The sequence below is a fragment of the Periplaneta americana genome, chromosome 2, assembly GCF_040183065.1.
Source record: "Periplaneta americana isolate PAMFEO1 chromosome 2, P.americana_PAMFEO1_priV1, whole genome shotgun sequence".
Lineage (NCBI taxonomy): Eukaryota > Metazoa > Arthropoda > Insecta > Blattodea > Blattidae > Periplaneta > Periplaneta americana.
In genome coordinates, this window is record NC_091118.1 from 18,457,262 (window position 1) to 18,529,350 (window position 72,089).

Consider the following 72,089-nt stretch of genomic DNA (forward strand, 5'->3'; position numbering starts at 1 on the left):
GAATCGCATGGATCATATCGGGTGAGTACGGTGGGTGTTCCAGTAGTCCGTGTTTTCCGTCTGCCTTGGAGGTACAGCGTGGTACAGTATTACCCCATCAATGTCATACGCCACAATGAACATCTCCTTCACAGCACTTTGTGCAGGGCGCACTTTCTTTGGACGAGGAGAACCTGGATGCTTCCATTCATTTGATTGGCGTTTCAAGTTTGGTTCATACGAGCGAGTCCAGGTTTCGTCCATAGCGACGATTCGTCCAAGAAAGTCGTCACTTCCCTTTGGTACCGGTGCAACAAGGCCTTCCCGGAACGCTTTAACCCATCATGCAACTGTGCGATATGGCAACGCTGCATCGCCACATGCTTCACGCAGTCCCTGAAAACATTCTTGTGCACTATGACCTCGTGCCATTTCAATTTTGATCCAGGAACGTTGCTCTAATTTTGTAAGGATGGTCTTAGGGCGCTCGCACTATCCCTATGAAAGTGAACATTCTACACACTGCAGTAGATTGATGGAGTACTGTCGCAGCTGGCTGCACTAACTCATCTAACAGTCCTTGTTCATGTCCACACAGCTGGCAGCTCTCGAACGCACCATCGTCACGTGACAGCAGTGTTGCCAACTTTTTATCCAACCTATGTACATTGACAATTATATTGTAACATTAATTTACATTGCAAATCGGCATTAGCACAAAGACATGTTCTGTATCGTAGGCCTCCGCTTGACAGTTAATTACAGTGTTGCCGCCGTATGGCTCCGGCTTGTAACTGAAGAAGGCTCTGGCGATACACATGTCGCAACTTCATACTACAATATTCGACTGGTTATCAAATTCGCATTGTTAAATTAAACGTTACGCCATTAGAATCGTAAATAAATATTACTTTACAGAAATGTTCCTGTTCCTCCTTCATCCAGTGGGGCTTCTTTGCTGCTTTGTCTACATTTCTTCAGCTGTGTTATCGGATGACTGTGAAGCAAATCGAAAAGGATTTAATGACTCCATTCGTGCTGTCGGTCGTTACTGGATTTCAAACGATACGAACCAGGATGAGCGAGACATAAAGGCATTTTTGCACGACATTTCAGAAGTCATAACCTTGCAGGAAGATACTCTAAACGCTCTGGAATCAAACTGGAATCAAAGTGAAGGGCAAGTGGCGACGAATCAGAAAGAAGGCCTTTTTCTAGAACTTGTTCTAGATTTAGTTAATTTGTTTCGTGAAGAAGAAAATGTTCTCACTCATCGAAATTACAGCTATTGTGATGAAGTTGAAAATAATACTATTGAAGAGTGCGAGAAATTCTTCCAGATAATGTGGAATGCAACACAACTTGTGGATCGTGTGATGAGTGTAATTCAGAGTGAAGTGTTGTTCATGAAACTAGACGGTGGCTTCACTGAAGAAAGAAAGAAAAGTAACACGTTTACATCCACTTCACTGCAGTGCATTATCAATGAATATGAAGCATTTATTAAGCTATCAAACTCTATTAATAAGAATATGTGTGGTGCATTGAACTTAACAACTCTTGTGGAATTACGAACGAAATTTCATGTTTACTGTAACAAATCATACGATGTTGAATCTTTCAATTCGCATAGTAACACAGAGTACAATGAAGAGAAGAAACAGAGACTAATACTGTTCTCAACATTAGGAATTATCTTCCTCATTGTAGGTCTTATAGGTAATTCTGTGTTATTTCTTACTTTCTTAAAACACGAGGAAATGCGCACAGCTCCCAACTTAATGATAATGAGCTTGACTGTAACAGATTTTTTGAATCTATTTTTCAGTGTTTTCATTTACTATTTGGTTGAAGTTTGCTGGAATTGGGGCTTTAGTGAGACAATATGCAAATTGCATCTTCTTGTGTGTTTCACGCTTATGTATGTTGGAGTTTATTCAGTTGTAGCTATCCACATTCAAAGATGTGTTGCCCTGAAGTCCATTTCGAACCCCCATGCTCCCCAACGCTCAGCACGTAGGAGACGTCTTCGTTTTGCACTGATGATAATTGCAGTCTGGGCAATTTCAATTCTTCTAGCCGCTTACCCAGCATCAAGGACCGTTATCTATAACAAAGAATGTTTTTTCATGAAAGAAGGCGAATCATTTAAAAATATCTTCACGAAAGTACAATTTACTATTTTCTTCGTAGTTCCTTTCATTATAATGGTCATTACATCGCTTGTAACTGTGCGATTGCTGAACAGAAGTATTCCCGGTGAAAGGATTGGACTGGAAGGACTAATGAGAGAAAGAATGCTTAGTTCTGGAGCAGTCATCGCTCTCACACTTGTTTACGCATTTACCTATGGTACGCATAATATTATATTATTCGCTAAGCATTTCTCTCCTGAGATCCCCAGAGCAGTTTTAAAAGTAACTTACATTCTAACCTTTGCTAATCCATGTCTTAACCCCATAGCTCTGTTCGTGGCAAGCAGAAAATTCAGGGGATACATGAAGAAGTATCTATTATTTTGGAAATCCTCAAGTGATGATAATGCAAATGCGGCCACAATTGCAGCTAACGGAAAATCTAGAAACGCCAGAGTGTGAGATTTGTGAGACTGCCCAGAACAACTCTGACCTATTTCAATTATTCTATAAGTATTTCCAACATCAAGTGATGTTGTCGCATATCACGGCTGTTCCAATGACTAATTGAACAATAAATTAAGATATTTTAGCCACCGGTGTAGCTCAGTCGGCAGAGGTGCTTGTCTTCTGATCTTTAGTTGCGCTCGGTCGTGGGTTTGATTCCGGCTTGAGCTGCTTATCTGCTTGGGTTTTTTCCGAGGTTTTCTCCAACTGAAAGTCGAATTTCAGGTAATCTATGGCGAATCCTCGGCCTCATCTCGCCAAATACCATCTCGCTATCACCAATTCTAACTAAAGTATAAAAAATATGATGTTTACAACAACCATAATGCTAATAAAAATCATTCTTGTTTTCATGATTTCTTTCAATGTAGAATCCATTGTTTATTCTGTCATCTGATAGAAGAGGGAATTCGAAGTGAAGAAAGACTGAATTTCTGGTCAGAGCCGTATTTAGGGGCGGCAAACTGGGCAGGTTTTAGAAGGCGGCAAATTTCTAGAAACTCGTATAAAAACTTGGGTAAAATGAAATGCATCTCTGGTAGAGAATATAAATAAATAATTGTCGTTTGCCAATGACAGAACAAAGAGGAAGCCTTTTGTGATCCTAGTTATTATTCTGGGTCCTGACGAATTCAATTTATAGGTTGATGTACGCCTAGATTTAGGTAGAAGGGGTTTGAATGACAGTGTATTAAGTAATGTTCCAAAATAAATTTTGTTTCAACAGAGGAAAACTACATCGTAAAAGACCCAGGATTGTAATTGGTGCAGAAACCAGAAGAATTAAGTGGCAATAAAGTATATCTTACAAAAGTAAACAATCTGTTCATGGCAGTAGCTACATTCAACTCAATTTTGCGAAAAGTGACTTACTCCACTACCATTCTGATCTTCATGTAATATTTACGTTTATAATTCAAATTATGAAAAAAAAAAAATATATATATTTTTAGGCAAGTGCAAGAAGTCAAAATTTAAATAAATTCTATGTATATTTTATATTTGGAGGGCAGCGTCAATTCTTCTTGCTCAGGGGAAAAACGATCACTAAATAGTTGCTGTTTTACATGTTTATTTTCGCATTTTACATTGGTACATGTAATATTCTTTTGTGCAGTGGTGAATGGCTTACTATTAAAATTATTATAAACAAGTTAATAATTTTCAAGCATCTTCCTTTGTCCAGCCTTCTTTTTTTTTACATTCTTTTGTATTTTCCCAGTCTCCTTCCTCTAATTCTTCCTGTTGCATTTCCTTACTGATATCCTCTATCCATGTAAACCATGGTCTTCCCCTCTCTCCCCTCCTGCTCTTCTTGCAGGTATCCATTTCAATAAACTGTCTCGGTAATATGTCGTTTTCTATACTCGGAACACGGTCATACCAGTTTCATTGTTACTAAGAATTATAAACAGAACCTTCTTCAGTTACAAGCCGCAGCATGGATAGGTTTGGCAACGCTCAGTGGAGGTGGGAAATTCTAAAGTGATATTGATGTAATTGTGCTTGCTCATAGCTTTCGTTGTACGGAACTTGTGTTTTTTCAATATCACTTTATGCACAAAGGTAAGATCAAGATTCAGAGTAGTGATGTAAATTATTACGGATTCTAAAATAGTGTCTTATTGCAATCAATTAGCTATAGTTCAGAATACGGTGTAAGTAAGCTACTTACATACAAAGACTGCCACTTAAAATAATTACGAAAAACGTGTTTTTATTGATAGTACAGAGGTAAATAAATAAATAAATAAATAAATAAATAAATAAATAAATAAATAAATAAATAAATAAACATATTCCTTGCACCGAACATAATAAAATCAATAATGCAATAAATATATAAGTTCCTACGCAATATTCTTAAGTTCCATTCGATTAACAAATTTGTGGCTAGCAAATTGACAATGTTTTGCGACTTTATGGTGTTTCGCCTTTGACGTGAAAGGTCTAGGATACATTTTAATATTATCTTATGCGATTATCTATCATGTTTTTCTATAAATATTTCAGATGCCCAGGAAGCCAGTTTTAGTTTGAACCTGGCCAGTCACCATAACAATACTGTTCGACCCTCCCAAATACTAACATTGTAACTCAATTTTTTTATGGTTTTTAGTTGTGTTAGTTAATATGGTAAATTGTTTCTTTTTCTTCCAGTACTATCATTGTAGCTCTAAACCTTCCAAATCGTATGTAAAATCTTATTGTTACTATCTGTATACACTGATTTACACGGTCATTTTAAAACTTCATTTGGTTCTCCTGAAAAATGGAAGAAAGTGAGTTACAAGGTTAGTACTTGTGCGGGTCGTGTTATCCTGAATTATTTGTTATACACTTTTTAAAATATAATTTTAAATAAATAATTTTAAATAAATATAACTACAGAAAACAAGCTAAGAATGTACATTGCGCAAATAAAATAAAAATGTAAACAGAGGAAACTACTGACACATTATAATAAAGTATGAGGATGTAAATACAGTTAGGACAAGTACAAAGATCTATGACAAAATGCAGAAACATACCTTCAACATAATACGTAACAAAATACATCATTATCTGTTATGCATGTGTCAATTAGCGTAAACTCAGTGGATTTTAAAATCCTGTAAATACGAACTGAAAGGAAATATGTTTATAAATAATTTATTACAAAAGGAATAATATTAATAAACAAACCTTGAAACTAACAACGTAAGTATATGTCTCTACAAACAATATGTAGTTCTGACTCGCTCTAATTTCCGGCATCCAATCGCGTTGCAGGTCGGCTACATTTAAATGTGTGCGTCTTGTGATTCGCTGATTCATTTCTTAAGGCTCGATAAATACTTAATATAATCGCCCGCCATTTTAGCTCTTTCGTTGGCGTTCGCAGCAAGCACACGAAGACGTTATTTGCCGCTCAATTATTTGCTGAATTACATTGCGTTTGATTTATTATCATAGGAGCTACGACATGACAATGTTTAACGGTGTGGCAAATAGATTCCTCCTATGGTAGCTCGCCAACGTAAGAACAAAAATGGCGAACGACACTACCTACCTAGACTTCATAGAGCCTTCACTTTCTAAGACGTAAGCAAAGAGGCGGAGTCACGCCGGAAATAACAGCGTCGGGACTAGCAGGCATTCCGGATCTTCAACAAAACTGCAACATTTATGGGATCACAAAACAGCTGTTTACAATGAACTTGAAAACCAACGGCGTAACTTTATTGATATAGCAGGCGAGACCCAACAATTTCGCTAGAATTCTGATACACCACAAATCACAATAAGACTATAAAAATGTAGTTTATAGAATATTTACTATTTAGAAGAATTGTCAATCACTTTGTCATTATTAATAACCGTAAAAATTATTTTCATTTATTATCTTGTTTTTATCACCAACGCGCACTTAATTTATAATAAGTACATCAACAATGAACGTTTGGTACGACCGCGAACATAATTCCCTCGACACACACTTATATTGCAACATTAATTTACATTGAAAATCGGCATTGGCACAAAGACATGTTCTGTATCGTAGGCCTCCGGTTGACAGTTAATTACAGTGTTGCCGACGTATGGCTCCGGCTTGTAACTGAAGAAGGCTCTGGGTCACAGCTTCAGAACGAGTGTTGAAAAGATTTGCAAATAGAGATAAATAATTTTCCCTTTGTTTAAAATCACAAAATCTTCTACCTCTAAATTCTGAAAAGTAATGTTCCCAGGATGTCGCAGTATTTATCTATTCTTGAATCAGAAACGTTTAAAAGTGACTTAGTTCAAGAGTTTCGTATAATTTTATCTGCTTTGATAACGTAAAGTGTAATATAACAACACTGAAACGAGTATTCTAATGACCAACTTTACCGCACTGAGTGTCTTAAAATGAAAAATTATCACCTTTATACCGCACAGAGTGTCGTAAAGTAAACATTTTATTTGATGTACACATTAATGGTAACATTTTCACAATTCGTCGGAGTAATTCCTCCCTAAGTTGAGGCTACACAATTAATACTCTCTTTCACATTACAATTAATTGAATTATTTCCCATCATTTAATAAATGTATAGCACCATTTGCTGCTAAATCAGTATCATTAACACTCATACTATTTGTAACATTTATATCGACTAGTCACGGTAACAATACCGACAATAATAACATTCTTCAAATGTTTCTCGTACAAGGCCCTCTACATGAATCGATCAGCTATAAAAGCAAATGCATAAAAATTTTACATTTACACAATGCTAAATTTTACATACTTTTTTTTTAAAGCGGATAAAACTTTGTACGATACACATGTATCGATCTCGTTTGACAAATTTCTAATCTCGCATTGTAAAATGAAATGTTACAACATTAGTATCGTAAATAAAAATTACTTTACAGAAATGTTCCTGTTCCTCCTTCAACAACTGGGGCTTCTTTGCTGCTTTGTCTACATTTCTTCAGCTGTGTTATCGGATGACTGTGAAGCAAATCGAAAAGGATTCAATGACTCCATTCGTGCTGTCGGTCGTTACTGGATTTCAAACGATAAGAACCAGGATGAGCGAGACATAAAGGCATTGTTGCACGACATTTCAGAAGTCATAGCCTTGCAGGAAGATACTCTAAACGCTCTGGAATCAAACTGGAATCAAAGTGAAGGGCAAGTGGCGACGAATCAGAAAGAAGGCCTTTTTCTAGAACTTGTTCTAGATTTAGTGAATTTGTTTCGTGAAGAAGAAAATGTTCTCACTCATCGAAATTACAGCTATTGTGATAAAGTTGAAAATAATACTATTGAAGAGTGCGAGAAATTCTTCCAGATAATGTGGAATGCAACACAACTTGTGGATCGTGTGATGAGTGTAATTCAGAGTAAAGTGTTGTTCATGAAACTAGACGATGGCTTCACTGAAGAAAGGAAGAAAAGTAACACGTTTACATCCACTTCACTGCAGTGCATTATCAATGAATATGAAGCATTTATTAAGTTATCAAACTCTATTAATAAGAATATGTGTGGTGCATTGAACTTAACAACTTTTGTGGAATTACGAACGAAATTTCATGTTTACTGCAACAAATCATACGATGTTGAATCTTTCAATTTGCATACTAACACAAAGCACTATGAAGAGAAGAAAGTGAAACTAATACTTTTCTCAAGCTTCGGAGTTTTCTTCCTCATTGTAGGACTTCCAGCTAATTTTGTGTTATTCCTTACTTTCTTAAAACACGAGGAAATGCGCACGGCCCCCAACCTAATGATAATGAGCTTGACTGTAACAGACTTTTTGAATCTCTTTTTCAGTGTTTTCATTTACTATTTGGTTGAAGTTTGCTGGATTTGGGGCTTTAGTGAGATAGTGTGCAAACTGTATTTTCTTTTGTTATTCACGCTTATGTATGTTGGTGTTTATTCAGTTGTAGCTATCCATATTCAAAGATGTGTTGCCCTGAAGTCCATTTCGAACCCCCAAGCTCCTCAACGCTCAGCACGCAGGAGGCGTCTTCGTTTTGCACTGATGATAATTGCAGTCTGGGCAATTTCAATTCTTCTAGCCGCTTACCCTGCATTAAGGACCACTATCCGTAACAAACAATGTTCCTTCATGAAAGAAGGTGAACAATTTAAAATTATCTTCAAGAAAGTACAATTTAATATCTTCTTCGTAATTCCTTTCATTATAATAGTCATTACATCGCTTGTAACTGTGCGATTGCTGAACAAGAGTATTCCCGGTGAAAGGATTGGACTGGAAAGACTAATGAGAGAAAGAATGCTTAGTTCTGGAGTAGTCATCGCTCTCACACTTGTTTACGCATTTACCTATGGTACGCATAATATTATACTGTTCGCTAAGCTCTTTTATCCTGAGATACTCAACCCTGTTACAAAAGTAACTTACATTATAACCTTTGCTAATCCATGTCTTAACCCCATAGCTCTGTTCGTGGCAAGCAGAAAATTCAGGGGATACATGAAGAAGTATCTATTATTTTGGAAATCCTCAAGTGATGATAATGTAAACCCGGCCACAATTGCAACTAATGCAAAAATTAGGAACACCAGAGTGTGAGATTTGAGACACTGCCCAGAACAACTCTGACCAATCTGAATTATTCTACCCATCTTTCCAACATCAAGTGATGTTGACCCATACATGGCTGTTCCACTGACTAATTGAACAATAGATTAAGATATTTTAGCCACCGGTATAGCTCAGTCGGCAAAGGTGCTTGTCTTCTGATACTGAGTTGCGCTCGGTCGTGGGTTTGAATCCCGCTTGGGCTGCTTACCTGCTTGGGTTTTTTCCGAGGTTTTCTCCAATAAGGCGAATTTCAGGTAATCTATGGCGAATCCTCGGCCTCATGTCGCCAAATACCATCTCGCTGTCATCAATTCTAACTAAAGTATAAAAAATATGATGTTTACAACAACCATAATGCTAATAAAAATCATTCTTGTTTTCATGATTTCTTTTAATGTAGAATCCATTGTTTATTCTGTCGCCGGATAGAAGAGAGAATTCGAAGTGGAGAAAGACTGAATTTTTGGTTAGAGCCGTATTTAGGGGCGACAAATTTCTAGAAACTCGTATAAAAACTAGGGTAAAATGAAACGTATCTCTGATAGAGAGTATAAATAAATAATTGTCGTTTGCCAATGACAGAACAAGGAGGAAGCCTTTTGTGATCGTAGTTATTATCCTGGGTCTTGTAGGTTGATGTACATTTAGGCATAAGGGAGTTTGAATGACAATGTAGTAAGTAATGTTTTCAAAGAAATTGTGTTTCAACAGAGAGAAACTATATTGTAAAAAAACAGGACTGTAATCGGTACAGAAACCAGAAGAATTAAGTGGCAACAATAAAGTGTAGCTTAAAAATAAACAATCCATACATGGAAGTAGCTACATTCAACTCAATTTTGCGAAAAGTGACTTACTCCACTGCCATTCTGGCTTCAGGTAATATGTATGTTTATAATTACAATTATAAAAAAATAAATAATTATTTTTAGTCAAATGCAAGGAGTCAAAATTTAATGGGTTAGGTACAGCTTAGAGCAGTAAAATTTTGGAAGTATTCAACATTGTTTCCCTCCATTGCTGTATCTTGTACAATAATGAAAATTAGTATGTCTGAAACAGTGTCCTTCTGCTATAAGAAAAAAAATTAGATTAAAAAATATTTAGATTTTTTTCAAACCTCTGTTCACTGTGCAGTGATGAAGCGTTTCCCACATAACTAAAAAACTAACCAACATTCTGTGATGAAATTTTTTGTGTATATTTATGCATGTCATATCTACAAGATGATGCAAGATCACTTCTCTACCTTTGATAGATTGATAAAAAATAAATTCATTTAAAAAATGGTCAAATATCAGTGTTTTATTTTAATACAAAATAAAAATATATATTATTTATTAAGGAATGTAGTTGAAAGAGCATGATATTGTAAACATGAATTTTACCAATAAAATACAAACCTCAACACCAAATTACCTTTCGTCTCAATTCTCTTATCTATACTCTAACCACGACGTAAATACAAGATCACTTATCTGTGGCACGCTAAATATACCTCTTCATAGAACATCTTGTTATTCATAATCTTTTACAGTATCCACCTCGCGTCAATGGAATTCCTTGTCACAAAGTATTAGGGGCTGCAAGACAATAAACATCTTTAAAAACAACTTAAAAGATAATCTTATTAGCATTTCACTCCAGTCATACTGATTACACTGTTACTTTTTTTCTTTAGACATCATCCTGATAGAGTTGTATTTTCGAAATTGTCTCATAATAATCTCTTTCTATTATCTAATATTATCTGAAATATATTAACATTCTATGTATTTTAGCTTAATTCTGCTACACAGTTTATTTCAGTGTTTAATTAATAGTTCATAGTATTTTGTTGTTTAATTCGTAAATAACCCTTGTATACATTTAACTCTCATCTAAATCAAATTGTTGAATTCTTTGTAAGTTCATGCATATGTATATATACTTTTTGCTGGTTGAGTGGAAGAGAAGGTCTTACGGCCTTAACTCTGCCAGCTAAAATAAATTATTATTATTATTATTATTATTATTATTATTATTATTATTATTAAAAGAGAGAGATCATGAAGAAGTTAAGTTTATGAGTTATGAGGGAAACGCTTCATCATTGCACAGCGAACTGCCATCATTTTGAATTTTGAAAAAAAAAAAATATATATTTTTTTTTTAAATCGTAAAAGTATTTTTTCCATATAGTAGAAGGACATTATTTTACACATACCAATTTTCATTATTGTACAAGATACAGTAATGGAGGAAAAAAATGTTGAACATTTCCAAAAATTTTACTGCTGGAAGCTGTACCTAACGCCTTAAATAAATTCTGTATATATTTTATATTTGGAGGGCAGCGACAATTCTTCTTGCTCAGGGGCGTAATGATCAGTAAATAGTTGCTGTTTTACATGTTTATTTTCGCATTTTACTTTGGTACATGTAATATTCTTTTGTGCAGTGATTAATGGCTTACTATTAAAGTTAATATAAACAAGTTTATAAAAATGATCATGCATCTTCATGTGCCCAGATTTTTTTCATTCTTTTCTCTTTTCCCAGTCTCGTTATTCTAATTCTTCCTGTTGTATTTCCTTGCTGATCTCCTCTATCCATGTAACCCGTGGTCTTCCCCTCTTCCTCCTTCTTCTAAGTATCCATTCCAATAAACTGTCTCGATAGTATGTAGTTTTCCATACTCGGAACACGGCCATACCAGTTTCATTGTTACTAAGAACAGCCTATAGTTCATTATAGGTAACATATTATATAGAGTATGACAAGGCATATATGTTTAATTACACATTACATTAATATTTAGACTCTGCATTAGATTATTGTATGTGTGAAAATATAAACATTTCGTTATTCGCATCACGGAATATTCTTTCAAATATTAATTCCTTTTCAACAGTCTTAAAAACTTAAATAAATAGGTGTGTTGAGTGGGTCATGAAACTAAACAAAACACTAATGACATAACCAATTGGAATTAAAACAATTGAAACGTTTTCATTTCCAATTTTTTTTTTTCGTTGTTGGTAACTCTATAGCATCTATTAGATGCTTTATGGTTGTGCTAACAGATGGAGTTACTTGTCAACAATGTGACACTGAAACGTGTGTTCAGGTTACTGCCCAGCGAAAGTCGTGACGTATTTTTATATTGTGATGATTGGTTAATTAATATTAACCCGGCACACTCACAATCACATTCATACAAATTTCCAGACTCTAGAATTCCTCTTCTTCAAGAAAAATTCACCGAAAGCCTAGCCCGGGAATCGAACCCAGGACCTCCTGATCTGGGAGCCAGCATGCTGACCAACAAACCACGGAGGCAGTCAATTTCCGATTTGAAAATCGTTCATCAGCATATTCTTCAAAGACAAAGGACAGAATCAGAATGTTTGGTTGATATAGGAGCAGAATAGGAAATCGACTAAAATATGTGATTCCATGTAGTGAAGTACGCAAGGATGGAAACAACGCAACAGTTTCGAAAATATAAAGTAACGATGAAATTTAATTTAAATTACGTAGTATTAAAAACAATTATTCACTTATTTTATGTTGTTTTTGCTTTGTTTCTTGCATGCTAATTTCGTTACATAACGTTTATAGATACATACATAGTCTCTATGTTCTCACATTTTTATTCATTTAATTAGGAAGAACAGTCTAACTTGTATAACCGGATGCATTTTTTTGTATCTGGTTCTGCTAACTGGCTTCACGAAATACAAATTACAAATGTACAAATTTAAAGAAAGCAGATCCTGTAGCTACAAATTACAATAAAATATGTTTCACAAAACCTTCGAAAATATTCCTTAATTGCAACAGTGAGTTATAAAGTGCAGGTTATGAGTGATTTTTATAATGCGTTTTGGTTACATAATGTAGGTAATGCATTTTCTAAAAGTCATTGTTGAAGTTAATATCAATAACACAATCAATAACCATATGCGAAACAGAATAAAATGTAAACTAGAACACTATAACTAGATTTTTGTCACTTAGATATACATCTCTTATTGTCTTCAAATCTACCAATGTATTAATATGTATTATAAACTGACCTTTTCTATATGCCTGTATACGTATTTTTATACTTCGAAATATCCTTCATCAATATAATAACTGAGACAGAGGATGAATAACAAATGCAATTTAGTAGCAGTTGAAAATTCTCCTGAATCTCTGATTAAACTCTACTGAACATTATTTCTCGGAATGTTCTTCTACAACTACGTAAACGTCAATTTCTTCATTACTAGAAGAAAAATATATTATGTATTTTTTACAAAACATGCCACAATCAATTTTAGAATCTAAAATAATATAACCCCCAATTCAGTTGTTTATCCACATCAAGAGTAGGGTAAGAATTTGTTACAAAATGTGTAAATTTGTAACATACAATTTGTAAAATTGTAAACAAATGACAATTGAATTTGTAGCATCATGGACTGGAACCTGTTATTTTCTACTTCACTTACAAATTTACAAGAATATCTTCTTGAAACACAAAAGTTTGTAAATATGTAGATTTGTAACTTTTTTCTCCTGTAATTTGTAATTTGTACTTTCGTGAAATAGGACCCCGGTGTCACAACAAGAGTACAGTCAGGTTCTGAGTCCTCTGTCTTTGCTTCAACTGTGACGTCACTTGCTAGCGAGCGCTAGCTTAGCTAACATGTCGGTCTAGTCATGGCATGTATTCGTCTATGGTCATGGCCATCGTAACAATCATCTATAGGAATATCCTGAACTAGCACCAACAGATAGCGCGCGTGTACCTTGAGGGATGCGCTTTGCATGTGCATTTGTTTTCCGGTATATAAACATTGAGGATTTGCGTAGTGTATTACTACATTAAATACTCTTAAAAACAACTCAAAATGCCAAATTTTTGTTGTGTTCCTATATGTAAAAACCAGGGAAAGACTTTTGTTTTCATTAAGGTCCCGAAATACTCTGAATATATGCTTTAAACCTTAAAAAAATTTAACTAATTAAATTGCGTCTAAAGATGCTAGCTAATAAACAAAAATAACTACTTCAAGTAAGAAATTGCTGGCTATAGTTTCATTTTGGAAGTGGGAAAAGAAAAATTAATAAAAACATATGGAACCTCGACAGCAAGCTATGTTAGCTTAGATTATATTTAGTACTTCTAGGAGTCTCCGAAGTTTACGCCTGCAGTAAACTCTCGATTAATTGGGATGTTTATTATCCAGGACGATTCATAGTTGAAATCCATTTCGTAGATAATGTTTTTAATGTGCTGTAGACTAATTATTAAAACCATATTTTTACTTAAAATTTTCAAAATCATCCTACATAGTATTCAAAACTGCTTGTCCTTAACCTACAAAACACAGGAATAATCTGCGATTATATATCATCTTATCAAACATTGCATTAAAAACACACTGGTGGCTGCATATCCTGTTTTTACCGTACGGTACTTACAATAATAATTATCACCTTCGACAAAATTCCTATTTTATTTATTTATTTTACCTGTGTACTTCGTTCTCAAAGTTCTCGTTTAGGTTCATGAGGTCTTCAATTACTGCTCTTAATATAGACCCATACTCTATTTTTAAACCGATAAAAAAAAACAATCAAACCAACACAACTGTAGTTTCATTCTCAAAGCTGGATGACGTATTCTAAGTGCCTGTGTATCACAATACAGCGGAGAATTTTTTTTATTGCAGGGTGCAAGGCAGTGGTATGTTTCTAAACAAAAAATTGCCCTGGGTCTGTGATTTCCGTAGCAGAAGTAGTAGTCTTCGTCGTCGTCGTCGTCGTCGTCGTCATCATCATCATCATCATCATCATCATCATCATCATCATCATCATCATCATCATCACCATGTAATCCGTTATGTAATGTAATTGCTTGTGGCAAGGAGATGATAACATCAGGGCATGTCACAGTCTAGTATATACAGTCACGAAGCTCAATACGTAGGGAATATGCATCCATAGATAGTTGCTGACCACTGGGTTCGCTACTATCGCCTCATTACAGGCAATGCGAAATAGTACCGGCACAGTCTATTGTTCCTAGTACCCTCACAACTCAAGCTTCGTGATTGTATATACTAGACTGTGATATTACCACACGGTTTTGTGGAGCAGGCATTAATATCTCGTTACAAAGTAATCTGAAATCTTCTTCATCTATAATGTCCACTTAAGTATGCGCAATTTCCTCCTGGGCTCCTATTCGGAAATGGAAGTAAGTTCCATCACGATATTGACACAGATATTGATGTCGCACTCGCTGTGGTAATGGCAACTGATTTGCAGTAGCTGAGTTGAGAAGACAGAAGTGACCCAAAGGGAAGACTAGGTGCTGGAAATAACGCAGGTAGGTACGGCTTTCGTAGTAAGTTACATAGCAAAATCATAATAATTTTGCTTAAGAATGTGACTTCTGCAACCTTCAATGCGTATATAGTTAATTAATTAACTTAAAACTCGTAACTCTCAGGATCACAATGTCGACATCCACCTCTTTTCTTCTGCGATTGTGTAAATGTAACATACCCATCAATATTTTAAATTACTTTACTTTACTTACAATCAAACCATAATATCGGTACTTAAAGCAATAGGCCTACATTTAATAGAATAGGGACCAATCTCCTTATTGGTTGAATGGTATGAATGTTACTATCGATATGTATTGTTGTTATAATCGATATAAATATGTTGCCAACTTCTAAATTAACTGTCAGTTTTATATTGTTGACTCTTAGCCTACTTCAAAATGGAAATAACGTCAGTAACAGTAAAATGTATTGTCCCTGGACCAAAAATACAAACTGACTAAAATCACATCTATAGTCCCGTCGCTCTTATTTCTGGCAGCCAATCACGTTGCAAGTCGGCTACATTTAAACATGTGCGTCTTGTCATTCGCTGTTGATTTCATTATGGACTTCCTAAGGCTCTATAGATACTGGCTTTAATTGTCCGCCATTTTCGTTCTTTCCTTGCCGTTTGCAGCAAGCAGACGAGAATTTACAACAGTACAAATTTTAATTCCGCGCTCTTTTAGGTATATTTGTTTAAAATAATAATAATAATAATAATAATAATAATAATAATAATAATAATAATAATAATAATAATAATAATAGAATCAAGGGTAACAATCGACTTAGAGCCATGCAGCTGGATACTCCGGTAATTAAACCTTCAACAAACAGTGCAACATTTGATCCACATACATTAACGTTATAGTCAACAACGTTAGGTATACAAAAGCTATCTCAACATTCACTTAGCTATTTATTTTTAAGTTTCTCACATTAAATATTATAACAAGAACGTAATCGACAGATTGAATTTTTTTCCGGCAGCGAGTCCCACAAAGCGCCGGGCCTGGGGTGACCGCCGAAGGGCCGGCCGGCCTTTCTATGAGAATCCACAGTTCTAACAGACCTAAGTTGTTACTCTACGCATATGTTATTCCCAGTAACTGGGAAACTAGTACGGTACAGATTTCGAATAGGAATCACTTTTAAAAGTAATTCTTTCTAAGCATTTTTCTCGCTTTCACTCCCACCTAAAGTTAAAAATAGAAAAACTTTTGAAGGTGGCAATGTCTATTTTGAACATGACACTTCGAAGTTAGTAATTTTTTCTCCCTTCCCAAAAAACATTTTGATTTCGAATTTTTTCTATGCTTTCCTTAGATATTTATCCATGAAACCTAAAATTTACAATGCGATTATCATAGGTGCTACGATGTGATAATGTTTAACGGTGCGGAAAATAGCGTCGTCTGCTAACCGCAACTGGCAATGAAAGAACTAAAATGGCGAACGATTATATGTATCTACCCTTTATAGAACCTACTCTTACTAGGACGTAAGCAAAGAGGCGGAGCCACGTCGGAAATAACAGCGACGTGACTATAGTAACAAACTATTAAAATTATTTTTATTCATTTTTTTTAATTTGATAGCATTTAGTGCTTATCGAATATCGAATACTAAAAACGGTAATCGAACCATTACTTCCGCTGACCTTTTTTTAAATAATAATTCAATTTAACATTTTATTTTCAGCAACGCAAACATGATGGTGACGGTTCAAACCTTCATCATTTGTGCTCTTCTGGGCTCGATCTATTCAGTCACGCAAAGCCATCTACTAACAAGGAAACAGCAGCATTCGGTGAACTGCGTGAACGAAATCATGCAAAAATATTTCACAACAACGAGACCTCTACTGGTCTATATTCCAAACAGAGAAAGTAATAGCAATACGTGCAAACTCGAACCTCCATTTCCATACAATGACGATTACAAAATGGTCGACGTTATGCTGGAAAATATGAATGAATTATCAAAATGGCCGATGCTCACATTCATGGGAGGTGATTTAATCCATGACAGTATTGTTATAGAAAAACACGGAGGCTATATCATTTTCTTGTGGTCAGAAATGGATGAGACTGACATCTTCACTGAGATTGAACAACAATTAGAAAGTCTGAACGTATATTTGCACTCCTTTAATCGTCGAGGAAGGTTTCTTGTAATCCTAACTGTAAACTATACACAAATGCAGCAAGAAATTGCGATGAAGATCCAGCGGATTATGTGGGAAACCAATAAAATAGTAAATGCCTTAATTCTTATTCATATCAACAAAATATCTGGATCAACGAGTGAATTCTCAGCTCAAGTCCTTTATTTGTACACTTGGCTACCTTATCACTCTGGTCAATGTGGGGAAGTGAAGGAAATAGTTTTGATTGATGAATGTCTGGAATATGGTGAAGACATACATCTTAATACTGTGTCTTCGTATCCTTCTAAGATTCCTAAAAATCTTCTTGGTTGCCACTTGAGAATTTCCACATCAGAATTTGATCCACTCGTGGTTCTGACACATAATTACACAGATGATAATGGGAAAACAGTGTTTAAATTCGGCGGCATCGAAATAGATTGTGTACTCTTTGTAGCTGCAGGTCTAAATATGACACCAATTTTCATAGCGCCTCCAGTTTCCGAAGACTTTACTGATGTATTATTTACTAAGTTTGCTGTTACAACTACAGAAAACCTGGCAGACGTTACGATAGGATCTATCTTGATGCATCCCATCAATGTAGATTATGCAGACATGGCCAAGCCACATTACTTCACGAGTATAAAATGGTTTGTACCTTGTGCAATTCCAGTTCCCACGATGGAAAAGGTCATGCACGTCTTTTCTTTCCCCGTCTGGTGTGCTACGGTCGGATCCATAGTTTTGACACCGGTTATCACCTGCCTGTTCGCTCAGAGTAATTTCCAACTCAAGCAGACAGAATCAAATTATTACAAACACATTTCTCTCGCGTATTGGATTATTTGGGCAATATTTCTGGGAACCTCAGTACCAGAACAGCCGAAAACTACAAGAATCAGGATTATTTTACTCTTTTTTATTTGGTATTGCTTTGCTCTGAGCGTGGTATTTCAAGCCCACTTCACTTCTTTCATCGTGCAGCCAGGATATGGCAAACAGATTCAGAGCTTTGAAGATCTGGTAGAATCTGAAGTGCCATTTTGCACGTATACTCTTTTGGACTTCGTGCTTGTCGGAGCGGAATACAACGATCAGTTTGAGTTGAAAGCTCCATCTGTTTTCTACCGTGAAATGGACGATTGTTACGTCCGCCTTCTTCAAGACAATGACGTTGCAACAATGGGTTTCCAAATTCATATGGATCGTGCACTCCTCAGAGTCAGACACATCGAAAAAAGGGAAAAGCTCTTCTGCCCAATCGAACAAAGGAACATCGGCTTGGTAGGACTGGCGATGTATTTTGCAAAGGGAAACCCACTTGTTGAACACTTTGATGTCTGGATTCAGAGATATTTGGAAAGTGGACTTGGTGAAAAAGTACAAAATGAAGTGTCGTGGAAAAGTTGCCTGAAGAATTTCAAGAGCTTAACTGGCTACAACAATAAAGGAAATGCAATGTCAGACGACGGCTACATCGTGTTCACGCTACATCACTTCAGAGTTTACTTCTTCATACTGGGAGTGGGATACTTGCTTGGTTTCATAGCATTCCTTCTCGAACTCATTTTGTCACTAATATCACGTAACAACCAATCTCAATTTATTTGAAAGCAAGGACGCTTTACTTTTACTTACTCGTTGTATTATGTTTATATTATAATATTTTCTTTCGGTTTAACAATGTATGATATCACGGTCTTGAAGTAGGGATGTAATAGTCAGTTCAAATTTTTTGAAAAAACCATAACATTGCGAAGTGACCCACATAAATTTTACACATATCAATATTTCTGAGTTAAGGCTCATTCACAATGAAAATTAAACATAACGTAAGCGTTAACTTAAGAATATAAACGTTACGGTAAAATCAAGAAGTCATACCATCATTCACGATGGGAACATAAACATAACCGCAAACATATTTGGTAACCATGGAAACATAACAACGACGCCATTTCCTCATATTCTGTCGTATACATCAGCGCTCCACGATTGTGTTCTGTTTGCAAATCACGTAAGCATAAGCATGAAAGTTTGGAGTTTGCAAACTTTCATGTTAACTTCTTACGGTAATGTTTATGTCAATGCTTACGTGAATCATTGTGAATGATCCCATTTGGTAGCCTGGGCGCAAACTTCTGTGTTTATGTTACGGTTATGTTTAATTTTCATTGTGAATGGGCCTTTAGTCTTTTTTCTCTTTATTCCTGAATGTAATATTAACAACAACATCACATACAGTGTTTCAAATATCTCCAGTAGAAATAGTTTTTTTAACTTCTATTTTGAAGTATATTTCATTTTATTAGGTTGTCTTTGTTCTATAGACCGGGACCTCTTACTTAATACCCTAAGGGTGGAACCTAACTACTTTCCTCCTATTACTACACATGCTAGTGGGTTATAGTGATTTTCTAGTTGTTAGGTTTAATTTTCTTTTGCCGTGTTTCTTAGTTTATGTTAAATAATAATACAACACTAGTGGTATGTTGTTAGTAAAATGTTGTGTCATTTGAACATTAGCAAAAATGCAAAATATAATCTAGTATTCAAGGTTATTTACAACCAACAGAAATATTACATCACAATTGGTGACAGTTTTCCGGTAATTTAATGTGGCTTAACGAACATTCTTGTCATAATAATTATTTAGAAACCGAGAATCAATAAATAATAATTATCTCATGAAAAGAGACATGAGTTTAAAAGCGAAGCTAAATTACCGAATACAATATATTATTGACACGAGTGAAATACAGCTAGATAATTTCATCGCCAATAACAGGATCCATTCTATAATGTATATTTTCTTAACGCACTCTATTGTTTTCTTCGAAAGCAGAGGTTATAAAGATCTTGGCCCCCTGAAATATGGCGTTTATAGATAAAGATTTGACAAGAGTTGTAAAAAAATATGACTGGTGAAACAGACCCAAATAGACAAATATTTAAGGTAAATCACATTTTATTCTGTAATAGTGGCAGTTAATAGTATGTTGTAGCCTATTTATTACTGTCCTGAATGCTCACAGTTTGAATAGGTCTATGTACGAAAAGAAATAGGACATGCATTTCGAATAAATAATCCTCAAAATAATATACAGGTAGGCTTATGGGTACCGAAATTTTTACAGATGGTAGATATCGTAATTCCAAATAAAAAAGTATGAATTAATCCCCGCAATTGGCGATAATTTCCGAGTCCAATATTTTCAGAAAAAAAAAAGTGATTTAAATTCCATGATGCTTGGGTAAAGGGAGATAAATCATAAAAATGAGTTTTGAGATAAATGAAAATTAAACTTCGCACCCTTATTGCAAATAATTTTCTACATAAATAAAACACATCAAATAATGCTAGTATTAGTTTGTAGTTTCACACCCATATGTAGAATTTAAGTTGTGTGTTCATTTGAGAAACAAAACTCCATTTGCAGAAAAAATGATACTCAAACACCATCGAATTACAATATAACAAAAGACAATTGAATCCACATTTAGAAAACAAACGAAAAATTTGATGTTACTGTTGGCTGATAGCGTCATATAGCGTCGTGTAGCTGTGGTGGGAATGTAGAATAATAATCTTAGCGTTCCTGAGCTATGTGATTTCCACCTCATTTACAGATAGGCTTGTGTACATGTGCATGGTGGTCATTTTCAGCACTTCTTTTAACACTTGTATTATCGCCGCGCTCTCATGGTTAACATTCGGCAGGTCTTTGAGCGGCCTCGTGCATAACATTCGGCAGGTCTTTGAAATTTAATTGCATTACTGTTTTCAATTTCTTATGTCGCCACTCCAATCACTGGCCTCAATTTCAATATTGCAATCAATAAGCTGCTTCCATTATTAAATGACACCTACTTGTCTAATCCACGTGGACTAAAACCGAGGTTGCAATGTCTTGTGCTGAGGACGAACATTAAGGTATGTGATTAAAATTATTATTATTAAAGAGTTATTATTAAGAGTTAAGAATGTCAACGTACTCGTATATGAAATAATAATAATAATAATAATAATAATAATAATAATAATAATAATAATAGCCATTTAACAATATAACAAACTAGTGCTTATTCTTATCGAGGAAGTAGACGTGACAACGTGACTCTTAGAGTGAAACCTACAGAGCAACAATCGGTAGGCAAAATTATGTTTTAAAAGCACACCGCACGTTATTATATGATGCCGACATGTTAAGCATGAGGCCGCGGCGATAATAAGTCCTTGGAACTCACTTCAATTAATTAATAGCCTGATAATTACAACTTCGGCGCCCTCATGCCCGTAGCGAGGGGAGGTAACGTCCTTGGACTTGGTCACATACGTTACAGGGATTCGTGGCCTAACTACTAACAACATTAGCATTCGGCTGTGTTCATAGCGTTGTTACAGTACAGTAAGCATTTGATATTCTGACTTTTTTTGTTTCACCACGGATCCCGGAACGGGCGCCTTTACTGGGTGCGGAGGAAGACTTTTGTACGTAAAAACATGTAGGATGCAAGATGAACAGGTGACTATAGTAATATGCGTTACAAGAGCGGTATGTTGAAGTTTTCATGTTCGAGGAAAAGTTTGAAAAAGCGAAACGTAGTTGAGCTTTTTTAATTTCCGAGAATTGAAAGAAAACATACCGCTCGTGTATCATACATTATTTTGTGAGAAGATGGTTTATTACATACCTGAAAGAGGAATTTCTAATTATTTGCAATGAAATCTCCATCTTGGTTTCTGTTCAATGATGGCAAATTAGTAAAACCAAAATATATTTCTTCAACATTGTTGCTATAAAATGTTTTCTGTGTTTACTATACTCCAGCAGGCCGTGATATACGTCTGTCTTTTTTTTTCCCCCGTCTATAATTGTGAATTTAAAACAAACGGTAAGGTTACGTAATGATTTATTTTTCATTTTAATATTTTAACAATATTATTTATATAACATATTGCAGTAATAACATCGGCAAGTTTAATTTTGCCGGTCAAGGAGATGTTTAGAAATGGAAAATATCTTTGACATCTAATTCCGCACATTGAAATTAATTGTTACATTTGTGCAGTTATTCCTTAATATTGCTTGCATCACGAATGCAGTAACTTTAGTGGAGTTGTAGAGTTTACTTAATTTTTGCAAATATTTAAAAACAATAATTAACAGTGCAATTTAGGTGAAATTGCAGTGATAAGTTTCCAATTTATAATTATTACTATATTGAACGTCTCTAAAAATAATATGTTAAAAGCCTAAAGCAGTAAAATCAATATGTCACTTAAGCGGTAAGAAGAGGGAAACTGTTAGTCTATGTGTGTTAAGTTGGGAATACTGAATGTGGAATTTTAGACTTTCCGCGGATTGGTTTTGTGCGGAAACCAAGCAAATGCGCACGATCTCGCACAATAGTAATATGCGTTACAAGAGCGGTATGTTGACGTTTTCATGTTCGAGGAAAAGATTGAAAAAACGAAACGTAGTTGAGCTTGTTTAATTTCCGAGAACATGAAAACAAACATACCGCTCGTGTATCGTACATTATTTTGTGCGAAGATCGTTTATTACATACCTGAAAGACGAATTTCTAATTAGTTGCAATGAAATCTCCATCTTGGTTTCTGTTTAATGACGGCAACTTCGGAAAACCAAAATATCTTTCTTCGACATTGTTGCTATAAAATGTTTTCTGTGTTTACTATACTCCAGCAGGCCGTGATATACGTCTGTCTTTTTTTTTCCCCAGTCTATAAATGCGAACTTAAAACAAACGGTAAGGTTATGTAATGATTTATTTTTCATTTTAATATTTTAACAATATTATTTATATAACATATTGCAATAATAACATCGGCATCTGGAATCTTGTTGATTTTTTCACGGCTTCCTTAATGTTACTTGTATCAGGAATGCAATAAGTTTCGTGGAGTAGTAGACTTTACTTAATTTTTGCAAATATTTAAAAACAATAATTAACATTGCAATTTAGGTGAAATTGCAGAGGTATGCTTCCAATTTATAATTATTACTATGTTAAACGTGTCTAAAATAATATGTTAAAAGCCTAAAGCAGTAAAATGAATGTCGCGCTTAAGCGGTAAGAAGAGGGAAATTGTTATGTGTGTTACGTTGGGAATACTGAATGTGGTATTTCACACTTACCGCGTATTGGTTCTGTGCGGAAAACAAGCAAATACGCACGATCTCGCACAAAAGCGATTTTCCTTCACTTACTAGTTCCAAAAAATAAAAAATGTTCACAAAAAATGTTTGATTATATAGGTCTGGCCTGTGAAGTTTAAGGAACATAACAAAGAAATGTAATAAATGTTTATTTACAGTATTTGAGTGTTACATGATGGATATGTTGTCTATTTTAATGATATCTGAATGAAGTCAGACGGTAAAATATAGTGCCTATACATAAACGTGTGTTATCACTTCTGGTTTGCTGCTACCGCTGCAACAAGCGCCGCTCCTCGACCGCTTCCGTCTTCGGAGAGCATCAAGTCGAACTGTTCAACAAGAAGTAGATTTCGTTAATGGAAATATATAAAGTCACTATCATTATGTTGAGTACAGGTGTGTTAAACCATTCACAATCACATTGTTAAAGATCCATTTTCCTTCCGAAGTCACAAAATCCCACTGCTCTAAAGAGAGAGAGAAAATGCCGCCTCTCTGGAAATTGCCGCCCTAGGCAACTGCCTAGGTTGAGTAATTTAATATTTACGTATATCATATATGAACGGAGTTATGCAATAAGAGACTAACCGCCAAAAATCTGTTTTCGAGATAATGACCATTGAAATAAATCTGACTTTTATTAAACATTTTATTCAAGAAGTATTTTGGAAGATTCATGAGGAAGTACATTGTGTGTCATCAGATGGTTCTTTCAGACGGGCAGACATTATTGCTATTAACGGACGCTTAAAACGGGCTCTTGCTCTTGACCCTACTATTCGTTTCGAAAGAAACCTAAATCAAGCCACCGAAGTTGATATTGAGAAGAAGTCCATATATGAACCTTGTCTGCCATATCTTTCTCAAAGTACAACGTCCCTCTTAAACAATGGTCCGTCATTGGTTCGCTGTTTGGCAGTAGAGGTTCAATCACAAAATTCACATGGAATTATCTTAAGGAACTTCACATTCCTTTTTATTGTGTAATATCTATTCTTATAAATATTATCAAGGATTCTCTTCAAATATTACGTCATCATCTCTATTTCAATTACTCCACTTATATTATTTGCCTTCAACAATTAACTTTTATTTCAAATAACATTATACTGTAAATGTTTATTATATTCAGGACCCTTGTGGTCACTCAAATTCTTTGAGCTGATGTCTTAAAAAAAATAAAAAAAATAGTCATACTATTTTACAAAAAAAAAATAGCACAAATAATACTAAAAAAGGGCTAACCGATTTTCAATAACAGACCAGCACTTGATCTAATATTGCAAAGCAAAATAAATGTTATGGAATAAACGAATTTTGCTTATAAATAGCAGAAGAATGCAGATATCATTTTTTAAAACAATCCAGCCAACAACAGATTTGTGCAAATATCTCAATTTTTTTTCAAATTGACGGTTGATCTATTGTTGCGTAACTCCATCCAATTCTTCTTTATGATAGCCCTAAATGACAATTTATGTAAACACATAGAATAACCTATAAAAATCAGCTAACACAAATCAATTCCATCTAAAAAGTATAAAAATAATTAACAAAAACGTTATGACCAAAACCCTAGATCATATATACCAAGATTGCTCGGCCTTCTAGGCTTTGACGGTAACAACTTTTGTCAGGTTTACTATGCTGCTATAAGGAGTCACGTCATAGCAACTGTACTGCCATCTCGTGTTCGTTTACTGCGGACGGGTGGCGATCCTGGCGGTTGTTCTCTTCAAAATGCTGCCGACTTTAACATAGGGATGGGTAATCTGTTACATATTGCAGTGCTTGGGAAAAGTGGCATACGTCAGTTTCCACAAGCATTTTTTATTAATTTATTGACAACTTTCCGAACATCTGCTCGCTTGGGAAAATACATATAAGTATTTCTCCCATTACAATAATTCATACAGAATAAAATCAAATCGATATAAACCAGTGTGAAGACAGTTTTTTCCTTTTCCTGTAAAATTAACATTTTTGACTTGTGCTAGGCTAAACCTATCCAGTGGCGTAGCATGAAATTTTGAGCAGAGGAAGCTAACTCAATTTGTCTTTCATGCAATATGAGAAAACGTATTACAAAAATACAGTCTTAAAATAAATAGTAGTCAATTTCAAGTCAGCAGTCGAAGATTGGTTGGAACCTCGTAAGTAACACCAATAAGGCATGACCTCAAATGATACGTAGTAAAATATGATTTCACGGTTTACACATATCTCTTAACAAATAGACACGTATACGTATAACATTAGCTCACTCCCTGTCATACTTAGAGGAATCACAATATTAGTATCATTAAGTAAGTATGCGTCTGTCTTTTGGTTGTGTCCTTCATTGACAGCAAGGGAGTCGGTCATTTCTTTTTTAAATCACACTTTTGTTCGTAAGTAGTCTTGATAATACAATTGTCCTAAAAAAAATTCAAGTAAATTAGTGTCAGGAACTGTTATTTCGCTCATTATTTATTATATCAGCCACAATGCACACTAACACTTCAACTGAACACAACTGACGAAAAGTGATAACTCGGAAACTACTTATTTTCAATGCTAAAGCTAGCTTCTTGCGAGCCTTGCGACTAGGGTAGTTTAGTTAGAAAGGGATGGAAAATCTGCGGGGTGGATTACACAGAAGAAACCAGTCTGCTTGGAAGCTGGTGTGTGCAGGCTTCTTGTTTACTGCTGCATCACAAATCATCCTGAGCTGCCGCATCACAATATTTAACGCGTAAATATAAACTCTACTAAAATTAATAAATAATTTTCTCCATAAACTGCAGGTTTATTATGAAATTATTATTAACTGGAGAAGCTAAGCTTTTTAGTTTACATTGACGCTACGCCACTGAAACTATCAGATGAGTGATTACAGATCTATAGGTCGATGGGGCTGGAACAGTTATTCCAAAGCCTGCTTCGTAACTTACAAACGCTTTCTGAACGTACCTTAATGCCGGGGTTCACGAGGGGAGTCATGTACTCCATCATCCAGTCGTGGAAGTGCGGGTGGAAGCGGTACAAGGAGCCGTCGATGGCGATGGTGATGGTCTTCTCGTTGATCTTGTTGACCAGCGTGGCCATGCTGGCGGACACCATGTGGGCGGCCCGCCTCACCCAGTGCTCGTTCACGTAGCGCACCGCCTCCAGGTCCTCCTTCGACAGGTCCGAGTACCCGAACTCTTGCTCCATGATCCTCTTCACATTGGTGTAAGTTCCTTTCGGGTCACTGGAGCCAAATACGAGGGAAATAATTGGAGTAGGCGCCTGAAGCTATCACCACTAGATAGCAATAGTATCGATATACGCACAAGCGAAACAAAGAAGCAGCAGTTGCAAGGTGCCGTCAACTATACATAAGTACACACTTTGTCTCCGGCTGGTAATGATGCACCCAAGCAGTGGCATACACTGAATTTTGTGAAGCGGGGTTATTATTAAAATAGTTTACAATTTACAGTTTTGTTCGTGTAGCTCAGTTTCTGTCAGATGCGTTTCCAATTCACTGTGGGCTAAAGCAAGGAGATGCACTATCACCTTCACTTTTTAACTTTGCTCTAGAGTATGCCATTAGGAAAGTCCAGGATAACAGAGAGGGTTTGGAATTGAACGGGTTACATCAGCTGCTTGTCTATGCGGATGATGTGAATATGTTAGGAGAAAATCCACAAACGAATAGGGAAAACACGGGAATTTTACTGGAAGCAAGTAAAGAGATAGGTTTGGAAGTAAACCCCGAAAAGACAAAGTATATGATTATGTCTCGTGACGGGAATATTGTACGAAATGGAAATATAAAAATTGGAAATTTATCCTTTGAAGAGGTGGAGAAGTTCAAATATCTTGCAGCAACAGTAACAAATATAAATGATACTCGGGAGGAAATTAAACACAGAATAAATATGGGAAATGCGTGTTATTATTCGGTTGAGAAGCTTTTGTCATCTAGTCTGCTGTCAAAAAATCTGAAAGTTAGAATTTATAAAACAGTTATATTACCGGTTGTTCTTTATGGTTGTGAAACGTGGACTCTCACTTTGAGAGAGGAACATAGGTTAAGGGTGTTTGAGAATAAGGTGCTTAGGAAAATATTTGGGGCTAAGAGGGATGAAGTTACAGGAGAATGGAGGAAGTTACACAACACAGAACTGCACGCATTGTATTCTTCACCTGACATAATTAGGAACATTAAATCCAGACGTTTGAGATGGGCAGGGCATATAGCACGTATGGGCGAATCCAGAAATGCATATAGAGTGTTAGTTGGGAGGCCAGAGGGAAAAAGACCTTTAGGGAGGCCGAGACGTAGATGGGAAGATAATATTAAAATGGATTTGAGGGAGGTGGGATATGATAGAGAATGGATTGATCTTGCTCAGGATAGGGACCGATGGCGGGCTTATGTGAGGGCGGCAATGAACCTCCGGGTTCCTTAAAAACCAGTAAATAAGTAAGTAAGTAAGGTACCTATTTTAAATGTTGTATATTATTACAACAGTGCAAACTGCAGCTAAGTAAAGCGGTTATACACAACAATGATTGTGACAAGGCTATTTTATAGAAAGAAGGATTAAAAAATACCATTGTTCAAGGTACAATTACTGAAAGTAGTCCTTTAACTATTATTATAGATTAAAGAATAAAATTGTATACTGACCTGTCAATATCAGAAACAAACTTAGTCGTGAAAACTTGCCATTTTTTCAACTTATCAGTAATATTTCCTCCGAATATAACCTTTTCTTTGGCTAGTTTCAGTAGCATCAGCCTTACTAGTTCTCCCAGATACATGCCAGATATCATTTTCTCTTGGCTAAAAAGAAAGCGACTGATTAATTAATTAATCTAAGAAATAATACAGATTAAAAAATGTTTTTTTTCATCGAAGCAGAATCTCTGAAGTTTCCAGATCCGGCAATGAACATCGCCAAGTTTGACGATCACTGCGATCGAGAAATGCAGAAGCAGAAAGAAAGCAACATCTGGTGGCAGTTAAGGTCGTCCGATCTTTGACGATACGAAGGTGATTTTGAAGCTTGAGGGACAGGCCATCAATCACAATCGATAAGAAGTCGATACTTCAGATAGTATCGTACAGTTCTTCGTGCTCCTATACAATCATATGCAATTTCTCTTTGCCCACTCTATTACCCCAGATCAAATAGGAACAGATTACTCAGTCTTATGGACTTTGAAAGCAACAATTTTTATCAATTCCGCTATGCTGCCATCTAGCTACTGCATAAGAAATCACGTTATAACTCTCATTTGAAATGCATGGAGCAACTGTACTTCAATCTAGCAATCGTTCCCAATCGACGGTGGCGATCCTGGTGGTTGTTCTCTTATACATGTTACCGTTTTTAACATGGGGATGGCCAATCTGTTATATATGTGATCAGGGGTATTACTAATAAGAACAACACATGTCCTCATTCTAAGGCACGTAGATCTAGTTTTCTCAAATTAACTTTCTAGTGCAATTTGAACTTTATTTCTGTGAGGCCATATTTATACTTATTACATGATAAGTTAACCAAAGTCTACCGTTTTTAGTAGTATTTGGTAATTATACAGAATGTTACTGAAATTCGTAGTAGCAAACAGTCAAATGATATAAACACAATTAAATTGAACTTTTTAGAAAGGAACTAAGTAAAAATTTGCTATTTTTATTTTTACTGATGAAATGGTTAATATTTTCAAGACGCAGTGATTGAAAAAGAAAGGAACTTAGTCAAACCTTTGCCTGTATCTCTAAAATAAAGTTGATGTTTATAGTACGGCACTGGTACACTGGTTTTTTGCTCTCCTGAAAAGCAGCAAATTGTGCCTTACCTATAGTTCCTTTCTAAAAAGTGCGATTTAATCAAATACCATTTCTTTTGTTGCCATGGTAACATCATGGCCTACCTAATATTTGTATTGAAATTCTCCTTTCCAAAAATATTTTTCATGAAATACCTGAAAATATAAACATAATATTTACACTGTTTTTAAATCAAATACCATTTCTTTTGTTGCCATGGAAATATCATGGCCTACCTAATATTTGTATTGAAATTCACCTTTCCAAAAATATTTTTAATGAAATACCTGAAAATATAAACATAATATTTACACTGTTTTTATTCTGTCACTGACCTGGATACAAAACATGGTATTTCACGCTTATATCATCTGAACCAGGATGAAGAGTGCAAGAGATTTATGAAATGAGATATAAGGTGTCCATTTATGAAAAAAAAAAAACATAACTTTGTCAATACTTTCATGAAGATGTAACTTACAGCTGTTTGCCTGCATTAATAGAGTGTTTATCTACTTCATTGTCAAATTCCGTACGGATGAATTTCAACGAGCCATCATCTCCAAACGCTCCACTCTCAGTGTTTATAATAACATATTGCTTTGACTTGTCTCCCTCAAATAATTCTGCATTCTCAACTTTCTCTACGTAACAGACATTGGTTCCAGTACCTGAAAGTATGAAACATTGGCATACGTCATAAGGAAATTAACTGAAAACTACTTTTTAAAATTTAAGCGTACGAGGAGAAATTGACAAGTTTTTAGCCCACCACAGACAAAATTATATTAGAATTTGACTGATACTTATTTTTTCAATACAATCCTCTTTTATTTCAGTACGATTATTAGTACGGTCCAGACTCTTCTATCTCGAATGCAATTTAGTAGTTCTTGGCTGAAACAAGTTTTTTTTTAATTGGTTTATTTTACGACGCTTTACCTACTGTGATGGTTGTCTACTGTCGGAGTGAAATGAAGGTGATAATGCCAGTGAAGTGAGTCCAGGGTCCAATGCCGAAATTCACGCAGAATTTGCTCTTAATGGGTTGAGGGAAACTCCCAGAAGAACCTTAACCAGATAACTTTTCTCAACCAGAATTTGAACTCGGGCCCTCTGACTTCACGGTCAGGCATTTTAACCATTAATCCACAGCGGTGGAAAACCCAGTTATTCACTACTTCTATCACACCGTTACCGCTCTTGAATTTTATTCCCTAAGTCCTGTTTAAGCTTTGAAAACAGAAATTAGTCTGCTGAAACCAAATCCGGTAAATATGGCGGACGTCTAAATCCAACCCCAGCCATAAGCTTGAAACGGTGGAACCAAAAAGGTGTACTATAGTCGCGACGCTGTTATTCCTGGCGTGACTCCTCCTCTTTGCTTACGTCTTAGGAAGTGAAGGCTCTATAAAGTCTAGGTAGGTAGTATTGTTTGCCATTTTTGTTCTTTCGTTGCCCAACTACCAGACGAGGGATCTATTTGCCGCACCGTTAAACATTATCATGTCGTAGCTCCTATGATAACAAATCAAACGCACTGCAATTGAGCAAATAATTGAGCGGCAAATAACGTCCTCGTGTGTTTTCTGCGAACCCAACGAAAGAGCCAAATTGGCGGGCGATTATAGTAAGTATTTATCGAGCCTTAGGAAATGCATCAGCGAATCACAAGACGCACGCGTTTAAATATAGCCGACCGGCAACGCGATTGGCTGCCGGAAATTAGAGCGACGGGACTATAGTATGGTCGTCAAATTACCCATAGTTCATCTCTTTTTCCGGTGTGTTTATCAGCTGTTTTGTTCGTATTATCACAGTCTACTATATACAGTCACGAAGTTTTGAGGGCGCTAGAAACATTGGACTGTGACGGTACTATTTTGCATTGCCTGTAATGAGGCGATATTAGCGATCCTAGTGGTGAGCAACTTATCTAATGTTTGCATATTTACTACGCATTGAGCTTCGCGACTGTATATACTAGACTGTGGTATTATTACGATTACAAATTGTTTCGTGTTATTGTGAATATTTCGAAAGTGTAGACAAGTTCAGCAGGAGTTATTTTTTTTTTATAAATAAGCTCAATTGTAGAATATGTCCGTTGATATGTCCCCCTATGCTTTAACATATGAAGGAGTGCCAACATCCTTCATGATACGAGAAAGAATGTGGAAATGAAGTGTTCAGTCCAAGTCACAACCATAACACTTTTAATAAATATACAGTGAAACACACATTGATATAATAATCTGCTAGTAGTTCTGTTACCTCCACATCCATTCTAATCCGTTTGCGTATGACCAAAACCGATAGTAGCAATTTAATATTTGGCAATTGGCGGTATTTCGCGGTGCATTATGGGGCGTAGAAGGTGTAGTTTGAGATCATATCCGTCGCATCGATTTCAAGCATATTTCCCTTGGAGTACTCCCTCCTTTCTTTTTATCCTCTCAGTCTAAATCAAACTCTTGTAATGTCACTTCAGTTACATAAGATCTGTTGAAGCATTATTCTCTCATCTATGCAGTTTTCTCATAGTCGCCTCATGAGGTTAATTTTCTATAAAATCAATCATGAAAATTTTTTCAGCATCTCAAGAAAACTAAGGGAATTGCTTTTGGGGGGACGCGGGTTCGATTCCTGCTTGGGCTGATTACCTGGTTGGATTTTTTCTGACGTTTTCCACAACTGTACGGCGAATGTCAGGTAATCTATGGCGAATCCTCGGCCATCTCGTCAACTACCATCTCGCTATCACCAATTCCATCGACACTAAGTGACCTAGTAGTTGATACAGCGTCGTTAAATAACCAACTAAAAATTTTTCTTTGCGCTAGGAAAGGTGTGAACTCGTGTTTCGTCCACAGTAATATACCTCAGCAAAAACGTTTTTACCTGTTTGAAAACATTGGAAAATCTCAAGGCAACATTCCACCCTTTCCCGCTTCTAATAATCAGTCAATATTTTAGGGATTCACCTGATATAGAATAACGTATAACAAAATAAACTGAAAATAATGTTTGGTAATGAAATTCACTGTCATGGGCTAAAATTGATTACCTCTTTCGTACTAATTATAATCTGTTATTATTTTATTATGCCTATTAATATTATTCATTTTACCATTAGTATTATAGGTATTATTTTATAGCCAAGCGTCCACACCTGTGGAGTTACGGTTAGCGCGTCTGACCGCGAAACCAGGTGGCCCGGGTTCGATTCCCGGTCGGGGCAAGTTACCTGGTTGAGGTTTTTTCCGGGGTTTTCCCTCAACCCAATATGAGCAACTGCTGGGTAACTTTCGGTGTTGGACCCCGGACTTATTTCACCGGCATTATCACCTTCACCTCATTCAGACTCTAAATAACCTCAGATGTTGATAAAGCGTCGTAAAATAACCTACTAAAAATTTATAGCCAAGATTTTAGCAATATACAGAGTGATTCAAGAAAAATAGTAAATAGTTTAGAGGGTGGAAGTAATATGAACTATTCTGACAATGAGTAAAAAGGTTCATATAAAAATGTGTACAATTTTCAAAAAGTGTAGAAATGCTGCTGTTAGAATGTTATGTATAAACAAGCCTTACACATGGTATGGACGAAAAACAAATAGCTAGCCTACGTACTATTGATTACATACAATGGAATAGTACATGTCATTCTTCTGAGATCATCTAAGGGCAGTACTGTTCATAATGGGTGTAGAAAACAGCTTTTTGTATTTTTCTTGTCTACAAGGATGGACATTTCTTCCAGCATGACGGAGCGCCTGTCAGGTGCAACATAATGTAAATCTCACAATTTACAAACGATGGATCGGCCGCGGTAGCTAAGTGCTATTGACTACATACAATGCAATAGTGCGTGTCACTCTTTTGAGATGTCTAAGCGCAGTACTGTTCATAATGGATGGACAAAAACAGCTTTTTGTAATTTTCTTGTCTACAAGGATGGACATGTTCTTCCAGCATGACGGAGCCCCTGTCAGATGTAACATAATATAAATCTCACAATTTCCAAACGATGGATCGGCCGCGGTAGTCACGTACATTGGCCACCAAGATCCCCAGACTTTATTTCTGTCTATTTTTTTTCTGTGGGGGTGGATGAAAGGCCAAATGTACAAAAACAAAAAAAAAAAAAAACATAAGGGACGAATTTGTCACTCGCATTATGAATATTGCTGTCATCATAAAAGAACAAGTCGATCACAGAAGAGCAACACTTATTGTTGTTAACAGAGCGGAAACGTGTACTGAACTGTTGAAATGTGTTGATACAATGCAATTAAGCAATAAGTATAATCATTAAATCATTTGTCTTTCTAGAATTTGGAATTCCTCGTTAGAGATCTTTCCTTCTCCACTCTGTCCTAGAGTAGTGATCGACAGAATTTTTGTCATCACACTTCTCTAGCTGAAGAGGCGAATTGAAGCCGAAACAGAGAAAACGCAAAACAATAAATAGAGTTTACACTCTTGAAAATACAAGTTTGTGTTTTCACGTGTCTTTTCCAAAGGTTTGATCCTTTGATTGCATTTGGTATTATCCTTTGCAGTCTTTGGATCTTCCAAAGGTTTTGACCTGTGATACACAAAATGGGATGATATTCTTTGACCCAGTTTGCGAATCTCCGGTTTCGAACTATTCGGTTCTCATCTCGTCTTTCCTTCTTGCCACTTGTAACTTATGCGTAACATTCAAACAGCTGTATCTCCACACCCATTCAAAATTGGACACATGTTCATAAGAACTTTTGTACTCAGAATTGTCCATACCATCACTTTCCCCTGAAACATTTACTATTACTTCTGAATCATGTCCTTCCGAATGTCTTCAGTAAATATATCATAACACTATCCATTGAACATATGAATACTTTAATATTCAATATTAATTTGTTGTCAACTATTTTCCCCGTTCACTTCTGCATTATTTCTACATTATTCGCCTTAAACAAAAGCTTATCCATACCTATAATAAGTCCTATTTTAGTGTTCTGGTCTTTCCATGCACACGACATCAGGGTTCCTGTCGTGTCATTAAGAACGGCACATATTTTTATTTTCACATCCTGCAAACAATGGAAGAGATTCAAATTTGTTGTGAAAGTACAGTATATACTATGATTTGTAATAAGATTTGGTCAAATCTTTGGAAGTTTATAGACGAGTCAATTACAAAAATGTATGAATAATAATTCACTTTCGTCAATATCATTGTGAGACGCTCAACTGGTTAAACCAGCGAATAGGGATTATAAAGAATGGACACTGAGCGAATTTTCCTGTGTTTTTTTCTCTGTGCGCCGGCGTTTAGTTCCACTTTCAAGCGCTAGAGGTTAGTGTAATCGAGCATACGCTAAGATAATAATTGAGTATAGAGTTGAGACAGGATCCAAACATCGCCTACCTTATTGCATAATCCAGTAACGCTTTGCTTCAAATAAATTCAAGTTAACAGCTTTTCCTTATTTCTCAGTGACAAACTAGTAGTACCGGTAATAATAATTTTTATATTTCAGATATAATAAATTATATTATAAAATAATATAATACATTATAAAATTATGTATTAAAATCGTTTAATATTTGTATATAATATAATATAGGTATATGGTTTTACTTCCCATAAGAGTTTTGTTTTTCCATTTTCAACACTACCAAATCATTAAATATTTTAATTGTTGTTGGGGTCAACGTCTCAACTCTCATTATAAAGGAACTCTAGAGTCTAGACATTACAGATAATGACGGATTTATTATTTCATCGGTCCAATTTATTGTATTTGAGTACATAATGTACCTAGATGAATTAATTATGTGTTATATTTCCGCTGTGTCGACTGCTAGCTGGTGTGATGTCAGCGCCAACTCTAGGGAGAAAGCAGAATCTCACGCTCTAGCTGGCTTGAAGATCATTGAAATCAGTCCGGCTACATCAAAGGTACCGACGCGAAGTGTCCATACTTAGTTACCTATACGCTGGGTAAACATTTATTTTGCCAAAATGATCCCCTACGCATGAGGATTCTCACATAGTAAATTATTTAGTACCATATCTATCTTGAAGTTCTTGTAAGATATATTACACTATGTAAGTACATTAAAAATTAGAAGTTTTACATTTTTGGGCCCAAATACATCTAATTCTTTAAAGGGATAAATTTTTATATAATAAAGCCATATATTTAAACTTTAATTTGGTACCTGAATGGAGAAGTCTTTTCCACAATTAGAAGCCTACTTTATAACCGCCAAAAGAATAAAAAAAATATCGAAAATTCTTAAATAGGAGAAAACAGGTATTAAAATAACGTAATGCGTAGGAAGTAGATATAGTACGCTTATACTAAGAGGGCCCAAATAATTAAGAAACTATTGAGGTAATGGGTAAATATATATACATGACATAACTTATATGTTTAAAATGCAGGTAGTAGGCCATTACGATACAAAGGAGGAGAGTTGAGACGGCGCTGTGGATAGGGACCCGGCATTGCTCAGATGGGAAGAGCACTCAGCGCGCCAAGCTGAGGGTCCTGGGTTCGATTCCCAGTGCCGGAACGAATTTTTCTTTGCTAATAAGTAATGGGTAAAAGTCATCTATTTAAAAAATAGAAGTAATGAGCTTTCAGATGAGGCGGAAATTTAATTTATCAAAATGTTGAAGAAAACTGGCCGTGTATTGTGGGTCCCTATCACCACGGCATGGCGCGTCCTCAGGTTGCGGATAGAGGAGACGGCCTCCAGATATGGAGGGTAGCTGCGAATATATTGAATAAGCAGTCGCGGACAGCCGATGAAGGGTGGTCCTCCAGCTTGGGGGTTGGGCTAAGGGCTAACAGCCCATCACCGTAAAAAAGAGCTTGTTACGAATCCCCAACATAAAAAACTCGGTTAAGAGAGAAGTTTTATATAATTCTTATTTAATTTGATATTTCCAAGAAACTAATTCTTTTAATTAAAATATGTCTCAGTGAAACATACAGCAGAGTTCATATAGGTCAGTTTCTGTCAGATGCGTTTCCAATTCACTGCGGGCTAAAGCAAGGAGATGCACTATCATCTTTACTTTTTAACTTTGCTCTAGAGTATGCCATTAAGAAAGTCCAGGATTACAGAGAGGGTTTGGAATTGAACGGGTTACATCAGCTGCTTGTCTATGCGGATGACGTGAATATGTTAGGAGAAAATCCACAAACGATTAGGCAAAATACGGGAATTTTACTGGAAGCAAGTAAAGAGATAGGTTTCGAAGTAAACCCCGAAAAGACAAAGTATACGATTATGTCTCGTGACCAGAACATAGTACGAAATGGAAATAGAAAAATTGTAAATTTATCCTTTGGAAAAGTGGAAAAATTCAAAAACTTTGGAGCAACAGTAACAAATATAAATGATACTCGGGAGGAAATTAAACACAGAATAAATATGTTATTATTCGATTGAGAAGCTTTTATCATCCAGTCTGCTGTCAAAAAATCTGAAAGTTAGAATTTATAAAACAGTTATATTACCGGTTGTTCTGTATGGTTGTGAAAGTTGGACTCTCACTTGGAGAGAGGAACAGATGTTAAGGGTGTTTGAGAATAAGGTTCTTAGGAAAATATTTGGTGCCGAGAAGGATGAAGTTACAGGAGAATGGAGAAAGTTACACAACACAGAACTGCACGCATTGCATTCTTCACCTGGCATAATTAGGAACATTAAACCAGACGTTTGAGATGGACAGGGCATGTAGCACGTATGGGAAAATCTAGAAATGCATATAAAGTGTTGCTTGGAAGAACTGAAGGGAAAAGACCTTTGGAAAGACCAAGGTGTAGATGGGAGGATAATATTAAAATGGATTTGAGGGAGGTGGGGTATGATGGTAGAGACTGAATTAATCTTGCTCAGGATAGGGATCAATGGCGGGCATATGTGAGGGCGGCAATGAACCTCCGACTTCCTAAAAGCCATTTGTAAGTAAGTTGAATAAAACTGCATTTCAAGGGTAGATATATATCTTAACAAAAATAGATCGAAACTTCACAATTCTTTCTGGGAAATCCTTTAGTGATGACCCATCATACCCGACGTAATAAAAGTCAAGACTTCAACAGCCAGAAGTGGGCGAAAGAAACGGCGCTACTCACTCCTCTTCGAGCGATGGCTTCCTCTAACAGCTGCACCACATCTTTGCCAATGACGCCGCTCACTTTGAAGCCCTTCGTCCAGCGTTCCAGGATTCCCTTCGTCAGTCCTTGTTGTATGAGCGGGAAACTGAAGGTGAATCCCAAAGGCAGAACTTCATTCACAAGGCCCTTATCCTTCGCAAAGGTTGCCAAGCACTGCGCTATGTGGTCAAAGAGCTGAAAAATTAAATATCATAACCACAGAGTGCACGATAATCTCCTACCTACAAACTTCGTAAAGTAATACAGGCTGAAATGAGACTTCATGCATTTGTTTAAATTTAAAGCGATGAATCGTTGAAGTGAAACAACAAGTTTTTTGTAATTTGTTTCTTTTTTATGGTTTTCAAGAAATCATGTGATGTGTTGGAATACCACAGGGGAACGGGAGTACCCGGATAAAACTCCTGGACCACGGATTTGCCAATTACAAGTTATAAATTCAGAGTGGAGTGAGATTTAAACCCGTGTCCCCTGGCTTACAAGCCCAGCGCGCTAGCACTGAAACACACTGTCGGTTCCTCGGTAAATACTGAATATGAAGAAAATTCGACCTATCGTTTAAGAGAAATATCATGATAATGATGATGATAACATGTCCAAAACTATTTTATTAATAAGTTTTTATTATTTTGTCAGCAATTCAAATATTTTTAATATAAGATATTATATCTATGCGAAAAATATTGAAACTGATTTTTGTAGCATCACAATATTTCTTCTCAAAAGAAATTTAAAATTGCTCGATATACAGGGTGTAACAACTTTAATGTTTAGAATTTCTGGAACATGTTCCCTGACACATTCTACGTTGATTAAACCTAACATACCTATATCCGAAATTGAGAGGTTACAGAGATAACAAAGCTGGAAAAAATAGAACTTCTTGCAGCTCCAAGCATTATGCCGTTTATACCAGGCCTATTTATGGCATTACTAAGTAGAGATACATAAGAAACATTTGAAAAGCAGTGAATGAAGGAAATTTTACTTTTAAGAGAAATTAAATTAAAATTGTTTAGGTTGCTAAGGAAATGAAACAGACAACAGTTTAAAATAACAGTTGTGAGAAAAATAACCGTATTGTGACTAGTCTTTTTATTGAGTTTTGACCATTAAAACACGCCTTTTGTGTACACACATCAGGAATACGCCGACATAGTTCATGTGTATGGACTGTGTGATGGCAATGCAACAGCTGCTGTTTTGGCATATCAAGCACGGTTCCCAAATCGTAGGATTCCTAGTGCACAGGTATTTTCACGTGCCTATTGGCAAATTTCAAGAAGTACAATGTTTGGAATCTTAAGGACATTTTTTTCAACTTTGCACTACTTCTTTCATACTCACAAGTAGTTGATATTAAAATGTAATACGGTAATAATAAAAATAATGACATAGACATGTCATTTTCGGAAATTGGTGTTACTTCTTTCAGTATTCAGCGATAAAATTAAACTCAAAAATTTAACTTTGGGGTACAAATAATCCAAAGCTATAGAACTTTGGATATAGGTATGTTAGGTTTAATCGACGTAGAACGTGTCAGGGAACATGTTCCAGAAATTCTAAACATTAAAGTTGTTACACCCTGTATATTGCTTGGACTAACTACATACATGGAAAATTGTTAATTAGTTTCGCTTCTTAAATGGTTAGTTTGTATTCATTATCACAGAAAATAATGGAAATTACTATCCTCTCACCATCTTAGCAGTTCCTGTCATGATCTCTTGTGGTATAACAAAAATCGTGGAATCCATTTTAAAATTGCCCTCGTCAAGCGTGACGCAGAGCACTCTGAAGTTGGTACCGCCAAGATCCAGGGCCAGAAACTTCCCCTTCTCTAAAATTATTGTCATAAAAACCAAACAAACAAATATGCACGTTAATACAACAGAAATAAAAATATTTTATTTTCGTTTATTTCTATTTTATTATTTTCCTTCTACAAGGTAAGTTGACATGAAGACAAAAAATAGTGAATAAAATATAAAAAAAAATAAAATTAATAAAATTAATGAGTTAACCTGACTTAAATGGTGAGCAAGAATAAACTGGCAATTACAAAACAATATAGCATCATGCAGATAACGAAAAATTTTAAAACAACTGAAATAAAACATTATATCTGACTATACAAATATGTCTAAAATTTGCTACACAACCTTTATTAGCCTGTAGGCTTATATCTTATAGCAATGTATTGTCAAGGCCAAAATCTTTTAAAATTTGGGCCGTCAATTTTGGTATCCTGTTCCGAGCTCCGACGAGAAGGCCTCTGATTCCTATTTCATCTAGTTGGTGCCGTTCTTTATAGAAATCCACATTAGAGAAATATATTGACCTTTTCTCTCCGTCTACTTCCTGTGGTATGAGATGTCTCTCAAACCTAACTGTAGAATCTAAAATATACTCTTTCTTAGCAGGGGAATTCATGACAATGGAGTGGCAATTGATGACCTTATAGAATGATGGAGGCTGTTACAGAGGACTTCACCAAACGGACAAGAGCCCAAGACATGAGTCAAGGTTTCTATTTCGCTACATCTTCTGCAGCGGTTATTATCTGGACTCCTTTAGACAGACAGACGATCAATCTCTTTGCCATTGTTGCGCGTACTTACTCTCACGGCCACCGTCTGTACTACCGACGTGAGGAAGTTTAAATCCTATTTAATGACCTATATGTACACACTATTTTCATTATGATTCCACCGATATTAGAATTCTACAGCCATTTAATAATACCTAATTTCTTCCCGCTCACATTGTATTTTTCTTTGCAACAAGGAAAAAAAGGTAATGAAAGGTGAGTATTTTCCACGAAATAATTACTTCACAAACTTCTCTGCATAGTTGGTCTTGATTTTTCGCATGGTTTTTTTTAGCTATTTACCTATAATCTAGAGTCGTCTTTTCCAGTTGCTAGATTTTACATATAAATAACAAAACATTTAACGATGTAATAAATGATTACCTTTTCCAGTTGGTAGATCTTGCACATAAGTAATGAAACATTTAACTACGGAATTTTTGTGAGTCTTCGCACCTAGTCCACGGTTAATATCGTGAAGAAATTTTTTCATTAGCTCCTTAGCCTTGTCTTCTGTTATTATGAGCTGCTCGCAGATCTGTTTAACCTGGGCAAATTTTGCAGAATAAATCACGTTTACATTACTAAACAGCAAGCACTTAACTAATACTTGAAATAGGCTACTGTAAATTCACATAAAATATATAATGCACGAGAACACTATGGAGAGATTAAAATTAATACGTTACCCTTTCAGGAACTTCTGTCATGGTTGTAAATTTTAAGAGTTTGTGAAATCACCAATAAATTTATAACTGTCAAAATGTGGTATACAACAATGTTAGATTGTCAGCATATCAATAAAAATCCATAGCCGCCTTTAATACTTGATGTCACAATCTCATGCCTCCTGAAAGAAACAAATGACACTTGAAAACAATTTAAAAAAATACCGGCTCTGTGCTCTGCATACATTTTGTTGGTACTACTTATAAAATTTCCTGCAGTATTAAAACTATCTGTACGTAAAATCGAGTCATTTTGGAAATAATGTAGAGTACATTAAAAATATGCAACATTTCCATGTTGAATTTATTAAAAATAAAATTAAATAGTAAAATGATATTTATTACATGCCATGGAGGTCCACAGGGTAGTCCCATTTTTTTCTGGATAATCGGCATGAATGGCAGTAGGGATGTCAGTCCTATGTGTCCGCCGTAAGGAAATAACCCTGGTATTCACTGCTGTTAGTGGCGAGTAAATCCAGGAGCTTTTGGATGAATAGAATCAAATCCTTTACCTTCCGGCTTCCAGCATAATGCCTAAACCTCGACACTGCCACGTATCCCGACTTTATGAGATATAATAAAATTGCGCGTACATCATATACTGTGAATAGGCCTATATATAATCGAATACTATGGGATTTGAAATAGATGTTCATATTTGTTTTCATTTATGTTTTTACAGACGTCCGCCGAGTTAGCTCTATGGTAGCGCGCCTGTCTCTAGACTAGCCGGTTCGGATTCGATTCCCGGCGGAGTCAGAAATTTTCATGTAAAATTTCTACCTTGGGACTAGGAGAGATGGCGGTGCACAACTTCTAATAATTAAATTACGCATCAATATGCCTGGGTTAAATCCCAAATCTCTCCGCAATGGATATGAAGAGAAGGAATACTGATTTGTCCGTCAGATGGGGACGTTAAGCCTGGCGGCCCCCTTGGTGCTATTCGACAGGAGTAGGCTATGTGCCGGCACCGAGTTTCCCTTCTCCCTCCATCATCATCATCATCATCATCATCCTCACCCATTCCCTACACTACACTTACACCGAACACTTACACATACACTCACCCTAGTACAAGACATAGCTCTTCACAGATACACATCATGCATAACGTGGCCCGCCGAAGTGGTATGCAACTTGAAAATGGGTCACAGTTCTGCCATCTATTCACAGTATACATTAGACACACGCACACACACACACATATACATGTTTTTACAGATCGCGTTTAAATTTAACAAGATAGAGCCTCTTTCATAATCGCTTGTAGGCCTACTTCATACTTTGCCTCCTCATGTCATCCAGACAACAATGCAATTGATAATCGAAACGATTCACACATCAATATGACGCTCTTATGACGCCTTATTGACGTCAGTGAGTTGTTTGAAATAATTACTCTACAAATTTATTAATAATGTGTCACTACAGAGAATCGGATTCATTTAGAAATTAACTCTTTTCTTTCTTTATCTTAGTTTAACCTCTCCCTTTTAGGTGCATTTATACGACCCACGTCACACGGGCCTATAAATTATAGCCAGAGTTAAATATCGTACTTTACAACTAGACTATGTTAAATTAATTTATTTCTGTGTTTATACTCCCCGCATTTATTAATCATCCCAACTGTGTAAGAATAATAATGAGAGAGGGGAGAGGATGGTATTTTTTAAAACTTTTTTCCTATTTGGTGTAAAATATTAATTTTTTGTATGTAGAGAGCTCATAGCTGTAGCAACGCAATCCAATATAAATATTTGGAAAAAAAAATTATTTGAGGGTCCAAATTTGAAAAAAATCTACCCAATGCAGGATTGTACTAAAACCGATATATCTAAACCGTTTTTAAAGATAGATTCAAACAGTTTTTTGTAATGTATTTGCAAAAGCATGTTCTACAAACTGTCTGTAACAGAATTTTGATATTGGTCTATACGTTTGTAAAATAAACAATTAAAATTTAATAGCACTTTTCTAATTTCCTTTTTTGCAAACAAACGCACGTATTTTTAAAATGAAATAAATGAACAAAATTCTGTTACAGAGAAACGTTTCCTAGTAGTCTAAAGAATGTGTGTTCTAAATGTCATGCATGTATATTTAATAGTTCATAAATTATATCCATTTTTGTCTGGCAATGTAGCAAAAAAAATGAAGTTACCGTAAACCGATAAAAGGGGGAGTGTGATTTAAAAATCCATAGCGCAGGAAGTTTAAAAATGACGTCTCAACATCCGATAAGGGCACAAATACCCACAAAATGTTATGCAATGCATTCCAAATATAACAAAGAGTATTTTAAAGAAAAAAAAATTGTTTAGAAAATTTAATTTACTGGAAACAACAATAAAAGTCGGCGAGTGATTTAAAAATCCATAACGCAGGAAGTTTAAAAATGGCGACTCAACATCCGATAAGGGCACAAATACCCACAAAATGTTATGGGATGCATTCCACGCGTATCACAGAGTATTTTAAAGAACAAATTTTTTTGTTGAAAATTTACTCATTTTTCACCAAAAAATATATCCTCTCTCCTTAACCTTAATATTTTATCACAGCTAACTGGATTCGAAACGAATTTGTTTTAAACACATAATTTCAGTCATCCAGGGTCTACTACAATTAATGACGTCACAGTATTAACGGAAAGTGTGACCAGATTTCTAGAATGTCAAACGCATAAACGTTTCGCGTTAGAAGAGATTTCTAGCGGTCATTAGCTAAAGCTCCAATATCTCTCTTTCGTGTGGTGTTCCCACCCTTGAATGCAGGTAATAGACAATGGCATAGAATGTCGCGTAGCTACGGATATTTACATAGGCTTGCTTGTACTCCATTTCCTTGTTTCTATTTCATCATACAAAATAAGTAGTAATATTGAAGCAGTTAATTTATTAAAGAAAACATATTAATCAATAATACGAGTAAAATTGTTTTAATTATAATAGAATCGGTTATTTCGAAAACGTAATATGTGATATTTTCGCGCATGTTACTTGTTTCAACCGCTCATTACTCTTTCCTATAACACATTGTTGTTAAAAATCATAAAACAAGTCACATATTTCATCTCTAGAAATGAATAAGAAACGGACTTTTAGTTTGATTAATGTAATAAATGCAACTGAAGTCGTTTCCGCAGAACTGTACATGTTACGTTTTCGAAATAACCGATTCAATTATTTTTAAAGTGACTGGAAGTTGACCGTTACATTTTTAATTCTACGTAGGCCTATATCATTGTATAAATGATGGGAATAAAATAGATGTAAGTGTATTTTACTTCTTGTAACTGACAAGAAACTTAAAGATAACATGATGACACATTAAAATTTTGCAAATGAGAAGTATTTTTTTTTAACAATTTTCATTTGAAACTTCCTTAACTTGGTATCTAGAAGAGACCTGCTGCCAAAGCGAAATAAATTTTCGTATATTTTCTTTACGAGTAATCATTTATTTTAAACAAACTATTTCTTGTAAATATTTCACACTTACGTATCACTTGAGAAAATATCTAGTATCAAACTACAGCACGAAAGTGATGTTGAATTTTTTATTTATAAACCTCTTTTGCAGCACACTTCACACCACGAACCACGCACAAATATAAAAGAAGTCTGGTCTACTATGTAAGAAACTCAGAAGATGTGAAACACCTCCTTTATATATCCTTAAGTAGTATCGTTCATTATCACTGAAATGGCGAAATCTGATATGTAAAACATTGCGAAACATTCTTAAAACGCATCTAATGTCTGTGTGAGATTTTCCTTCATTCCTGACCTAAGGTCAACACGTTAGTTGTGAAATGCTTAACAATTCATCAAACTCTTCTCCAATATTTCCTATTTTATCAGCAGTTGATAAGATTACAACCAAGAATGATGCAACTATAATAAGGAAATTCTTTTGTTTCTGCTTACGTAACTCATCAACTTCTTATATCAAAGGTGAAACTAACTTTTTGCGTTTCGTTTAATATTGATGTTACAGTGATTTCGTCACTGTCAATATGTGTATACTGTCAACCCTGGATATAGTGAACTCGGTTATAGTGAACATTCGGCTATAGTGAACCTAAATCGTTGATCTCGACCGTCATACATTAAAAAGTACATTAATATTTCCGTTTATAGTGAACCCTCGCTTCGGTTATAGTGAATCTTAAAAATTGAAGTTCCAAGTTGTATCCCGACAAATTCTTATTTGAAATCGCACCTTCTTGTATAAAATTGAAAGAATGTGTTGAGAACAACATTATAAGTTTCTTACTTCTTTAGTCAAAGGTCAAAGGTAGGATTAGTGATTTCTAGACAATGAGCTGTAATCCAGGCAACGCGTGACGACCTTGCCTCACTCCACCATTGAAGGGTTGCCATTTTGTTCTCTACTGTAATTTCTAATCTTCCACAGTCAAGGGGTTGCCTTTTGTTCTCATAAACATTTCCATTATGACTGATAGCATCCAAACAACGGAAAATGAAATTACCTTCTTTTATTAAAAGGAGACGGACTTTAGTGTATGTATGTATGTATGTATGTATGTATGTATGTATGTATGTATGTATGTATGTATGTATGTATGTATGTATGTATGTATGTATGTATGTATGTATGTATGTATGTATGTATGTATGTATGTATGTATGTATGTATGTATGTATGTATGTATGTATGTATGTATTTATTCACACTGCAATGGGTATATACCCGGTGGCAGTGGTAACTAATTACACTCAATAATGACAATAATAAACTTATTAATTAAAAATACAATTAATGATAATACTAATAATTAATACTAATAATAATAATAATAATAATAATAATAATAATAATAATAATAACAACAACAACAACAACAACAACAACAACAACAACAGGGAATATACTAAATTAAATGAAACGATCACTTAAAATAACATTTGAAATATTCTAATTTGTATCTTAAAACTAAGATCGAACTAAAACCCACGAGTATATGTTCATATCTGCACAAGTACCTTTCAACATTACACTCATTTCGCTGTCAACTCACTCACTGCACTGGAACTACGACACATTTCACTGATTCTATCCTGATTTCACTAACACTTCAAAAACATTTCACTGTTCAAATTCTTTGCACTGCCACTATAAACTATAAAGCTTCACTGACAGGAACACGTTTCACTTACACAGCACACTTCACTGACTCGACATACTTCTTCACTGATACAACACACTTCACTGACACAACATAATTCTTCACTGATAAAACACACTTCACTGACACAACATAATTCTTCACTGATACAACACTTCAATAACAACATATCATTTACACCCTTTAAATACTGTGTATAATTACCGTCTATTAGTAAGGTCCTTAAGCCTATTTTTAAATGCATTTTTGGTTGTTGGTAAAGCCTTTAGTAAGTCTGCAGGTAAAGCATTCCAGTCCCTGATAGTACGATTGAGAAAAGAAAACTTTCCAGTGTCCGTCCTCTGCCTTCTTTCCCTCAATTTATATGAGTGGTCGTTCCTTGAAGAGTATGTCCAGAGCATAAATGAAGATACGATTCCGATGGTTTTCAAACGCCATCAAGTGACCCGGGAAATTCCCAGGCTGAGTACGCATTCATACCATAACAGCGCTTGTCATTTCTACCTGATCAGTCTGTTTCTAGTGTTCTAACAGTGAATGTACTCTATAAAAATATCGAAGTGTAAAGTGTTTTCTTTGGAAGATAAGGCGATTATTATAAGTGACATTGAACGCGGTCTTTCGCAAGAGGAAGTGGGTCGACAGTATAGTTTAAATAAATCAACTGTGAGTAATAGTATACAGTGTAATCCATTCCACAAAAATGAAATGTTTTAATTGCTGTATAGTATTTTATTTTCTTGTTCACAATTTCATTCATTCCTGTCATTTAAGGTTAGGGAAGAAACACTTCGGATTTAGTGAACCTCGGATATAGTGAACGAAATGGTCTGCAAAGGTTCGCTATAACCGAAGTTGACTGTATTTTGCAAATTTGTGTCAGAACATTCTTTTACCGTCGCTCTTATATCTTTCACACATTACAATTGACATGTAAGTATCATCATCATCATTATCATCATCATCATCATCATATCAGGTTGAAGAAGCGGTACCTGACGAGGTTGAAAGTTGATCACTGCGGCCTGTAAAACGGTTATCTTCTAAGCCAGTAAGTGGTGATTTTTATATCATCAGTGTACTGTATTGTGCAGCGTGACAATAATTTCTCCAGCATAGAAGTAAAAAGTTAATAGCATACAATGTTTTCACTTTCCATTTGATTAATATCATGGCCTTCTATCCCAATGCTATCACCATTTACCTAATTACTTGACTTTTTAAGAATGCCTGTTAATGGTGTTATAATCAAAATATATATTATCTTAATTAACGCAGGGGAAAACGAGGATTAAAAGTAAGTAAACAAATCTTCATTCTTTTTGTACAATCAAAGTGTACAATTTATCTACTTTTTCTCATAAGATAATTGATAACTGCCTTATCACTTTTAACATTTGAGTAAGACATAATCAGGATTAGGAAGTTATGATAAAAAAAGTGCTTTTAATAGTATACTAGTTGAGCAAGTCCATTCTACCTACTAGTCCATCTTTTTTCTTTTGCTGCTGATAAAGGCAATTTACGCAATGAATTTATTAAACAGAATAATTGCAATTAAAAGTGAATGAGGGGATTTTGGACACGTCGTACCTTGTATTTAGAAAGGAATACCTATTTTTATGGAAACAATATTTTTGCGATTATTGTTGTGAGAGTTATGACGTCAATAACATTTTTAAATGACATCCTATAGGTTTTTTAATATACCTGAAAGAGCATATTTTAAATTTATGTTAATGAAACATGTCACTCGTTCAATTGAATTAGGCGTTTTTCTGAATTTCTTGAATTTATGAATTGAACATATCACAATTTGATACAAACCATATTCAATATAACTTTACTGTCTTTACACAAATGAATATTTTAGTGAATAAAGTGTTGCTATCTCTGGATTTAATCATTTAACTCAATTTAATTAAATGTTCGAAATGTTAATTTACAATCTGACAATGATTAAGTTGTAGTAGCCTACAAACTCCAGGTCTCGTAGCAAAGACCTACTTTTCAGATATGTCCACAAAAAGTAATCAAGTCACAGTCTAATACATGTATTAGACTGTGATCAAGTGGAGAAAAATCAGGTGATCTTACAGGCCACTCTATGTGCCTTCTTCCTATCAATTTGAGAAATGGGTGGCCATTTCGGACGAGTTTCGTTAAAAACTATGCAGTGTGTAAGTCTTCTGTCACAAAATCCTATCATCATCAGGATCTCAATTCCCTCATTTTCTGTTAAGAACATCTTGTTTTATGTTCATTTCATTAATATGGGTAAAACTGCTTTCATAACACAAGAAGTAACAAAATATAAGTTATCAACAATAAAATTGTTACCATAGAAGCACTATGGTTATCCATAGTGCAGCGAATAGGGATTATAAAGAATGGACACTTCGCGTCGGTATCTTTGATGTAGCCGGACTGATTTCAATGACCTTCAAGCCAGCTAGAGCGTGAGATTCTGCTTTCTCCCTAGAGTTGGCGCTGACATCACCCCAGCTAGCAGTCGACACAGCGGAAATATAACACATATAATTAATACATCTAGGTACATTATGTACTCAAATAAAATAAATTGGATCCATAAAATAATAAATCCGTCATTAACTGTAATGTCTATACTCTAGAGTTCCTTTATAATGAGAGTTGAGACGTTGACCCCAACAACAATTAAAATATGTAATGATTTGATAGCGCTGAAAATGGAAAAACAAAACTCTTACGAGAAGTAAAACCATATACCTATATTATATTATATACAAATATTAAACGAATTCGATACGTAATTTTATAATGTATTATATTATTTTATAATATAATTTATTATATCTGAAATATAAGATATTATTATTACAACTAGTTTGCCACTGAGAAATAAGGAAAAGCTGTTAACTTGAATTTATTTGAAGCAAAGCGTTATTGGATTATGCAATAAGGAGGCGATGTTTGGATCCTGTGTCTCAACTCTGTTCTCAATTATTATCTTAGCGTATGCTCGATTACACTAACCTCTAGCGCTTGGAAGTGGAACTAAACGCTGGCGCACAGAGAAACAAAACACAGGAAAATTCGCTCAGTGTCCATTCTTTATAATCCCTATTCGCTGCATAGTGATTCTGTATAAAAAATAAATGAAGTATCAGTATTGCATAGTAATACAAAACATTTGCGCTTTCAGATGATACCGGTACCTAATGCCAGTTGTTGCACCTAAGATTTACGGATTCAAACCTTGCCGAGAGCGATAAAACTCTTAGTATGACTTTCTCTGGGACGGAAGTAAAGCTGAACGTCCTGTGTCATATATTTACGGCACTTAAAATAACCCTGTCGCTGATAGAGGACTTCAGCAAAATTCGTCCGCCATTTCTCGCCTACGTTAGATTTCGACGCTAAATAACTCTGCAGTTGAAAATGTAATCAAATAAACAACTATTATTAACGGTAAGAAGGACATAATAGCTGCGTTCTTTATGTAGGTATAGGACAACTCATTCTTTCTGTGGTTTTGTTAAGAATCTAAGACAAATGAGATAGTCCCTAAAACAAGTGACCAAGCAACCTAAGTAATTCTACTATTATATATTTTCGACTTTTTATGTGTAAGGTCTGTATTGGATCTGGTAGAAAATCAGCGCTGTAGAGATACACCAGCATGTAGAAATGTCACCCTGTTTAAAGAATGAAACTACAGTTGTGTTTTATTTATCTATCTATCTGTCTGTCTGTCTGTCTGTCTGTCTGTCTGTCTGTCTGTCTGTCTGTCTATCTATCTATCTATCTATCTATCTATCTATCTATCTATCTATCTATCTATCTATCTATCTATCTATCTATCTATCTATCTATCTATCTATCTATCTATCTATCTATCTATCTATCTATCTATCTATCTATCTATCTATCTATCTATCTATCTATCTATCTATCTATCTATCTATCTATCTATCTATCTATCTATCTATCTATCTATCTATCTATCTATCTATCTATCTATCTATTTATGTCCATAACAGGGCAAAGCTCCATTATTCGATTTACAAACGCAAAGTATAGTTCTATGATAAGATTAGTAATTAATGAAGAGAAAGCAAATGGGTATTTCCTCTTCACATGAAGCTACATTCCGAAATTAGTCCCAAATCACAACAAATTTTTCACTATGGTTCACTCAAAGTGTGTCGTACGTGATTATTATTACATTAATTTTGCAGAACTCGCGGTGACAAATCAAAAGAGTGGTCGCATAGGACTGTAGCTGCTCTCGACGCCGAGATATTACTGAGAGAGGCAGCACAACATTTATTTATACTCAAATTCGGCATTCTCATTCTCGTAGCGAAGGGATATGGCTTTATTGGACGTACTTTACGGCAAAAATGAAAGGATCTGCTGGAACGTAATGTTAAGCTGATGTCATTAAACTTTGGTCGTCTTGGAAATGCTTACGTCATATGCGATAAACCGTTAGCTACGGATAACTCAAGAGTGTGATAAGTCCGTTGCTATGTACATAAAAGGAAGTCTGCATACCGGTACCTACTTGGAAATTAATGTTGAATGTTATGTTTTATTTAACGACGCTCGCAACTGCAGAGGTTATATCGCGTCGCCGGATGTGCCGGAATTTAGTCCCGCAGGAGTTCTTTTACATGCCAGTAAATCTACTGACATGAGCCTGTCGCATTTAAGCACACTTAAATGCCATCGACCTGGCCCGGGATCGAACCCGCAACCTTGGGCATAGAAGGCCAGCGATATACCAACTAGCCAACCAGGTCGACTACTTGGAAGTTTTTTTAGTTGGTTATTTAACGACGCTATATCAATTACTAGTCATTTTGTGTCGATGGGATTGGTGAGAGCGAGATGGTATTAGGTGAGATGAGACCGGGGTTCGCCATAGATTACCTGACATTCGCCTTGCGGTTGGGAAAAAACTCGGAAAAAACCCACCAGGTAATCAACTCAAGACGGAATCGAACCCACGTCCAAGCGCAACTCCGGATCGGCAGGCGATCGCCTCAGCCGACTGAGCTACGCTGGTGGCCCCTCTTGGAAGAGTTTATTATAATCCATGAGGGGGTTGCAATATATATTTAAAAAAATTAACGCTATAAGTAATGATTCTTGCATTGAAATGGTGTTGATTCTCTTGATTGTACGAACTGCCCTGCTGCTCTAAAACCTTCCTTCCCCTCTTACAAATAAATAAATAATAATAATAATAACAATCGTGGGCGTGGCAGCCCATAGAGGGCCAAGGACAACCAGCATTTATTGGCAGCTTGCACCTATACCCGTAGGCCTACATTAACATACTTGTTTTCATACAAACTAACGGTCATTTGTTCCTGACAAAAGTCTTCCATATTCTTTACCACTTATAAATTACTGATACAGCAAAATTCTACTAAAAAAACCCTGACTATCTTCTTGGTCAGCTTCTCAAACTTAAGTCAAAACAAACGAAGTTTAACAAAAGAATTATTTAGGTTTTAAACTATCATTAAAAGCATTCACACTTCATCAAGCTGATGATTATGAAATTCAAAGTTTGCTAAGAAGATATTTGCATACAGTTTCCATTTTCTCATACTGTAGTCGTAGAACAATTGAGGGGATTGCTGAAAAAAAAAAAAAAAGTCTTGTTTTTAGAAAACAACCGATCAAAGAAATGGAGAAAATTTTTTGTCGATAAAATTTTGTTTGTTGTGAATGTAACCATTCTTTAAAATAGTTTATATTCACCCATTATAGTTTAGTATTTAAATTTCTATAATAAATTAAGATATTGCCGCAATAAAGACATTTTAGAGACATACCAGCAGCTGAAGTCATTTTTCCATCAGTCCATTTATTGATGAGAAATGTTAAACACGTGTTTATTACAAATTAAATATTTATTCTAAAAGTGAGAAAAACATATTTTTTTCACTGATTGACTTCATTTAATTGTTGATTTTAAGAAAAATGTTCTTTAACAGAAATTAAACTAATGTCCATTATTTTCGAATCATTGACTTGTGTCTTAAGCCTTAGCAAAGATTCTTCTTCATAAAGCTGCAGCTCAAACCACTGTATTTTTTCATTTGAAGAGAATTCTTCAGTTTTGCTGGATTCAGTTTGTTTTTTGGCACCAATAAAAATGTGCCAGCAAACTTGTCATGAAACGACCAGCTTCATGGGCTAGTGGTCAGAGCTTCTGACTACATTTCATGAGATCCTAGGATCGATTCGCAGTTAGAATACAGGAATTTTTCCTTAAAGGGAAATGTTCCTGTGTTCGTCCATGGTCTGGAAATTAGGTTAGGCTTAAGTTTAAGACCTCTCCTGGCACTTCATAATAATCCTATCATAATATCATCAGGACAGTGTAACTCCGCCTTCCAGGCGCCCCAATCTCAGAAGTGGGTTACAAATAAGCCATTGCAGGAGAGATCAGAAATGTTACATTACAACCTGGTGGCATTAGATTTAAAACAAGATAAAAAGTTCTCATGAAATTTCATTCCCTTGATCAGGGAAGAAAAAGGTACACATACTCCATTGTAAGTTTCAGCTGCCAGGAGACTCGGTGTTGTGTGTATTGAATCTCGTTGAAACTCGTTTTGTGGAAAAACTAAAATTTTCAGGAGAGACAAAAAACTAATTACCGAGAAGGGGTAAACAGCCATATTTGTTGTTTGCCATTTTAGACGCAAATAAATCAGATTTGAAAGTAAAAGTTTTACCTAAGAACCCAACTAGTCAGAAAGGTTTAAAATATGATCGTTTTTGTTTATTTTAAAGTAGGTTATTTTACGACGCTTTATCAACATCTTAGGTTATTTAGCATCTGAATGAGATGGTGATAATGCTGGTGAAATGAGTCTGGGGTCCAGCACCGAAAGTTACCCAGTATTTGCTCATATTGGGTTGAGCGAAAACCCCGGAAAAAACCTCAACCAGTAACTTGCCTTGACCGGGAATCGAACCCGGGCCACCTGGTTTTGCAGCCAGATGCGCTAACTCCTTTTTGTTAAACTCGCTTCCTAAAATCTCAAATAATTTTATAGATCTTAGGAAATGTTAAGGATGTCAGGTAAATGGAATTTTAAATATGAAAATTTAATGTTTTTAAACATATATCATCTTCTAGCAAAAAAAAAAAAAACTTCTTGTACCTCTGATTTATTACAGTGGAAAAATTTAAGACATTAAAAAATATATATTTTGTAGGTTTGATTATATGTATCATATTTAATATAATAATAAATATTTTATGAACTGAATCTTTTATTGATTTAAAAAGAATATAACTATAAATATTTTCTCTAAAGTCATATTTCAAGTAGTAAATTTCATCAAATAGATTATCTTCATCCACGTCAAGTCCATCTACATTTGAAGAAAAATAATGGACTCTCTTCAAATTTCTCTCTTTGTAGAGGATATCTCAGCTACACATTCCATTGACATCTTGTAAATGAATAACCCAGGGACTGAGATATTTAACAGCATTTCCATAAAATTCACAAAGATACTCAGAATTCTGTTGTTGAATAACCATTTCTAAAGGTGCCAAAAGTTGCTTAATTGATGTTATGTTTTATTTAACGACGCTCGCAACTGCAGAGGTTATATCAGCATCGCCGGATGTGCCAGAATTTTGTCCTGCAGGAGTTCTTTTACATGCCAGTAAATCTACTGACATGAGTCTGTCGCATTTAAGCACACTTAAATGCCATCGACCTGGCCCAGGATTGAACCCGCAACCTTGGGCATAGACAGCCAGCGCTATACCAACTCGCCAACCAGCTCGACTGCTTAATTGATGATGGAATAATGTTTTGTTCTTTCCTGAAGTTGAGTTTTTCTATTGACTTTGACAACAATTTGAAAGACTCGACTGCAGTTATGTTCTCATCTTTATTTTTGATTGTGGCATCATGAAAAAATTGACAAAGTTGCATTCGCAAAATTCATCCACAGCAATGCACAAGAATCATTATCAATCAATGAATCAATCTTCTTAATGTATCCAGCTGTTTGCTGACAACATAAAGTCCACTGTAGTCTATTCAGTTGTTGTTTTTCACGAGAAATGAGGGATATTTTGATCGGTGTTCATTATAGATGCCTGTTTCTAGTAGCCAGAGTTGAGGTGTAGTCAATATATTGTAAATTTTATTACTGAACAACAATGTAATTTTATTATCTCAACAATAACTCTTCACTTTCTAAAATTTAATTTCACTCCCGTCAACAATGGGATTTGCTCCCCACACAGTAACACAGTATCCGTTAGTGCACTCCACAGACGACAATGACAATTTTACTTGGACTATTACGAACAACAATGAACTGTTAATCTTAACTAATATTCACAAAGCACTATTTACAACACAGAACTGTCAGTTCTCAGTTCACAGCTCGTCTGTCTTGGCTAGTTCTTCTAGCTCAGTCACTCGCGTTCACAGAATCTCGAACCCCAGACCTTCAGAGACAGTCCACTGTACTCGAATTCAGGTCCCTCCAACTGCGGTCCACTGCACTCGAACTCAGGCCTTCGGATGCTGACACAGTTGCGGACGCACACTCAAGTCGAACTCCGGTACACAAGACTGGCTGGCTTGCTCTGTTCACTGACTGTAACAACGCTGGCTTACTGACTGGCTGAATAAACTGCTCAAGTTCACTCGCGTCTCTTCTTTTATAACTAAATCATAGTTACGAGAAATTTCTACGGTTGTCCAGAGATAGCTCTCTCGAATTATCTGGATATCTCCAAGCGTCACTTGAACAATCCAGACCCCTCTCCTCTCTTCCGCGGTCGCTCTTTCCCCTGTCTTCTCTCCGCAGCACATGCCACAGGGAGCAGATGTGCGCGCAACCCGCCCAAAACACGGCCGACTTAGCACTTCCTTCTACTGGTCGTGAGTTCGAACCTCACGTGGCCGTCACAATATACTGCAGGGCTGCGTCTTCTGCAACTGGTATTGATGAGTTTAATTAACTTCTTTTGTGGTTTATGGATGGACAGTATAGAAGAATGTGTTCCAGATCTTCATCATGATTATTACACCACAGACAAGTAGGATTATCAGAAATGTGAAATCGGTGTAGGTACAATTGAGTGACAATGTGACCTGTTCTGACCTCTTCAAGTGATATCTCTATCCAGTGCTTTTGCTTCAGTAAAGTCTCATTTTACAAACCTATGGATCAACAATTGGCTCTCTTCTGACAAAGGCAAAATTTTACAGTCTGTACAAAAGAAACCAAATGACCTGGAAATGTACAGAATCATTATTAATAATTGACACTGAAAATCCAGGAATATCTGGGTACAAATTATTGAATCCAGGGACGAATTTGTCTGGGGACAAGAAGCAAAATTCGAGGACTGTCCCTGGGAAATGAGGACATCTGGTAACCTTATCCTATACAGACCGGTCCAATGTTTCGTTGGCTTAATGCTGGTAGTACGGAGCATCTGTCCTGAGACAGTTAAGTGGTTGGAATGGAGTGGGACCTGTCGGCATAGTACAGCATGTGCTGATTTGTCCATATGCTGGCATATGACCATTCGCCATCTGCCAACAGGTTGTTAGGTAGATGTTGGAGTAGGACCGGTCTGCATAGGAACTCTCTATATTTCATTAATGAACATCCATAAACATCAATTCTTTATAGTTTTATTGCACAATAAGATTACTTATACAGAAATATCCATATCGTTTGAGTTTAAGGTACTATTTAAACCCAAGTGTCATACAATGGAATGTTATCACAGAACAAAACTCTCGCCTTTAGTGTTGTTATCATTCCGTTTCTACTGCTATCATCAAGATGCTGTCATGGAGTCAGTCAGAGTTAATCTCATACAAACTGTGCAGATGGTTACAAAACCTATAGTCATAAACTGTCAACATTTGCGCCTATTTTTATTTTCGTTTTCATTTCCGTAGCAACCCCAAATAGTTTGGTTTTCTCAACACACGTGCATTTGATTAAAAGCTGCGTACACATGCTACTATGTAATATATAATAAAAACTATTATTTACATAATTCTGTATGATATACAATTCATAGCCTATATTATTCTTTGTAGCTAGCATAGTGTTAATCCATATCAAATGTAATTAAATGTAATAAGGTGACGTAGAACTGTCATGTCTACTTAAATGCATTGTGATGTGTTTTTGGGATTATTTCCTTTGATGATTCTGCTTTGAATTAAAAGCAATTATAAAAAGGTTGGTGAATCATTGGCAGCAAAAGCTGCACTTTGCTATTTCTTTCGGTTAAGCACCTACTCATTTCCCCACTTTTAACAGAGACTTGCATTATCTCAGAAGTTAAATATCAAACTGTTAACAGAGAGCTATGGGCTCGAGACTCATCCAGATTCTCTCTCCTTCTTTCCTTATTGTCTTACTGTTCTACATTTAGGATTATTAATATATTATATGGTATTTACTACCGTAATTTTCTCTTTTTCTAAAAATTCAGAGGCAAAACTCGAGGAGTGGAAATTACGCGAGAACTAGAAAATATTGAGAATAATCTGGACATAAATAATACCAAACAATTCATGTACTAATCAAATCAATGTTTAATACGAAACAGTTACAAATATATGAAGGATACCGAGGGGAAAAAGATGAATGTCACATTTATGTCAAAGGTGGGATAATGATCTTATTCAGTATATTACCACAGTCTAGTAGATGCAGTCACGAAGCTCAATACGTAGGGAATATGCATCCAATGACAGTTGAACTTTAGTTGCTAGCCACTAGGAGTGCTACTATCGCCTCATTACAGAGAATGCGAAATAGTACCGGCACAGTCTATTGTTCCTAGTACAGATGCTAACTGCTTGGAGCACTGTATCGCGAGAAATGCAAAAAAAATCACCTCAAGCTTCGAGACTGTATATCAGACTGTGATATTACTTCAAATTTATTGCTGTTTCTGTCGAAAATGAAGGGAAGAATGACTGTATCCATGGTGATAATTCTCCTTTTTACCAGTTTTGACAAGAACACTAAAGTGGCCATCTCTGTGGTGTAGAGGTCAGCATGTTGGTCTCTTACACAGAGGGCCCAGGTTCGATTGCCGGTCGGGTTGAATTTCCTGGTTGAGGTTTTCAGGGAAACCGTAAGGCAAATGCCAGGAAATTCGGGCCACAACATCCCTGAAAATCACCGGCCTCATTCATCACCGAAATCATATTCATAACAAATCAGTAATACATGTACAGTCGCCATCTAGTTCACAACAATAGAACCAGTCTCAACAATAGTACACAGGCCTTCGGATTTCACACAGAAAATTAACTCGCGATATGACCAGACTACTTAGGTGTAAATTTTTCTGACATTTGTATATTCGATTCCCTAACTGTTTCAAATGTATATCATTTTACTTTTAGGTGTGTTTCCAAATTATATGTAATACGCTTTGTCAAAAAATGTTATGTTTTATTTAACGACGCTTGCAACTGCAGAGGTTATATCAACGTCGCCGGATGTGCCGGAATTTTGTCCCGCAGGAGTTCTTTTACATGCCAGTAAATCTACTGACATGAGCCTGTCGCATTTAAGCGCACTTAAATGCCATTGACCTGGCCCGGGATCGAACCTGCAACCTTGGGCATAGAAGGCCAGCACTATACCAACTCGCCAACCAGTGCGCTTTGTCAAATCTGGCAACCTTTTCATAAGAGAAGCTAAATTTATTATTATTATTATTATTATTATTATTATTATAAAGCGAGTATAAATAACAGAGAGGAAAAAAAAAACACTAAAGTTTGTAGTAATCTAAACCTCTGAGGTGGCTGAGTGACCAGACCTCCGGTATGTTATGTGGGCGACCCAGGTTAGAGTCCTGGTCAGGTCTGGGATTTTTCAGTGAAAAATCCATAGTGACACTTGTGGTGGACAAGGTCGCAGCTGGGGTTTTTCTCGGGGTTCTCCTGTTTTTCCCTATATTAGGCATCTACATCATTCCATAAAAATTTATCCATTTCGTAGCATTCCCTGATTGCCAGCTGGTGATGGACGGAGGGGGGTGGTCTAGGGACGAGGGGGGTTGCCTGCTGGAAACCTGGATACTCAGCAAACCTTAGTGTAGGATAAAAAGGAGTACTAAAATATATGACAGATCTTGGAAGTAAGTTTTTGAAGAGCAGTTTGATACAAATTGAAAAATGAAAATCCTGAAAATTCACAATTCCAAAAACTTTTTTCTTTTAGATTAAAGAGCAATTTTCAGATATTAAGCATATAAAATTTTATGAAGATAGGGCTTAAGGATACGGAGGAATAAAATTTATGGAACATAAATATTTAATGGCTGAAGGTGTATGTAATCCCCCTAACTTCTGAGCTAACACTGCTATCTGGAAAAGTGGGAAAAGGGAAAGTACATTTGCTAAAGACGCAACAGTCCGCAACTTTTGCTGTCCATAATTGGGAAACTTCGAATGTTGTACAAGTTAGATTTGCTACACTTTATTTCGTACAATTAAAAAACCTCTACTTCGTTTCACGTAATTAAAAAAAGTTAAAATGTACATAATCTGTCCATAATTAACTTAAAGTATTTATAAAAATGAAAACATGGTGGTCCCCCTTGCTCCTCTAACCAAAGTACTGTAATAGATCACGTTGCAGTTATTCATTGCACTGTAGTGGTCTCTGTTGCAACAATCACAAGAGAAAAATACTTGCAGAATCTTAGCGAATCAACAGAGTATATATGTTAGTGTTTGCATATTCGGTATACACCTTCATTATGGTTGCTGATGAAGGCAATTTCATCTCACAAAATAAGCAGACCACCACATGCTTTACCTGCAAGATTTGATAACAGTGATGTCAAAAATATGTAGTCTTTTATATAAATGTCACGAAGAAAAGCAAATAAAACACTAATAGAACATTGCACTGAAACGTAATGTTAGCACTCCAGTTATCAAATTGGATTCCATTTAAGTTAGAAGTACGTAATGTGTTTTCTTCAAATGGCGAAGAATACTAGCTGTGCCTCAATGCTATCTTTAATATTTTCAAGTACTAGACGCAGTACGAACTTAATGCCTCCTAGTACAGTAAAACTTCTGTCATATGTTTCGCACTTATATGTTTTTTACATTTATTCAATTTTTTTTCTTTTTTTTTTTTTCTTTTCCACAAATCCCGGCAAAATCCATAAACTTTTCAAGTCAACTTATTTCGGATATACAATTTTAGTTTTTTGTTAATTCGTATTTTACACTTATATTATCGTATTAAACCCTGGGAGATACTAAACGTCGCCTCATAAATATCTCAAATAATATCAACTTAACAGCACAGTCTAATACATAGTCACGAAGCTTGAGGTGATTTTTTGCATTTCATAAGATTACAGCACACCAAGCGGCTAGCTACTAGGAGTACTAGGGACAATAGACTGTGTCGGTACTATTTCGCATTGTTGCCTTTGATGACAAGTTGTGTAAACTGTGAAATGTTCGTTACCGGTTGTGATGAATGTTAATAACTAAAATAGAATAATTGGAATAATAATAATATTAGACAAGGAGGAGATGTTTCTAAGGTTGTTTCAAATAAAAGTTGAAATGTACAGGTTCGAAATAGGCCTATTTAACACCAGAGGCTCTCAGTATATTCCCTTAAGAGAGAAATGTGGTTTTAGGTTTAATAATAAAATATATTATGTTTTATGGGTATTTTTGATGGCAGTGCACACAAACTTAAATGTGGATCATTAATTGCTAAAGCTCTTCTCGAATGTACCTGGCTTTCCACAAGAATGTTATGAAGAACCTAAACTGTTGCTTTTGAAGATATTCGTCACTGTTAGATTGCACTACATAATTAAATTTCACAATGAAATATTAGATGGAAGAACAGTTGGAAAATATGGATTGGGAAAAAAGAAATTATAGAGGAGAATATGTGGTGAATTTCTGTAAAAGAAATGCAATGATTGTTGGAAATACATTATTCCAACAACATAAACGAAGAGGGAACCCAAGAGTTGGAACTTAAAACTGAGACGATTCTGTCCGATGCCGGGGTGGGTATCCGGTGTGGCTTAGTGGATAAAGCATCAGCACATAGAGCTGAAAACCCGGGTTCAAATCCTGGCGCAGGAGGGAATTTTTCTCTGTTCCATTACTCTTTCATCGTATAAACGAAAAAGATACGCATGGACATGCCCAAGGAACGAAAGGAGATATCAGATAGACAATATACGGGTACAGGAAAGATTCCGAAATTGCTTAAAAAATGCAAATACTCTACTAGGAGCAGATATTAACTCAGATCATGTCTTGCTGACAGGCGAAGTACATATTCGTCTGAAGAAGATAAGAGGAAGACAGGTGACGTAGAAATTGAACATGGAAAAACTGAAGAACAAAGAGGACAGAAGAAAATTTCAAGCAAATTTTCAAGAGAAAGCCGCTACATTGCAATCCACACCTGAGAATAGTAATGAGTACTGGACTCGTTTAAAAGTTGTATACAGACAACAGCAGAAGAAACAATAGGATACAGAGATGATGTGAGAATTAAGATGAATCATATGAGGAAACAAAGAGGAAGGCAGAAAATAGGGAAGATTGGAGAAAGCTGGGTTTGCAGTGAAAGACCTGCCCTTGGTCAGAACACTAAATGAATGAAATACTTCAATCCAATCAAAAGAACACTAGATACCAGTATTTAAAGTTCTGTCACTTAGGCTGCTAAAATTTCTAGAGAAATTATCATTAGGCCTACTCTTTTCAGTGGATGTGTCTTTGATTGCACTCATTTTCTTATTATTTTTATGTATTATTTTATTAGAGACAGAAAAATTAAGTCTGTTGTAATAAAACTGATTGATCATGTTTCATTTTCAATTCTGGTATGATTAATATTGCTTAACCTCATCCTACTTCGATAACTGGGCCTACACTACAAGTACTGGCACACGTAAATTACTCTCATTAATTCATATTTCCATTATTATTATTATTTTGTTGTTGTAATGGTAAATGCAAATTAATATTTTATTGGTTTCGTGGTTCATTATCGCCCCATTCATTCAAGGTTATATTAAATTTCAGTTCTTTTGTGTAAACATCTAAAATACCCACTATTACAATTTTTTGTATCTTCTAGTTTATGGTGGAATTTAATATACTTCATGAAAATAACAAATCTTATGCATTTAATACTTCAATAATGGAAGGTGTTCATTTTTCCAAAAGAACACGATAATGAAAGTACAATATATTTTGTCATCTGCTAGGGAAGAGGTCTAAGATGAACTTGCTAGTGGCTAGCCACTAGGATTGTTACTATCGCCTCAACTGTAAAAAAAAAATGTTATGTTTTATTTAACGACGCTCGCAACTGCAGAGGTTATATCAGCGTTGCCGGATCTGCCGGAATTTTGTCCCGCAGGAGTTCTTTTACATGCCAGTAAATCTACTGACATAAGCCTGTCGCATTTAAGCACACTTAAAAGCCATTGACCTGGCCCGGGATCGATTTTTTTTTCAGTTAGGCTATTTTACGACGCTTTATCAACAGCTTAGGTTATTTAGCGTCTGAATGAGATGAAAGTGATAATGCTGGTGAAATGAGTCCAGGGTCCAACATCGAAAGTTACCCAGCATTTGCTCATATTGGGTTGAGGGAAAACCCCGGAAAAAACCTCAACCAGGTAACTTGTCCCGACCAGGAATCGAACCCGGTCCACCTGGTTTCGTGGCTAGACGCGCTAACCGTTACTCTACAGGTGTGGACTCCCGGGATCGAATCCACAACCTTGGGCATAGAAGGCCAGCGCTATACCAACTCACCAACCAGGTTGACTCAACTGTCAATGGATGCATATTTCCTACATATTAAGTTTCGTGACTATATACTAGACTGTGGCAACAGTTACACAATGACTAACTATCGTGATATCTGTAACACGCGTGTGTTCGAGGAAATGTTGTCAGTAGTGAAGTGAATCTAACAGCTAGAAAATCACTAGATTTAAGTTGGCGATCTAGTAAACTGAAGTTGAAATTTAGTATCTCACATTACGGTGTACCGACTATAGTATGTATTGGAAACCCAGCTGTTATGACATTCAAAGTACCTCAACTATAATAAGGTCTGAACTCAATTAGTTCCGAAAATCCTGACAGATAAGCACAAGAAAGCCCAGAAAGAAATTTCTATGCAATTTCTCTGGTGCTATGACAACAGGGGAAGAGGCTTATCTGACATGCATACAGCGTATTCCGAATCTCATCAGACCGGTGGACATGAATGACGTCACACTGCAGTGAAATAGGAACAAAACTGCTGGATGGTTCAATGGCTATCATGGCGGCTGTACAAGTTGTTGACTGTGCTATGCTAGCAAGATTTTTCGAAATTTCCATACCGTCATCTCGTTCAAAGAAAAGAAAGCATAAATAATTTATTTCTTGAACCGGTAGTAGTAACTGGTCTGTTGACATGTTCGCTTATAAGCCATTAACATATTGTTTTTACGTTGTGCTCATTACAAACAATACAGCAGAACACACCGCCATGACACAACAGTGCACGATGTCATTCGTCTGCTAATTCCCGCCCTATACAAGAACCAATCAGATTCACTGATTGAGATTGTTGGATACTGCCACCACCTCTGCAAGCTGATGGAACTGGTGCGACACCAGTGGAGCATCAGTGACGTCATCGTTGAAATTCGAAACACCATGATGCCATCAGATTGCTCAGCGCTGAGATTTGGAATATGCTCAGTGTCACAGGGTCCACTTTCAGTACCCTTAGATTAAGAGGGCATCATCAGGAGGGAAAAGAAAGTGGCGCCACACCATCTGGTGCATAAGGGTGGCGACACCAAAACAGGAACGGACTGATTTTTTTTTTCATTCCCCTTACAGTCCAGACCTAGTAATCAGTAACTACTAACTCGTCAATCTGTCGATGCCATTTTCCAGATGGCAACGAATTTAAAAGGTGTTTTTAAAGCCCTCAAAAGTCGAAGAAATGAATTTTGCGGGATTGGAATACAGCACCTGACTCAAAGACAGCGACTTTTTGTGAAAAATTACCCAGATATGTATGAATAACCAAGCATTACTTTATGTAAAACCCTACTTGTAATAAGGAAATTTTTTTAGAAACAAAATAGGAAGCACCACTTTCATACCACTTCTTGTAGGTATAAATATCGATGTACTATATCTTCATAATTAAAACTATATATTTTCAGTGGTTCTAAACTGAAGGCTCTGATTCATATTAAGAGTCTGAACAGAATCAACACATTATACTATTTACACAGATCAGTGTCAATCAGCATGCTTATTCATTGAAGCTAGTAAGTCTTTACCAGACGTCAAAATCGCAGTGAAATACTGCGTAAAAACACGAGACATGTAATCCTCATATGTAAAGGGCAAAATACCCTCCAAGAATCCAATGTGGCCTCCACGTGTTGTTACCGCTATGGCAACATACTTCGACTTGCTTGCCTCTTCAATTGGAATTGCTGAAAAGAAAATAAATATCTGCAATACTTATTAATGATGATAACAATATCAATAGTATTAATTAATAATAATAATAATAATAATAATAATAATAATAATAATAATAATAATAATAGTTACACGAGAATATTGTACGAAATGGAAATATAAAAATTGGAAATTTATCTTTTGAAGAGGTGGAGAAGTTCAAATATCTTGGAGCAACAGTAACAAATATAAATGATACTCGAGAGGAAATTAAACACAGAATAAATATGCGAAATGCCCGTTATTATTCGGTTGAGAAGCTTTTGTCATCCAGTCTGCTGTCAAAAAATCTGAAAGTTCGAATTTATAAAACAGTTATATTAACCGGTTGTTCTTTATGGTTGTGAAACTTGGACTCTCACTTTGAGAGAGGACCAGAGATTATGGGTGTTTGAGAATAAGGTGCTTAGGAAAATATTTGGGGCTAAGAGGGATGAAGTTACAGGAGAATGGAGAAAGTTACACAACACAGAACTGCACGCCTTGTATTCTTCATCTGACATAATTAGGAACATTAAATCCAGACGTTTGAGATGGGCAGGGCATGTAGCACGTATGGGAGAATCCAGAAATGCATATAGAGTGTTAGTTGGGAGGCCGGAGGGAAAAAGACCTTTAGGGAGGTCGAGACGTAGATGGGAAGATAATATTAAAATGGATTTGAGGGAGATGGGATATGATGATAGAGACTGGATTAATCTTGCTCAGGATAGGGACCAATGGCGGGCTTATGTGAGGGCGGCAATGAACCTCCAGGTTCCTTAAAAGCCAGTAAGTAGTAATAATAATAGTCACAGAGCAGAATGAACAGCTAACGTCCACACCTGTGGAGTAATAGTTAGCATGTCTGACCATGAAACCAGGTGGCCCGGGTTCCAATCCCGGTTGCAGCAAGTTAAGCCCAGTTCCCACGGTGCTTGTTTTCTTGCGTGTTTCCTTGCTGGCTAGCAAGCTGGATGCCGTGGTGGGTACGGTGATGGTTGTTGTTCTCATGGAGCTGGCTCTTTTCACAGTTCAAATTGGAAAATCATCTGCTGCTTCATCTGTTGCCAACACTCATGGTCAAAAAGAAACTAAACCGTGAGTGGAAAACAACTAAAGTCCTACATTAACAGTAGTAAATGTCGTAATATGGTAATTAAGCCATAAGTGCAAAACAGCTAAAGTCCGATATTTAATTGTTGTTTCTTAGAAACTAAAGAATATAGAAAAAAAAAACAGGTTTAGTTGCAAAACAACGAACATGGCGACATGGTTTCAGTGGTAATACTATATCATCACCTTTGGTTCCAGCCTGCAAACCAACACGAAAAATAGCAAGCAACCTACCCTCGAAATCCAGCAAGCTAGCCACCAGAGTGCATTACTTCCAGCAAGTGAGCACACAGGGTAGCCATCAGCACAGCCACCTTGGAATCCAGCACGAAAACAAGCACCATCTGAACCGGGCTTTACTGGTTGAGGTTTTTTTCTGGGGTTTTCCATCAACCCAATATGAGCAAATGCTGGGTAACTTTCGGTGCTAGATCCCAGACTCATTTCACTGGCATTATCACCTTCATTTCATTCAGATGCTAAATAACCTGAGATGTTGATACAGCATTGTAAAATAACCCAATAATAATAATAATAATAATAATAATAATAATAATAATAATAATAACAATAATAATAATAATAATAATAATAATAATGAACATCTAACAGGGGCTTTGGGATTTTTTTTTTTTTAATTTTGACCGGCCAGAGGCCGTTTACCAAAGTTATCTTTGTTTTCTGTTTTCATTTGTTTCCTTTGTTTTTTTTTTTTTACTTATACTAATACAAACACAACACCCATGCCTGAGGCAGGACTCGAACCCACAACCCTTCGGACCAAGCAATAGAGACATGCCGTGCCCCTATCGCTTGAGCCATCCGGGCGGCTGGGATGGGGACCAGGTTAAAAAGGTCGTACAAAGAAAAGGAAAAGATTGGCATGGAGTAGAGTGAACTCAACTATGGAAGGATAGGGAAAAATAGAGAATCTTGTCAAAAACTAAGCCCTCGAAAGAGGACATGAGTAGATGAAGTTGACAGGACAGTAAACAAAATACACTTATCAATGATAAATGTTACCAGACTGTCCAAGGAGAAAGGCTTGTTGCCAAATAATACAGACTCTGTACAGACTATGACTTAGAGTTCAATCTGTACGTGTGTAGCTACATACATGAGCTACGAGAACTGCTTCCCCTAGAACTTGACAGTCATGATAATAGCTTTTGTAATTATTGAGGCCAGAATTTTTATGCCCTAAAAAAAGGGCCAAATTTTGCACATATGACGTAAAAATTCCAGAAATATGCTCTATAATATAAAAAATATACCATAACAAATTTTAATATCTTTTATATAGTTCGACAACTTCAAGTGAAACCCCGTAAAACACGCCAACTTCTGGAATCTCTCTCTTTCTTTCTTCTCTCTCCCTCGCTCCTCATCATTCAGTCATCAATCACCACGTAAATATCTGAGAGGGTGTGTGTGGGCATCGCGACCAATAGAAGAACCACTCTCCAGTATTACCACAATAACAGATTCTTCATTTTTGCCTCGACTGTCGGCTAGGAAGGTTCCATTAAGCTAGCATTGCAGGCAACTAGTCAACCTTTTAATGCTTTTGTTAGAAGGTTTGACAAACTGTGAGTGGACCTGCAAGTACATAGTGCATAGTGCTCTCTCCCTTCCCCCGTGCTTTCTCACTTGCTCCTCCCCAAGACAGCCAGCGCTCACGTAGTAAATCGGTCAGGGTTTCAGTTCGATTTGTCAATCTATAGTTACTTTGGAGGTATAAACTAGAATGACAACCAGGTAAGAAAAAAATGAAAATCAAGAGCACTGCAAAAATAAACAATCTAATACCTTGAATACAAACATTTCATTGTGGGTTTCTTATTCCTGTATTTTTCTTTTGTTATTTTCTTTCACTTTTTGTTTTTACATATATCTCATATAGGCCAATGAATTTAAATCATGTGCCTCCACATTTAATTAAGTAAATAAATGATGATGTAGAAAACACAGCAACAATTCCAGCATGAAAAGCTACTCACCTGCAAGAGGTTGGACTGGATCGTCTCCAGCACTCAGACTCAGCAGCGGAATTTCTATCTTATGCAACTTGTCGTGCATGGAAGCATCACTGTAGTAATGGTTCGCATCTCTATACCCAAACTGCTTTGCAGTGTAAGAAGAGTCGAAATCACGAACTGTCTTGCTCTGAAAAAGTTAAATACTAGCAAAGTCGTAATTACAGTAACTTGCTTATTATTTCAGTGTGAAGAAAGTTCTTCTGAAGGGTACATCAAGATATTGGAGAGTGATGTAGCAAAACATATAATCATTTTATATATACAGTGAAACCTGTTCAAATCGGAACCTGAATAATCCGGAATCCTGTCTATTTCGGAACAATTTATTGGTCCCGGTGAAATTTGTATGTATTATGTGTAATTTTTCCTGAATAAAACGGAAACTGTCCAACGCGGAAATGGAAACTGTCTGCTACTGTTCAAAACGGAAACAATATTTTGGACACACACTATATTTTGTAACTATATTTTGAAACAGCGTATAATTTCAAGGAATATACGAAATATGTAGGTCACTAAGATAAAAACAAAATTCTAGAGGGTACGAGGGTGTGTTGGCCTGTCGGTCATAAATTTTATTACCCTGTTGACTAGGCAGATGAGTCCCTTCAAAGATTTTCAATGCTTCACACCCATATGCTGTCGTATCTAAACAGAGCGCAAGTGTAGTGATTTCCAGGTAAAAAAAAAAAAAAAAAGTTGCATAAAATGTGGCATTAACATTAAGTGATGAAGTAAAAGTTATCGAGATAAAGGAAAATTAGAAACAAAGTCTATGTGAAATAACATTGAAGTACAGTTGTGGAAAACTCAAGTGTGACACTTTAAAAAATAAAGATCATAATGAGTGAGTGGCGTGCAGCCAATATTGGTGACACAAAAGGAACCAGAAAGCAACTGTTTATGTGAAAATAAATGAACTGTTGTGGGAGTGGGTTCTTCATGACTTTCAAAGAACAAGCCGATTTCTGGATCTGTTTTGCAAAGCAAGCTATTGAACTGCAAAAGAAATTAAATAAACCAGAATTCAAGGCTTCTAATAGATGGCTTCTAGTCCAATTAATTAATAATGTGCAGTGATATGCAGTACAGCATTAGAGTATAGTGTTAGATATTAAATAGAATGAGATTAGTCTACTTTAGTAATGTTTAATGACTAATGAGTGAGTTACGATAATATTTCTACAGAAAATGAGATTTTAATCAAGATGATTCACCAACGTAATAAGCGACAGATAGCTGATTTAATGTGATGAGTGTTAAATGGAATATTTTGTACTTCTTGCAGTTTGTGGCATGCCATTTTGTTTTTCATGTATATGAATGACAAAATATTCCATTTTAATGTCACACCTGAATAATACGGAAACCTGTCCACAACGAAAAAAAAAATTAGGACCATATCACTTCCATCTTAAACAGGTTTCACTGTATTATGGTGGCTATATCACCTACATGCACAACACCCAAACTGTTTGGAGGACCGCACCTGCCATTGGTTAGCTGGTCCATATGATTTAGCTGAGAGGATTGTCAGACAGTTGCGTAACCAGACTAATTATTTTGGGTGGGTCACATATGCAGAGTTTAGAAAGTACCTGACCCATCTCTTGACAATGCCGCTGCCGTCAACTCTCTTGAAACTCATTCTCGGAAGCCTTATTTAATAACATGCAAAATTATAACAAACAATCATGCAAGGCATACCTATACAAATGCTTCATAAGGTGAACTGGAGCTGTCGAGATTTCCTAGCAACGAATCTGTCGATCGCTGATGATGAGTCCTTCGACAAATCCCAACTTTTCTCTCAATGGATAGAATTGCTAGATTACAAAGCCTTGTGCTTGACATGACTGTCGAATTTTTCTTCATTTCAGAGCTTCGAAAAGTTTTATATCATTGCCCTAATGAAGGACGAACATTTACTAATATCCATTTTTGGAGACTGAGGTGCTTCCGATAATGAATTTGCAAGAGCAAGAATATCGTCTAACATACAAAATAAAATAAGGTGTCAAATTTTCTAGCTGATGTAACAATTCAGTAGTCCCCACAGCGTCCTTCTTTTTATCGCTGCCAGACAATTTTTTAGGCCCAATTCAACACAGTTAAATTGGCTCTTGAAGAAATGAACGCATTTTTGACTTCTTACTTTAATGATATCGACTGTAACTATTGCTCTGGATCCATGGTTTAGTTCTAATGTTGAGTATTTTCCATTAAAAAAAAAAAACGAAAAAATTCGCATATTTTTTGGGTGGGCCTGGGTTCACCTGGCCACCTGCTGGCTACGCCACTGTTGTCAGACAACTCCACCAACCATATCCCCTCTTTGCTATTTAGGGGACGTTTATGCATGCCATTGCAGGTCAGCATGATGAAATGGCATTTCCTCCATTTGTGATGGAACAGTGGAACACTGTGACTTGGTCCCCAGAGCCTCGCTTGTTAAAAGAAGTTGCACCATGGGAAGGTGAGGATGGGATTTGATTAGGAGAGGTTATGGAATGCACTCACTACCCAAGTCACTTCTTTGCCTGTGTAAGCTTTACTCCTTCACTGCCAAACAGACTATCAATACTGTATGTAGCCTATGTCTCTCAGGTATTGTCTGTTACTCAGGAGAAGACGAGCGGAAAGAATGTGACCTTCTTGACTATCGCTGTTGATTATTATAAACATCGCTCAGATAAGCATCCCAGTAGCCAGGTTATTACTCGTGCAGGAAACATGACTAACAATGCGTATGGAAATTAAAGCTGAGTTGAACAGAAGGAGACCTGATGTTTCCGCTTACTGCAGTACAAATATTGGACGTGTTGTCGTACGTTATCTGTTCACATCCCTTCCTCCTCAGTCCGCTCTCGTCTTCTCCTGAGTCACCAACAGTAATTAAAAAAATGTTACGATATTGACATATCTCCCAAATAATGTTAACAGTACCACAAAGTGGGGTGACTTTGAACAGTAATTTAGAGCCTTTCTAAATTAAATGCTGTACTCTATTGCAAAAGAACTGAGCTAGTTTATTGACAACTTAAACAGTTTTATCGCAATTGGGTACAGCATTTAATTTAGAAAGGCGCTAAATTACTGTTCAAAGTCACCCCTCTTTACAGTATTTAACACTCCTATTATGTAATAATGTGTGCAGCGCTGCGTTGTGTAATGGAGAAAGTTACACAACGCAGAGCTGCACGCATTATATCCTTCACCTGACATAATTAGGAACATTAAATCCAAACATTTGAGATGGGCAGGGCATGTAGCACGTATGGGCGAATCCAGAAATGCATATAGAGTGTTAGTTGGGAGGCCAGAGGAGAAAAGACCTTTTGGGAGGCTGAGACGTAGATGGGAAGATAATATTAAAATGGATTTGGTAGAGACTGGATTAATCTTGCTTAGGATAAGGACCAATGGCGGGCTTATGTGAGGGCGGCAATGAACCTCCGGGTTCCTTAATAGCCAGTAAGTAAGTAAGGTAAGTAAGTAAGTAAGTATTATGTAATAATGAACAATGTTATATATTACAAGAAAAGTTAATGATACAATGGAATGAAATGGAATTGAATTTAAGAGAGCGGGTACTATGGCCCAGCACTGTGATCTGTTACGATCTTGCGCTAACCTTCACCAACACTGGCTGACTATACTAAAGTTCGTTGCGTATCCAGGTTTCGAGTAGGCAACCCCCCCTCGTCCCTAGGTCAGCCCAGTTGGCATTAGGGGATTGCTATGGAATGATGAGGAAATGGAGAAATGTTGACGGAATGAAGTAGATGCCTAATATGGGAGAGCAGGAGAACCCCGAGAAAAATCTCAACTACGATCTTGTCCACCACAAGAGCCACCATGGCTTTTTCAATGGAAAATCCCAGACCTGACCGGGACTCAAACCTGGGCCTTCTATGTGACAGGCGGAGGTCTGACCACTCAGCCACTATAGAGATTAATGATACAAACTTACCTTCAAAATTTCTTGCATGTCCCAAGGCCCTTCCAACGAATTTTCATGTCTTGACCTATAAATATTAAAAATTTACGTTAATGATATACTATGCTTGTTTTTAATCAGTTATTAACTAAGGAGTACCACCTGCAAGATTATCTAGTGAGATGAGGTCGAGAATTCGCCAGGCATCACCTGACATTCGCCTCACTACTGGAGAAAACCTCGAAAAAAAAAAAAAAAAACACAACCAGGCAATAAGCCCAAGCGGGATTCAAACCCAAGCCTCAGCACAGTTTCAAATCTGCAAACCAGCTCTTCACCCTATGATATGCCATAGTTTTTACAGTAATGTTTGAATACACAGCATTCAGATATATTTGTCATTGGTTTGCCTGCTCTTTAGTTCTTATTTCAACCACCAGGCGTGCAACAGGAGTCTTTTCATTCACTGCCAGGAACATAAGAAGTATCCATTGTCGTCAAATGAGCGAATTTGTATTTTTGGTCCAAGGAAATACTCATCTTTCACAAACACACTTGTCTTAGTTTTAGACGAGTATTTTCCCTGGACAAAAAATGCAATACAAATGGAGTAATATCAACACTTAAAATCGACACAGTAGTAAGACAAATAATTACATTAAAAAAATTCGCTCTTCTGACTCTGATAGATGCTTCTTGCATCTCCGGCAGTGGAAAAGAGAAAGACTTACAAAATTGGACCCCTAGTGATAGAAAAGAGAAACAATGAAACTTGCAACGAGGACAGAGTGTCATGTATTCTATGACTATCTTTTTTACTTCACCTTACAAATGCAGAAAGAGAACAAGCACTAGATAATGTTTTTACAAACGAATCGGTCAGAGCTAAAAGGAACTAAGTCAAAATATGCAGTTTTGGGTTATGCAACAATTTGAACAACTGCAGTTTATGAGAAACGTAAAAAATTATATATTACAGTTATATGAACACTAATAAATATAATATAATTATTAAAAAATTAGTAAAAGTCAGACATGTTTCGGAGATGCTTCTCCATCCTCAGTGACTTTACCACGACAGCTGGTTCAGGTGATCGAACCGCGTTGTTGGTTGGCTTAAAGGAGACTCCTTTAAGCCAAGCAACAACGCGGTTCGATCACCTGAACCAGTCTCCTTTAAGCCAAGCAACAATGCAGTTCGATCACCTGAACCAGTCTCCTTTAAGCCAAGCAACAATGCGGTTCGATCACCTGAACCAGTCTCCTTTAAGCCAAGCAACAACGCGGTTCGATCACCTGAACCAGCCGTCATGGTAAAGTCACTGAGGATGGAGAAGCATCTCCGAAACATGTCTGACTTTTACTAATTTTTTAATAATTATATTATATTTATTAGTGTTCATATAACTGTAATATATAATTTTTTAAGTTTCTTATCAAATCTATGAACACTGTATAATTGGCCCAATATGTGTGGTTTATCTTTGAATATGAATTGCAGTTTATGTTTTGGTGGAGATG

The 72,089-nt window shown here is 36.0% G+C and overlaps 2 protein-coding genes across 4 annotated transcripts in view; both read right to left on the reverse strand.

Annotated features, from left to right (window-relative positions):
- Nucleotides 1–23,554: 23,554 nt before the first annotated feature.
- Nucleotides 23,555–44,414, reverse strand: LOC138714769 (hexokinase type 2-like). Of its 3 annotated transcripts, none has more exons than XM_069846887.1 (10): nucleotides 44,259–44,414; nucleotides 40,710–40,870; nucleotides 40,405–40,567; nucleotides 39,131–39,270; nucleotides 37,386–37,601; nucleotides 34,220–34,319; nucleotides 29,718–29,907; nucleotides 28,085–28,240; nucleotides 26,377–26,656; nucleotides 23,555–23,753 (listed from the first exon to the last, which is right to left on the reverse strand). In XM_069846887.1, exons 2-10 carry the CDS (start codon nucleotides 40,728–40,730, stop codon nucleotides 23,676–23,678), a joined length of 1,344 nt encoding a protein of 447 aa, XP_069702988.1. In that variant the 5' UTR covers nucleotides 40,731–40,870; nucleotides 44,259–44,414; the 3' UTR covers nucleotides 23,555–23,675. The 3 variants fall into 3 exon arrangements, with proteins under 3 accessions (XP_069702988.1, XP_069702995.1, XP_069703005.1); XM_069846894.1 differs by having other exon boundaries at nucleotides 44,329–44,396; XM_069846904.1 differs by lacking the exon at nucleotides 44,259–44,414 and adding an exon at nucleotides 41,822–41,931.
- Nucleotides 44,415–63,160: 18,746 nt separating this feature from the next.
- The window catches only part of LOC138714784 (phospholipase ABHD3-like), a 26,201-nt gene continuing 17,272 nt past the window's right edge, over nucleotides 63,161–72,089 (reverse strand). The window contains exons 6-8 of the mRNA XM_069846917.1: nucleotides 70,602–70,656; nucleotides 66,590–66,755; nucleotides 63,161–63,466 (exon numbers count right to left, since the gene is read on the reverse strand). Of these exons, the coding sequence (XP_069703018.1) occupies nucleotides 63,267–63,466; nucleotides 66,590–66,755; nucleotides 70,602–70,656 (421 nt within the window). The 3' untranslated portion in view covers nucleotides 63,161–63,266. The remainder of the gene's footprint in view (nucleotides 63,467–66,589; nucleotides 66,756–70,601; nucleotides 70,657–72,089) is intronic.

Bases quoted from the DNA above. Each gene is read 5' to 3' on its own strand.
- LOC138714769 (XM_069846887.1), bottom strand. From the start codon at position 40,730: ATGACAGAAGTTCCTGAAAGG. The intron at 39,271-40,404 runs GTAATCATTTAT...CAATAATTTTAG, and splicing joins AGATCTACCAACTGGAAAAG to AGAAGGGGAAGTTTCTGGCC. The intron at 29,908-34,219 runs GTATGGATAAGC...TCATACTTTCAG, and splicing joins TAAAATAGGACTTATTATAG to GTACTGGAACCAATGTCTGT.